Source organism: Clarias gariepinus, chromosome 22 (assembly GCF_024256425.1).
Source record: "Clarias gariepinus isolate MV-2021 ecotype Netherlands chromosome 22, CGAR_prim_01v2, whole genome shotgun sequence".
In the NCBI taxonomy this organism is placed as follows: Eukaryota; Metazoa; Chordata; class Actinopteri; order Siluriformes; family Clariidae; genus Clarias; species Clarias gariepinus.
This window is the reverse complement of record NC_071121.1, coordinates 6,086,031-6,158,119: the sequence shown is the minus strand read 5'-3', so window position 1 is coordinate 6,158,119 and position 72,089 is coordinate 6,086,031. Positions and strand designations below refer to the sequence as shown.

General features: G+C 36.6%; 6 protein-coding genes across 7 annotated transcripts in view; 5 read left to right on the top strand and 1 right to left on the bottom strand.

Annotated features, from left to right (window-relative positions):
* Positions 1 to 689, top strand: part of masp2 (MBL associated serine protease 2) — an 18,082-nt gene extending 17,393 nt beyond the window's left edge. Inside the window, exon 11 of the mRNA XM_053482928.1 lies at positions 1 to 689. This exon is cut by the window's left edge and continues 418 nt beyond it. Within this exon, the coding sequence (XP_053338903.1) occupies positions 1 to 361 (361 nt within the window). The 3' untranslated portion in view covers positions 362 to 689.
* Positions 690 to 3,510: 2,821 nt separating this feature from the next.
* dffa (DNA fragmentation factor, alpha polypeptide) lies at positions 3,511 to 11,423 on the bottom strand. The gene is made up of 6 exons (XM_053482997.1): positions 11,043 to 11,423; positions 7,694 to 7,852; positions 7,451 to 7,605; positions 6,383 to 6,569; positions 5,456 to 5,571; positions 3,511 to 4,349 (listed from the first exon to the last, which is right to left on the bottom strand). Exons 1-6 carry the CDS (start codon positions 11,134 to 11,136, stop codon positions 4,164 to 4,166), a joined length of 897 nt encoding a protein of 298 aa, XP_053338972.1. The 5' UTR covers positions 11,137 to 11,423; the 3' UTR covers positions 3,511 to 4,163.
* Positions 11,424 to 40,592: 29,169 nt separating this feature from the next.
* LOC128510327 (CMRF35-like molecule 8) lies at positions 40,593 to 43,680 on the top strand. Its single transcript, XM_053482532.1, has 7 exons — positions 40,593 to 40,632; positions 40,730 to 41,029; positions 41,139 to 41,474; positions 41,634 to 41,696; positions 41,973 to 42,071; positions 42,184 to 42,215; positions 42,769 to 43,680. The coding sequence occupies exons 1-7, from the start codon at positions 40,593 to 40,595 to the stop codon at positions 43,027 to 43,029; spliced, it is 1,131 nt and encodes a 376-aa protein (XP_053338507.1). The 3' UTR covers positions 43,030 to 43,680.
* A 4,051-nt stretch (positions 43,681 to 47,731) lies between these two features.
* Positions 47,732 to 54,193, top strand: LOC128509905 (uncharacterized). Its single transcript, XM_053481774.1, has 7 exons — positions 47,732 to 47,802; positions 47,895 to 48,191; positions 48,302 to 48,628; positions 48,794 to 48,856; positions 49,129 to 49,233; positions 49,327 to 49,358; positions 53,010 to 54,193. Exons 1-7 carry the CDS (start codon positions 47,748 to 47,750, stop codon positions 53,268 to 53,270), a joined length of 1,140 nt encoding a protein of 379 aa, XP_053337749.1. The 5' UTR covers positions 47,732 to 47,747; the 3' UTR covers positions 53,271 to 54,193.
* Positions 54,194 to 55,003: 810 nt separating this feature from the next.
* LOC128510739 (uncharacterized) lies at positions 55,004 to 59,059 on the top strand. 2 transcript variants are annotated; one of them, XM_053483230.1, is made up of 5 exons: positions 55,004 to 55,189; positions 57,649 to 57,708; positions 57,855 to 58,010; positions 58,091 to 58,122; positions 58,251 to 59,057. In XM_053483230.1, exons 1-5 carry the CDS (start codon positions 55,063 to 55,065, stop codon positions 58,509 to 58,511), a joined length of 636 nt encoding a protein of 211 aa, XP_053339205.1. In that variant the 5' UTR covers positions 55,004 to 55,062; the 3' UTR covers positions 58,512 to 59,057. The 2 variants fall into 2 exon arrangements, with proteins under 2 accessions (XP_053339205.1, XP_053339206.1); XM_053483231.1 differs by lacking the exon at positions 57,649 to 57,708 and having other exon boundaries at positions 58,251 to 59,059.
* Positions 59,060 to 60,387: 1,328 nt separating this feature from the next.
* On the top strand, positions 60,388 to 64,708 carry LOC128510642 (uncharacterized). The gene is made up of 7 exons (XM_053483073.1): positions 60,388 to 60,488; positions 60,595 to 60,897; positions 61,012 to 61,341; positions 61,536 to 61,571; positions 61,883 to 61,987; positions 62,098 to 62,129; positions 63,710 to 64,708. The coding sequence occupies exons 1-7, from the start codon at positions 60,434 to 60,436 to the stop codon at positions 63,971 to 63,973; spliced, it is 1,125 nt and encodes a 374-aa protein (XP_053339048.1). The 5' UTR covers positions 60,388 to 60,433; the 3' UTR covers positions 63,974 to 64,708.
* The last annotated feature ends 7,381 nt before the right edge of the window (positions 64,709 to 72,089 follow it).

The window sequence follows — 72,089 nt, the reverse complement described above, 5'->3', positions numbered from 1 at the left end:
TGGGTGGGGTGTATGGCAAAAGTCCGGTTTACGGGGATCTCATACTCTAAAGTTTGCAGAATTACCTGTGGTTAATTTTGCTGAATGTAAGGCTAAGTATGATGCCTTAGATACACCACAAGGGAAGCTATTAGTAACAGACAATATGGTGTGCGCAGGTTTGGCAGAGGGAGGTGTGGATTCATGTCAAGGGGACAGTGGAGGGCCGTATGTATTCGTGGACAAGCAAAGCCGTAGCTGGTATATTGGTGGCATTGTGTCATGGGGGTACAATTGCGCTGAAGCAGGGTATTATGGGGTGTACACAAAAGTGGGCAATTATCTTAATTGGATAGAAAACATCATGTCAAAAAACAGTTAAATAAACAGTCATGCCTATTGTATACATGTATTCTTTTTAAGCATTGCATCTTTATTAATTCATTCCAATCAGGCATTGTCCTCAGGGGAAACCTATGGCTCTGAAGAATGAAGCCAATGTGGAAATGCCAAAATGTGCCGTTCCGGAAATATCAACTGAGAGCTGGCTCCAAAAGTGAGTCAATGATCATAGACATCCCAAGTTGAATTGCTTAACTTTATAGCATAAATAATGCCTGCTACAAAAATAGTGTTAGCCTCCATAGCCGGATTTCCCATTTATAACAACTATATGAAAGACGTGGGTGATTTGAATGAACACTGTAATGAAGGTGTCAAACGGCTATGCATCAATTTAGCTAACCAGCTAACTTTAATCGTTGTAGGTTAAATTGCCACTAAAGTTAAACCAGCTAGCTTGTGGTTCTTAAAGTAAGTAGGCGTGATCCAACCGACAGCTAGCCGCTGTTTCCTCCATACATTAATGGCTTAACTGGCGTTTCAGCTTCTGCCAACACGGAGATGACCAGATCTCCCACAGCTGAGCCTCAAAACCGCTCTTAAGATAACCTACGGATGATGTCACAGAGTTCGTTTGTCTGGTTCTTCTTATGGCTATTTTAAGACACTTAAATAAAATAATTTCCAGATGTATTGTTTGAAAACCATCCCTGCTCTTGGTGAACTTGTTGCGACTGAGCAGATCTCAGTAAGATATCATGCAGAGATGTTGTTTAAAAGGCAAATGAGCTGCTTGTGGATTCCAGCTTCGACATCATTTCCACTCATTTAACTCTTATGCATAATGCATTTGATGGTAGGTTTGCAAAATGCGCTTTCCCGATGCAACCCATTCAGACCCCTTGACTTGGGTGCAATTGCTTCTCTAATGGCCTCTAGCCTTGTAGAGACACGGTCTTTCTCCACTTATACTGTCTGTCATCGGAATTTCAGCAATGTATGATGCAGTGTTAAACTACAAAGTTATGACATGATGACAAAAGATGGTGTATGATGCTGGGTACACGCTTTGTTGGAAGTGGGCGGGAGATGACACGAAGTTGATTTGTTTGCCTTGGGCAAAATCAGACATCTGTGATGTGCAGATCGATGTTGCTTCAGTGTCGAGCTACAGTATGCTAAAGAACTACAGTATAACAGATAAATAATAAAATTATTATCCTAAGACGGCACACAAGCACTACAATGAATAATAATAATAATTATTATAATAATAATAATAATGCACCAAAAGGTGTACTTAAAAAATAACAGAATTTCTAGACGTGTAAAAAAAAATGAGTGAATACCAACAGACTTATTGAGAGCTAAAGGTAGCATTGGTAGTAAAACACAATGGCAGAGGATTTGTCTACATGCTCCGATTTCCTGACAGCTATTAAAGCTTTCAAGTCCAGGAAGACTTATGCCCCCGGACCTACACCCTGTTCACAGCCCCCCATTCACGGCTGTGATGCTGCATACAGAATACCCATACATTGAATCCTTAATCAATATAACAGTGTGTTGCATTTCGCACGTAGACTCATGATTAATAAGAGGCTAAGCATGTCAAGAGATTGTGTCCGTTTCAGGGTCACTGGGCTGTTTTCATGCGTGTCGTCAGGCGTCCTGGTCAAGCTCTTCTCCGTCACCGCTCTGTGCTCATTACGTCGTAAGGCGGAGCTCCATCCTCGGGAGTGACCTCGATGCTTTTAACAAGACTAGTTAAAAGTCTGTTCCGCTCAAGCGGTGTAGCTGTCCATGAAACAAAACCTTTCCTTCATTACACTCAAAGTGTTCTCTCAGCATTATTAGCATCCAAGATGTTGTGATAAATCCACACACGTGAGCTATTCTCCGGAAGTTCGGACGCTCTAACAAGCCAAGTCTGGCTTAGTATAGATTCTTGTTAAATCTTTTGATTGTATAAATCAAAGTGACGTCCTCAAATGGAGATATGAAAAGAAACATGAGGATTGAGACGTGAAATCAACAGAAAGCGGAGGCAAAGACTTTTGTTTGTCTCAGTTATGATTGGAATAGGATTTCATGTGTTAAGAAAAGGTAGAAGAGGAGACTAAGCTCATTTTGCATTTAAGTGAAGAGTGAGCTGTGAAAGTGAAAATTGTGTGCTGTGTATTTCCAATGCATTTAGGGCTTGGGGGAGAAAAACAAAAACCGGTGAAAATGTCATACTATAACACTTAAACACATATCACGACAATGATGTCAAAATACATCCATACTTTTAAACCTTGTCTAGGTGATCATTCTTCAGAGACAATGTTCAGTAAGGAGTCTTGGGTGAAAACAGTCAGCCTGCTTACAAACATCAGACACCTTGCTAGCTAGGTGTGATTTCCACACAGTGAATGTCAGGTTTTTATCAAAGTTGTTGGATAGCTAAGTGCTAGAGTGAAATGGAGATAAGCTTAATCAATTCAGTTTTGTAATCTGATACCGGCTGTCAATGTCTGTAGTGCCTCTCCTCCAGTCTGGAAAAATCTGAAAAGCAATTTTCTCCTTTTTCACTTGTGGATGAATTTTAAATGCTAAACGTATGGTTGAGATGCATGCAAAACAAAAACATATTTCAGCTCATGAATGTCTGTAATTTGCAGAAGTATCTAATTTAAAAAGAAAACTAAATGTCATTACGTAAAAGGTTCTCACAGGCTGCCAGACAAAGTACAAGACTCCAGCTACAGTATATTAAAAAAAGGAATTCAATAATTTAATTATAATTCTTAAGCCCATATTTAAATATATAAAACAACTCATAGGTTGAGTTCCTTTAGAAAAACATTTAGCATTTTTTAACTTTATGATTAGCAGTAAAGCTTGTCACACTAAACCACTGACAATATACAGTACTGCCCTGAGGCACTGTGTACTGCAATATAGAATGGGTCAGTGCTGTATATATTGCAATATTGCAAACCATGCAAAAAAGTTATTTAGTACAGTAACTAATTAGGTTCAGTAAAATCAATACTTAATTAGGTCACCTTTAATACTTGGTATTTTTGCATCTAAATGTCTCATATTGTTTTTTTGGTGTAATTATAAGAAAACTTGTCCAGCTGTTTTAAAGAAAAAAAAAGTTTGCACTTTGTGCAATGGTATTAAAGAATTCACATCAAACTCTTTAAAAAAGAGAAATGTTTTAATTTTTTAAAAGTCAACCTGTTAACTGTTACAGCTACGTCTAGTGTCTATATTATGGATTATTATATAAAAACTGTAAACAGTACAGCAAATCTAAAAATGTCACAGTTGTAAATATAAAAAAATTCCTGCTTAATTAGAAATCTTAGGCATAAATGGTATTTATCATTTACACCAGCATTGAGCACGCGCGCGCACACACACACACACACACACACACACAGTCAGTCAAAAACGTAGACATACTTCAGGAAAAAGAAAAATTGTATGAGGTATATTATATTAATATATTATCATATTATTATCATCATGAAATTATATATAACATAGTATTACATTTAGTTTTTAAATATTTATAAAATAGTTTTTCTTTTTCTGAAGTGTGTATACATTTTTTTTTGCCTGACTTTGTATCTACTATATAACTAAATATAAGAAATTAGCAGTTTTTGAACTAGCTTGTTAAACACAAGATACTAAGAACATTTTTATACAAATAAAAAAAAAAAATTATACACAATCAATTCAGTGTCAGAACTTTAAGAGTATCAAAATAAATGGAACCCCAAGACCCAAAACACCATAACTCTGAGAGTAAAATGCATCGCTGGCGAGTCTACACACTGCTTGGCCTATTTCCTTCGTTTGCCAACAGCAAGATTGCTGTTCTGTGAGTGAGCTCTTAGTGACTGTATGGCTTGGACCTGCTGCAGACGTTTATTCAGCTCATTCTCGCAGGCCTGGAGTAACGCCGTAATCCTGTTTCTGTCCCAGCCCAGCTCGCCCATCATCGTGTCCACTCTCTGCTTCAGCAACATCTACACACACACAGAGGCACAAAAAAAAAAAAAAAAAATCAAGGCCCTGTGCATCCAAAACAAACTAGAGGAAAGACTGTATCATGTGCTGCTACACAAATCAATCTTCATTTCCATGCTTTAATGCAGAGTTTAGAATCAGATCGATTGTGTGAATTAAAAAAGGAATAACTGAAGAATGGTGTAAACAGGAACAGTCTGCATTCTTGTTACTAAAAGATAAAGTGGGCTAGTGCCCCCATGTGGAATGCAAAAGAATGCAAGAGAAAATCTCAAAAGTACACACTACACTAATGTACTTATCCCAGTGTTTCACTAGTGCTCTGATACCATCATGGTAGAAAGTTTTATCAATACACCAGAGCCATGACTGGACTCCCTGCTTCAAGTCATGGTCAGTGCTAAAATGCCGCCCATTCCAGAAACTCCTTTAATATATATATTTTTTTTTTACCATATTTACATTACCACTCGCACATAACAGGAACTCGGCTGGGAGTTATTGACATCTCCTGTACCGTCCTGAACTCTCTCCTAGCCATGTCCACATGTTTGGCCCATTAAAGGTGTTCCTGGGAGGCCAGCATTTCAGACATGAGGCGGGTATTCTGATCATGGCTCCGGCATGCTAAGAAAACTTTCTATCTTGATGTTATCCAAGCACCAGTGAAACACTGGAATAAGTGCATTATTTTAGCAGGGAATTATATAAAGGAATAGAGGAAGTTTTAACTGTCATGACTGTGTTTTCTGCCCAATGTCACATATCATAACGTCAAATGGCCCCTATAAGTACACGGTTATATTTACAACAACTCTTGTCCATTTTTTGTTAAACTTATTTTATTCTCATCTTTCTATAGCAGACTTTATACAATTAACACAAGGGTGTTTTCTTTAACCCGTAAAAAAATAGACTTTTCTATGTTTTTTCTGAAATGTTTCAATCCTAAATTACTTTATTGTTTCCACAAACATATATTCCAGATATAGAAATGAGTGTCTTAAAAAAATGCCACCTCACGTCCCTCCTGTAATCTGTTCAAGATGTTGTTCTTTTACCTAGAGTGTAAAAAAAAGGTCTATGAAGAGACATCGGTCTGTACCTGCAGCTCCTCATTGGAGAGTCTTGTTTCAGGACTCGTTGTTCCTTTCAGAACCACCAGCACCCTGGGGTTAAAACCTACAGCCGAGGTCATCTCAATGCCATCTGCTTCATCCCCTGCAACAGACAAAGTCTATTAAAAAAAACTGATCATGGATCACTAAACGACCAGGTGTCATCAAGCAGGCATATTCCATCAGGGAATCAAAGTTAAAGGCAGTCAAACAAAATATCAGTGTACTTAGTTTTTTTTTCTTTTGGCCAGGCAGTGTATAAACTAAGGCTGCGCCATTTAATAAATCTTTTTTTTTGTTTTATATATTATATAATATTATATTATCATAAAAGTATATAATAATAATAATAATAATAATAATAATAAAAAAACATAAACATATTGCAAATGGGTTTAAACTGTGATATTAAACTATTAAATTTACTATTCTATTTAAACATATTTATTTAGGTTAGCAACAAATAATGGAACTTTAAGAGGATGTTTGCCAATATTTATTTAGCACCTAAAAAAAGAAAAAAGAAAAAAAAAAAAAAACACATGGTTAAATTATTAACAAATTCTACACAAATTCCTGACTACATGTATATTCCCAATAATAAATTGCAGTCTTCGGTGTTTAAATAATTCCACAGGTCCATAGCTTAATTTCGATATTAATGTGATTAATTGTGCACTGTGAGAATAAACAGCTCGCACACTTCAACCACCACCTGCTGTTTAGTCCCTGAATGGCAGTTCTGTATATTTTATTTGTTACTGAACAGTTTTATCTTCCACAGAGCAATGGCACCACCTTTTGGCTGCAGGATTTCTATGGGACTCTGTCTTCTTTTGTCTTTTCAGACTGTGTATAATAATAATAATAATAATAATAATAATAATATAGGATCTATGCAATCAGTTTCCTACCTTGTTGCAAATCCTGGCTGCGCTCCTTCTCCACAACCTTGAGATAGAGCTGCAGCAGCTCTTTGGACTGCCGCTCCTCTTCTCTGCGGTCCAGCACTCTCTGCACGGTGTCTTGTAAATCCTGAGTTTTTTTCTCTGAGAAGGTGAGCGCTGAGGCCAAGATGGTGCGAGGTACAGAAACCAGACTCTGTAGTGGACACACACACACAAGCACACATTAATACGGATCGCTTTAACAGCCATTAAACTACATGCTGCTGAACTCTCAACTCTCATTGGTCAGAAGGTGTTGATTAATTTTCTACTTAAAATAGAAACTAAAAGTAGTTCTGGCTACATGGTAAATCGCAGGTGCTCATTTTATATAGGTTTCTTTCTATGATAACTCACTCACAGCTACTGTCCCTGGCACTGTCACTACAAGATTTTAATTGTACAAATGTTTTACAAAGATTGTAGGTCCTTGAATGACGATCCTGGTTCGAGGTATCTCGGGGCTCATTGCAGACGTTCCGGTGAACATTTGGTGAGTGGAACGCATGAGCCTTGAAAATGTATGGATGATTTGTCGACAAAACGGAGAAGAGATGCATCCATCTGTGCTGTGGGAACTGTACACACAATCACCGCTTGCATATTACAGTAACTCGGCTGGGAGATATCCCCTCGTAGTGTCCTGACCTCGCTCCAAGCTATTTCCTCACGTCTGGACCATTAAAAGAGTTCCTGGGAGGCCAGCAGTTTAGATATGAAGCAGGCGGTCTGATCATGGCTGCTGCCTACTGAGAAAACTTACTACCTTAATGGTATCCAAGCACTAGTGAAAACTAGTGTAGCAGAGGATTATATGGAGAAATAAAGGAAGCGTTTAAGGTCATAACTGTGTTGTTATTCTGTAAAACCAAAAGTCCTAGTTTGACTTGAACGCCTTGTGTGCATTGCTGTGAGAGGAACAAACCACACCACCCTGTCATGTTCCTGTAGAGGGTTATGTAAGGAATAAAATGTGACTGTACCCATCGTGTTTTATTTGCAACAAGTCTGGAGTGAGGAAAGGTTTAAACACACCTGTAGGTCTGCCTCAGACATAAGAATGATGCTGGCTAGATCCTGTCTCAGCTGCTCGGCTAAACCGCGCCAGGGTTCTATGCCACCATGCGTGCTGTCTACTACATCAAAGCCCACGTCAAAAGACTGTGTTAGCCACGCCGTGCCTCCATCATCTACGGAGTACAACAATCACGATCAGGTTTTGAGAGCAAGACTGGCACAAGAGAAAGATTTTTCACACACACACACAGAAAATCATACATCGCTTGGCAGGCTTCCATGTCTCTTTATCTTGCAACAACATGAATTTAGTGTTTGGTGGCAGACACAAGAAGTAGGCGTCATCTTCCACGATGGTTCCATCATCATCGAGCACCACGGACACCGATCTGGAAGCACTGTAGCCCAAAGTTTCTCTACCTACAGGACGAACACAAAAAGATTTTTACATTTAAAATTGGAACGAATTTTCTGTCTTTACAGAAAATGACATAAAAAAACATTTATAGCAGGCAAGTATCTACTTGCATTAACGGAGACAGTGACTGAGACATGTAGTAACTAGTCATGGAAATTACAGCTGTTTTTTTTTTTTTTTTTTCTCAGAGAGTCAGATCATTTGGCTCGTATTACAAGTCAAAACCGACGCTTTGGGATTCACGATAGACAGAAACTTCCAACTTTTCTTCTACATTTTTTTGACTGAAATTGTGTAGGGATATTCAAATATCACTTGCATTTAATACAGGTTTGAAACGTCAGAGAAACAAGATTATTATAAATACACTGTCTAAACCAGTAAAGTCACAGTCGAAAACATATAGAAAATAGAAAACCATGTTAATCAGACATAATGTACATCAAAAAGAAAGTAATTATATTAAGCATGGATGCCACCAGCAAACAAATTTCTCTCCAAATCTAATTGAATATCAGAAAATTAACTTCTCCTTATGCAGCGGGAAGTTCCAGTTCTGGCACAGAGGGTCAAACTAACTTCCTCCCAATTGTTCATCAAAATCAGTTATCATAATCACAGGTGAGGTGGGATTAAGGCTGATCAGGATGAGTAGAATAAGTTAGGCTGTTAGAACCATCTGCCAGAGTCAAAGAATGTAATAGCATGAGCATATACAGTGATAAGGGGCATAATAGAATATAATCATGTCTAATCTACGTCAAATATGCAATATACTATAACAATATAATATAACTATAACAGTTTTCAGTAACTACGTGGACCATGTGGACAATTTAAACTTTGATGGACTTGTATTAAATATCCTTGTATTTGTACGGAATACAAACAACAATCCTTAATGAATCTTCATTTGCATGCTGCTTGGCTTTAAATCCATGTTGCTCTGGTTGCTCTGTCATACTAGGCTCTCAGTTCGTGTATTTTACACACACTCCTCTCGGACTGCTGTGGATATGTTTGCTCTAACCACCCGTGCATTCCCGTCAAGACAAGTCAAGACAAGTCAAGAGGTTTCAGAACATTTGAGATGAGATAAACAGGTATTAAACTTCCCGCAGGAAGAATAAACATATTAATCTGTCCATTTATCTTTGAACGTTTGTTTTTTTTAGTTTAGTTTTCTTTTTTGATGCAAATCAAAAGTTTCGTCTGAACACTCTGTCTATACACGTAAACTCTCGCATTGATTGGCTCTGTTCAGGGACATATACAACTGCACCCATCTTGAGGAAAAAGGCACTACTGTAGATTACTGCATAATAACACATAATTTAAGACGACAAAATGTCATATTCATGTTGATTAGTGTCGATTAGTAGACTTCGTTAGACATGCCTAAAATATGCTGTAGAAGGTTCAAAGAAAATTTTGAGTGACATAAAGTGATCTGTTGGAATGTCAGAGAGAATCTGGTCTAAAAGACCTAGTTAGTTAGTAGTTTAGTTAGTAACATAGTAACCCAGTGTAAGTATCTATCCAATGATGGAAACTTCAGAGCACTTTTTGTAAGTTGCTCTGGATAACAGCATGTGCCTAAATGTAAATGTAAAAAGAAAAAACAAATCACCCATCAAAAACAAGGAATGAAAAGGCCTTAGCAAATTGAGAGAAGATGAAAAATGGCACCAAAAAAAAAAAAAAAAACTAAAACAAGTGTCAGCTTGATCACATACTCCATTCGCAGGTAATGGTAGCACGCAGACGTCAGGACCTGACTGCGGGTGGTACCACGGGTGAACCGCTAGTAATTAATAAAACGAGGCTCAGAAAAAGAAAAAGAGGAGAAGCAACAGTAGTTTTCAGGTAAATTAATTAGAAATAAAAATAGATTCAGTTACAGTCATGAATGTCAGTTATTCTGTATGGTGATTCACATATCATCATATTTACATTTATAATAGAGATGAACTGGTCGATCGGCCAGTGACCAGTGATCGGCCGATCAGCTTCAGATTTAAACGATTCTGCACCGAGCGCAGAGGCTTCTGAAGGGCGCAACAGAAACCCATTATCAAAAATCGCACATGTTAAAAGCCTCTGATTGGTCTTTTTCTTTGTAAGGGAATTAGTCTTAAACTCACTCATACACACATTTACCCCAATCTCAAAACACCACAAATTTAAATTAGTCGAAAGTTTTACAAACTTTTGTATTTGAAGTTAGTTTGTGTTGTTTAAATGCTGCATTCGGTTTTAAGTGAGAAAATAAATGGGAGTTTAATTAATTATTAAGCCTTTTTTAAAGGTTTAAAATTGTAACAAAATGAGAGAAAAGTATAATATTGAATCAGGATATTAAAATCAGGATAAAATAGTGATACTTATAGACACAGCGTATCTATAAGTATTATAAAAACTACAGCAGGGACAGTTTTTTTTTTTTTTTTTTACAACGTTCCAAAGTTATGGAATAGTTTTCAAATTTATGTTTGGCACTCGGACACAGTCTCAGTGTTTACTTGTAGGCTAAAAACCTATTTATTTAGCCAAGCATTTTGTAAATACTGTAGATCTGCAAACGCAATTGGAATCGAATCGGCAGCTGGGTATCGTAATAATAATCAGGAGGTGACCGGTGATTCCCATCCCTAATATAAACCAATGCTGAAAATGGAAGATCACTTTTTTTATTACTATCAATTATTTTATTTTTTTTACTTTTTGGGGAGTTTGCATTTTTTTTATTTGTCTGGTGGGCTACCATGTAGTTGTTGGTACAATAAATAGTGATTTTGTATTTTTCTTTTCCTTTTTTTTTATCCAGGTAAGCTTTTAAATCATTTGTTAACCGTTAAGAGTATCTTAATAGACATATACAGACAGAAATAAAGACAGGAAGTATATAAAAGCAGGTAGACACCAAAATATTGGAGGAAACGAAAAAACAAACAGAGGATGCAAAATAACTCATCCGAGTCGGTGAAAGAGTCGAAACTGTTCCAGTACAGCTTTTAATAAATTAATTAGGAATGAATACAGTATTTCTGTTTATTGTAAAGTGTCAGGGTAATTATAGCTGTGCATTTCACACTGATATTACATGCTCAGCTTTGTTTATCTGTATAAACATTCAAATAATCCGCATTAATCCGAGCTGGATATAATAATAGTCATTAGTCTCTGACTTACCTTTTACTTTGAGTTGGTTCAGTGACGCCGCCATCAAACCGTAATATTGCTGACGGCTCAGGTTGCACAATTTACACGGCTTTAGTTCTGACATTACTGCACCAGAATGTAACACACACACACACACTCCTCCGTCTGCTCTCCTCTTCACACTTCCGCTTAGCTTCGTTTTCACTATTAAATAAACTAACGATACTAGTTATCTCATAACCGCCATCAGCTCAGGAGTGCAGTAGAATAGGAACTATCGAGCGGTTTGGAAAATATCACGTGACCACTCTTGGATCACCTCGTTTGGTCTGAGAAGGCTCTAAATTAGCTTTGCTTCTTACACAGTCCTACAACAAACATATAAACAAAACATACCAAGCTTCGTATCAAAAGAATAGCATGTCAATTAGCACACCAACCTTGCAGCAGCTTTCGGTAAGCTACAATGTTAATTTTTAATATTTCCGCCCTTTCCAATATGGCGGATGAGCTAGCGTTTGGGACGCTAATGCATTAACGAACTCATCCGCCATATCGAAAAGGACGAAAATATTGGATATTAACACTGCCTTGGACGTTAGATTTGTAGATTAATTTTCAATGTTTTTGCCCTTTCCAATATGTCAGACGTGTTCGCCATCTTGAAAAGGGGGAAATATTGAAAATAAACAATAGTTTAGACGTTTGCGATGTTGATTCCAATATTTCCGCCCTTTCCGATATGGCGGACGAGTTGGTGAACGGATTAGCGTCACATACGTTAGTTCATCCGCCATATTGGAAAGGACCATCAAGTGCAACAGTACAAATAAAATAACTGGTGTGATTATAGATTCAAATCTGTCATTTGAAGCTCATGAAGACAATGTTACCAGAATAGTATTTTTCCCCTTAGAAACAGTGCAATAATCAATTTAATTTAATTCAATTCAATTAAATTCAAAGAACTTTATTAATCCCAGAGGGAAATTGTTTATACAGTTGCTCAATACTACTGCAATATAAGGACTATATTGTCATTAAACAATGCGGAAAAATTAGTTAATGTTTTTATCACCTCTAGGTTGGACTATTATAACACTTTACTGTCAGGTTGTTCAACTAGGTGCGTAAACAGTAAGTTCAAAATGCAGCACTTAGAGTCTTCACTAGAAACAGAAGATATAAGCATATCACCCCATCTTATCCATACTGCATTGGCTCGCAGTGAAATTTTGATTTCGAATATCAATTTAAAAGACTACTTTTGACTTGTAAAGCATTAAATGGTCTCACGCTGCAGTACCTGAATGAACTAGTGTCTTATAATCCGCCACACCTACTATGATCAAAAAATGCAGGCTGCTTGCCAGTTCAGTGTATAATAAAAAAACTACAGCAGGGGCAGAGCTTTTTCTTACAAAGCTCCAAAGTTATGGAATAGTTTTCCAATTAATGTTCAAAACTCGGATACAGTCTCAGTGTTTCTGTCTAGGTTAAAAGCCTATTTATTTAATCAAGCATTTTGTAAATACAGTAGATATGCCTTAGGTAAAGCAACATATCTGGGGTCTCATGGATGTAGAGTATTACGGTGAACTGGTATGTTTAGATGTTGTCTTCCCCACTCTCATTGATGATTTATTTGTTGATGGCGGAGTGACTGGTCGCTTTATATCCAAGGGAGCCCTCATGTCTGTGTTTCCTACTGGCTCTCCCTTTTAGTTATGCTGTCATAGTTAGTTCTGCTGAAGTCCCTGCTTGCACTCTGCACTAAATATACATTAACCTTATACAATATGTGACTGTGACCATACAGTCATACCTGACCAGACTTTGTTATCGCTCTCTCTGCCGAGCTAAACATGCCACACATAAGCTGCTAATGATTTAGACCCTCCTGCCCTATTGTCCTGTCTGACTCGTCCTGGTGCCCCGCTTTTGGTTGGTGATCTCGTCGTATGGAGGCCCGTATGGTCTGCTTGGGATGCGTGGGGTGACTGGGGACGGTTCCATTACACCATGAAGATGGTCCTAGCCTTGGCTGATGCAGACAGCTGTTCTCTACAGACTCATGACTGCAGTCGCTCAATACTCAGCACTGGAATTTCATACATTCTACCTGAGCCTTCAATAACAACTGAACTCCATATTATCCTTAAAGAAATCAACTGAACATACATTGAACTTCCAGCTGCCAAACACACAGTAGGTCTGCACAACAACTTTAGGTATTTGTTATCACCCAAATGAGGATGGTTTTCCTGTTGAGTCTGGTTCCTCTCAAGGTTTCTTCCTACTGCCATCTCAGGGAGTTTTTCCTTGCCACTGTCGTCCTCAGCTTGCTCAACAGGGACTATCTGACCATTTTAATTCATATAAATTTTTTTACATTTTTTACAGATTTGTACAATTTTCTTTTGATTCTATAAAGCTGCTTTGTATCAATAACAATAAGCGCTATATGCATCAAATAAAATTTAATTTACTTAAATTTTCCATAAACAATTGTTTTGAATATGAAAGCGTGGGAAACTAGGAGTGTGGTGTGAGGACATGTAAAGATGAGTGACTGGGTGAGTCTCATGCTCAATGCGTTAGAGTTGGCACTCTGGTGAACTTTATTTACTCCCATTTACTTTGAAATACCTTGCAGACATTGTGTGTGATTGGGAAGATCTTGCAGATTGGTTGCAATGAGCACCGGAAAAGTCTTCAGACCAAAAATCGGGCAACACCACCTTATGCAACTAATGGTTCTTCTTATCCTTTGTTGTATGTCTTTGCAACTTCCCCCTCTTTGTTTCCTCATTCATTTCTATGAAACATGCCAATGAATCATGCTCTTTAATATAGTAGCAGATGTGCATGATCAGTGTTGGGGGACGTTACTTTTTAAAGTAACTAATTACATCCTAATTCTAATTTACATTACTGCGTTACTTTCTGATAAAAGTAGCTAGTTAGAGTACTCTTCCATTGCAGAAAATGAAAATTCCTTTGTGAATCCTCATGCCTGTTGTTTTAGTCAAGACATTTATAATTATTCTACCATCATCACTTAGCAAAGTTTGGCCCATAATCTGTTAACTACTAATACCCCTATCTCACCTACGCAGTTTCACGCGGTGGCCGTAAGTATGGTCCATCATGATTCACCGCCAGTTTTGGCGCTGTGATTAGGTTTCCATCTTTTCGTGCTTCGGTCCTCGCATAGTCAAACTGCACAGGTGAGATACAGGGGTATAACAGCAGGAATAACAGACGGGAGCAGGATATCGTGGGCGGGGCTTGTAGGACAACTTTCACACACACACACTAATCGATTAAGAATGACTGTTGTCTGGCTCACGGATTACATAAATTGTCTGAATAACGTATAACATTTTTTAAAAAATAACTAAGTAACTGGGTACTTAAATGGCGGACCTAACGTGGTAGATTACTCGATACATTAAAAAAGTAACGTGATACTTTGTAACGCGTTACACCCAGCACTGTACATGATACATATGTACTTTATGCTTAGGACTATATTTACATCACAATTATTATAACAACATTAAGCAGATGCCTTATCCAGAGTGACTTATATTTTTATAAGGGCCAGCTTGGGGGTGCTGGGATTTGAACCTAGGACCTTTCAGACCATAGCCTGTTGAAGCACAGCGGACAGAATTAAAGGTTCATTCCTCAAATTTTTATAATTAATATTAGGTGTACAGGCAGCTGAGAAAGAACACACAAATGTGCAAAAAGAGTATATTTCTTAGTCTAGTTCAGTACAAGCATGCTTAAATTACTAAACTGTACAGTATTGGAAAGTGTGTAAAATAAAGACTTTGAATAATTAATTAAAGTGCCTTTGACAACACATATTCGCAAAGAACGGAAGAAGCCAGAGTTTTATAAAACTTTAGCATGTGCACAACGTAAGCCCCAGGGCTTCTTGTTCTTAGGAGGTACTAATATCTGGGAAGTATCATTTAGGTGATTCTCACGAAAAGGAAACATGCCTTGACATGAGGCTTCAGCATTGGCTGCCTCTGCCAATGTTAACTCTAAGGCTTTGGTATGGAATAGACCATAACTACTGGGGTGCAAATGTAACAAGGAACAAACTTAAACATGTTCATGTAATAAAGAGATATGACTCTTAGAGATACTCTTATATTTACTTTTTTGTAGAATATAAAAATCTAAGAATATTTGCGCTAACATACAGTACAGTGGTTATCTACTGGTAATACAGAGGAAGAGCTGGATAAGAATATGATTTGTGAATTTGTTTTAGGTGGCATGATGGCTTAGTGGTTAGCACTGTTGCTTTTCACCTCCAGGCCCTGGGTTCGATTCATGCTGCTGTGTGCATAGAGTTTGCATGTTCTCCCCGTGCTTGGTGGATTTCCATCCGAAGACATGCAGGTTAGGCTAATTAGTGCCATAAAATAGGAATAAATAAAAGAAAAACACACATTTAAGACTGACTCATACATCAGCTTTCTTTTTGGTTCATCAGAATAACCATGTTGTAAGACACTGATTGGGTCTTCATGATTACATACAGCATACCCACTCTATCCTGAACACATTTGCTTTGAGATGACTCATTTAAAATGTAACATAATGCAACTTTTTTTTTTTTCAAAAATAAATGCAAATATTCAAAAAAGCTTATACTAAGGCACCACAGAAATAAGTGGTTAGCACTGTCTCTTCACATTTCAGAGTTGGGGGAATCGATTCTCACCTTCAGGTCTGTGTGCATGGAGTTTGTATGTTCTACCAGTGCTTGGTGGATTCTCCTCCCCCAGAAAATTATAAATATATATATATATTCTGTATGAAGTTTTTACAGTTACAGTGCACGTCTTATGAAAAGGCAAATGTAACAACTATCACAGCCTGTGTATGATGAAACCACTAGTGTCCAACAAAATGCTGGGGAAATTTCATGAGTAAGCAGGAAATTACTTAACATGTTAAGTTATTAAAAGTCCAGTGCAACATTCCTCACCGAGCTAGACTGACCAGGACAACTTTAAAGAGGACAGAAGAAGTAGAAGTAACACTGAAGTTCAGTCCGGGATGAAGATCCTTGTCATTATCATCATCATCACCCTCTACCTGATTTCAGGTTAGATATTCGTCTTCAATAACTGCAAGGTTTGCTATTCTGGACTATTGAAAGCTTAGTGATCTTTCCCCCCTTTTCTTCCCTCTCTCGTTCTTCGCTCTCTCTCTCTCTCTCTCTCTCTCTATATATATATATATATATATATATATATATATATGTTTGATTAACAGGTCCAGTGGGACACGCTGACGTGATTGGATACACAGGTGGACGTCTTGTTATACTCTCTAACCTGCAATGGGATTTAGACGATATTAAATATGTTTGTAAGATAGGAAAAAATCATTGTAATTATATAATCAATTCATGTTCCGTAAGCGATAAAATTTATACACAGAGATTCATGTTGTTTAGAAATTCGCAAGGCTTTTTGAGAGTGTTGCTGACAAACTTGAAGCTACAGGATTCTGGAATGTACAGAATTGGTGTAGGGAATCAGAGCAATCTGGAGGTGAACCTGGAGGTTCGACCAAGTGAGAAACTTTATTTTGCTTAATTCATTTTAAAAGTTATACATGAATATAACAGAAATACTTAATGTAAATACAATTTATTAATTTTATTTACCATCCGTCTGTTTGACAGATCCTTTCTGTGAAGAGCCAAAATTAATGACAGCTAATCAGGGACAAAATATTAGCTTGATCTGTAACTGTCCACCAGAGTATATGGAATTTAACAAGTTTGTTTACAAAGAGGACAGTGACAATGTTGTTAAAGACATTCGCGATATTAAAGCGAATTCTTGGAACAGCAGGTTCTTAATTTCTAATAAAGTAAGCGATGCAGATCTCAGTGTGAACATCAGTGATGTGAGAGAAGCTGATGAGGGCGTTTATTTATGTGGAGTGATGAACAGAGACCAACCAGTACTGTATTACTCCTTCTACTCTGAGATTCAGTTACACATTAAAGGTGAGACTTTTATTTATGGCATTAAAAATCAATCAATCAATCAATCAATCAATCAATAATAATAAATGTATTAATTAAATCATAAACACATGAATGAATGAATGAATGAATTTATTATCTTAAACAGATACATTTTATTAATTAATCGATCAATTGAACAATTAATAAATTGGTTAATTGATAGATTGGTCACATTAAATTAATAGTTTACAAGGCAGTAACAGGCTCATTAGGTTTTAATCACATAATATTATGCATATTATCGTATGTTTTAAACACATGCAATACAAAAAAATGAAAAATAATAATAATAATAATAAAAAACTGAACTTAACTGTGCAACTGCAGGATAACACCATCAGCCCTGAGAGAAATCCTACTGGATGCATTATATTCCAGCAAAAACAATATATATTAAAAATATATTCCACTCTTTTATTTTCTGCTCATGTTAAATGTATGCTGTTAGGGAATCAATTTGTTACAATCATGATCGTGTCCGTCTCTGTGGCTCTGCTGCTGTTTGGAGGATTTGCACTGATGATCTACATCCTGATATACAAGAGAATACAAGGTACTATTAACATCTTACACATATACACAACTACACAGTGCACGCTATGCCTCATCATTTCTTGTAAGGATTTTAATTAACTGTATAATTGTTAATGCAGTGAGTAAATGCTCTACCTATACTTAAATACAACCCGGAGTTCAAACCCTGAGGAAAAAAAAAAAAAAACTTTCAGCTAGTTTAGCAAGATAAACCTGCTTGTGAATCTCCTGTCACATTTATTCTTTGAAACTGCTTAATCACACTGTCCCATGTTAAAAGCACTATGCAAATGTAATTGTATTTAATTAAATTAAGTATCATTCAGTCTTGTGTACCATTACAGGCTCAGCTTGTCCACCACAGAGGCAGGTTATTGACACAAATCAGGTTTGTGTGTGTGAACCTATTACACTAACCTTATGTCCATATGCTTAGTTTTTATAATTTCTAGCTCCATTGTTTTAGTTTTGTTTTTGTGTATTAGTGGACAGTCCTTAGTTTGGATGAATAGATACTAGATAGATAATACACTCACCTAAAGGATTATTTCTCATTAATGCAATTATTTAATCAACCAATCACATGGCAGTTGCTTCAGTGCATTTAGGGGTGTGGTCCTGGTCAAGACAATCTCCTGAACTCCAAACTGAATGTCAGAAAAAAAGGTGATTTAAGCAATTTTGAGTGAGCCATGGTTGTTGGTGCCAGACGGGCCGGTCTGAGTATTTCACAATCTGCTCAGTTACTGGGATTTTCACGCACAACCATTTCTAGGGTTTACAAAGAATGGTGTGAAAAGGGAAAAACATCCAGTATGCGGCAGTCCTGTGGGCGAAAATGCCTTGTTGATGCTAGAGGTCAGAGGAGAATAGGCCAACTGATTCAAGCTGATAGAAGAGCAACTTTGACTAAAATGACTACTTGTTAAAACCGAGGTATGCAGCAAAGCATTTGTGAAGCCACAACACGCACAACTTCGAGGAGTATGGGCTACAACAGCAGAAGACCCCACCGGGTACCACTCATCTCCACTACAAATAGGAAAAAGACGCTACAGTTTGCACGAGCTTACCAAAATTGAAGAGTTGAAGACTGGAAAAATGTTGCCTGGTCTGATGAGTCTCGATTTCTGTTGAGACATTCAAATGGTAGAGTCAGAATTTAGCGTAAACAGAATGAGAACATGGATCCATCATGCCTTGTTACCACTGTGCAGGCTGGTGCTGGTGGTGTAATGGTGTGGGGGATGTTTTCTTGGCACACTTTAGGCCCCTTAGTGCCAATTGGGCATCGTTTAAATCCCACGGGCTACCTGAGCATTGTTTCTGACCATGTCCATCCCTTTTATGACCACCATGTACCCATCCTCTGATGGCTACTTCCAGCAGGATAATGCACCATGTCACAAAGCTTAAATCATTTTAAATTGGTTTCTTGAACATGACAATGAGTTCACTGTACTAAAATGGCCCCCACAGTCACCAGATCTCAACCCAATAGAGCATCTTTGGGATGTGGTGGAACGGGAGCTTCGTGCCCTGGATGTGCATCCCACAAATCTCCATCAACTGCAAGATGCTATTCTATCAATATGGGCCAACATTTCCAAAGAATGCTTTCAGAACCTTGTTGAATCAATGCCACGTAGAATTAAGGCAGTTCTGAAGGCGAAAGGGGGTCAAACACTGTATTAGTATGGTGTTCCTAATAATCCTTTAGGTGAGTGTAGATACAAATAGATAGTAGATACTAGAGAAAATATACACTGTAAAATATAACATGTTGATTCGACTTAGAATCATAAATGCTCTATGTTTTACAAAAAAAAAGAGAAAAAAGTTAGGGTTAGGATGGGGGGGGGTTAAAATTATAAGTAGGGTTTATGGTTAGGGTTGGGGGGGATGTTAGGATTCGGGGATAGGGGTGGGGCTAAGGTTAGGATTCATTGTAAGGATTCGGGGTTAATTATTGGCTGTGATTATGATAAGAGGCTTAGGGTGAGGGTTGAGATTAGGTGTTGGAGATAGGGGTTCAGGTTAGGATAAATAGTTATCCTAATGTTAATACTTAATGTTTTTTAAAATTGATTTTTGACAAGGTTTTTGTTTAAAAAAAAAAAGTTGCATTTTTTTTATTTCTTTAACAATAATAAATATAAAAAAATTATTATAAATAAATAATGTACAGCACATAAAACTGAATGAATTTTATTAGTGTTTTTAAATGTATATTTGGCCAAGCTTCAGGTAACACATAGGCTCTGTTTTATCACAATCGGACCACAGAATAAGATAATTTAAAATTTTAATAAAAAGCACCCTTACTGTATATCATCAAAAAAATCGATTTTGAAAAAATTATTAGTTCATCTCAAAATTTAACAGATAGCACTGTATATTTTTAAATACGTTCTTGTGAGATATTTTTAAAATTATATTTTTAATTTTGCATAGTTGAAATCTACTTAATAAAGCAATCACACACCTTTATTCTGCACACATCACAGTAACAAGTAAAAATTTAAGTTCATTTAAAAATTTAACATATGGCGCTGTACACTTTTAAAAATGAGCTTGTAAGCATGCAATTACATTCCATGCGAACGAAGTTGCGGGCACATTCAGTCTCATATACTGTAAAATTACATAAACACCCAAAAGTAATAAAACCAAATAATTAAACAATAAAAGTAATAAGCCAAAGTTCAAAATAATGTTTCAGGTTTTTTGACACTTTCATCTTACATTCGGTATTTTATGCCAGTCCTTTGGAAAGTGTGTATATCATACACAAGTCAAATTAATTATTAAGTGTTTCAAAAGAGTATACAGAGATAGGTCTCTTAAAACAACAGAGTGAATGATCAGTCCAGTCTGATGGAAGTTTGCCCACTCATTGAGTTACCATAAATCTAAACTGTACGGTATTGAAAAGTGTGTGAAACAAAGACTTTAATTAATTAATTAAAGTGCCTTTGACAACGCCTAGTGTTTATCATCCACAATTAAAATAAATTAAACAGTGTTCAAGAAGAGTATGGACAGACTTGTCTCTCAAAACAAGAGTGAATAACTTATATCCGTCAACCCCATGTAGATATTATTGATGGATACTTTATAATCCCACAATACTAAAAAGTAACAAAATTTATTTCTCTTCTATCCTAGGCTTCTTCTGTTTATGAGACTGTCCTGGCTAATGTACACTCATATGAAAACACGAACTTCAAAATGAGATCAAATCATCCAAATTCGAATTCAGTTACAAGCCAATCAGATTCAACGTACCAAAGCCTGGATCCTCTTACCAACCAATCCGATTCAGGCTATGCTTCTCTGACTAACATCACTGACCAATCACACTCACACTACCAGTGTCTGAATCCTACAACTCTGTCTAACTCAGTTTACCACACCCTTCAGCCCTAAATATCAGTATTTTAAGTGTACTTAAACATCAAACAAGTTTTGAATGTAAATTGAAGGTGTATGAGAACATCATCATCATCATCATCATCATCATCAAAAAATATATGTCAGTTTTAATACTTTATGGATACTGCAGTGAATCAAGTTTAAATAAAGTAGCAGTAATTTATTTAGAATCTAACCGGGCTGGTTCATATATAATATAATGTATAATTTAATTATATATAAATGTTGTATATGTTATGCATTTGTTTTATCCATATGTAAATAGTGTTTTCGTGACAAACTGGCACTTGCGATTAAATTTCTAAAAAATAAAGCAATAAAACCAATTGACACGTACAGAAGACTTGCTAAAAGTACAGTGATAATACTCTTTACTGCAATAAAACATCTCAAAAGTGCGAGATTCTTGAAAATCCATGTATAACTTGTCATCAACTTGCAGAAGATAAACATCTGTCTTTGGGAACTACAGTGCAGTATTATATTTATATACATTGCAGAAACTCAGCTAGGACATTTCTGTACAGCCCTGTCCTGGCTCCAAGCCATTTTGACATCTTTTAGGCAAGTTAGAGGAGTTTATTGGAGGAAAGGATTTCAGATGAGAAGCAAGCAATCAGATCAAACTTTCTACATTGATGGCATGCCAACGCTATTCAGTCACGTAAATAAATGCAATTAGTGTAGTAGAGGAATATATAATATAATATAATAGATTCTTGAATTTGTGTTATGTTATTCTGCACAATAATAAGTCCTGGTTTGACTTGAAAATGTGTTTATATATAGTGTTTGGGTTTTAGTTAAGAAAAACACAGAATCTTCATAAAACCGCTTAGGCATTTAAATGCTCAATACAATATATATATTTTGCTGTATATTTTACAGTTTTTATACTTTATTTGTCTGTTTTTACTGTATTTATTGACATAGCATTTACTACTTAGGATTGATCCTTCTGTCATTGCATCACTATGATTTTGTGAAACTACATTACTAACATTATTTCTGTAACAATAAAGCTTTTTACTCAAGTCTCAACTTTAAAAGTTAACACCTATTATTACAAACTAAAACCATGAAGAAAATACAATAATGCCCCCATAATGCAACCTTACACAGTGGAAATCAGCAACCCAGACTTGTTACTCAGATCTGCAGTTCTTTGGTGTGATGTGGCTCAGCAGCAGCATAAACATGAATACTGAAATGACAGAAGGAGGAGAAGTGAGTTTGAGCATTAAAAAAAAATCATCATTTGAGATAATGGAGCATTAAAAGATAACACAATTTGGGGGAGCTTTGGGACCTCGGTTAAGATGTTATAGAAATAATAAAATATGGGACCTTTAAAGAGATTCATAATAGCAGCATGAAGTTACAGAGAAATCTTTCCTACAGGTTACAAATTCAGTGTGCAAATAGCTTTGTTGTAGCTTTTGAAGTTGTGATTGCTGGTGGAATGTGGTTACAACTACATAACAAGATTCAATTAGCGGGAATGACAGTGATAGTTATCAGCTGACTTCTATGTACTGTAGCATAAATTTAACTCCTAAAGGCATCCAGTCTGATAATTATCCACTCACCTAAAGATGTTTTGCCCATAACCCTGTTTACATGATTGGCTGTCTCATGTAAACAAAATGTGGGTATTCCAATATAATATTAGTTACAATGCAAATTATATTCTGATAATGTTAAAACCAACATTGTCACAATGTGCTACCAGTCTGTCAGAAAATGTTACCAATTAAACGTTACTACAGTGGAACCTTGGATTGCGGGTAACTTGGTCTGCAAGCATTTTGCACATTTTGTAAAAAATATTTGACTTGTTAAACGGGCGAGGTCTTAATATACGAGAGCTAAATTATTGTAGCACTTTGTCTGCTGAGCGTCAATGCTTCTTCTCTTTCTCATGCTGCGGAATTGTGGTATTTGTCCCCAATGCTTAGTCTTAGTGCAAATGCATCACTCGTATAGTCAACATCCATGTGTGCTTGACTGTTTACTATTACATCATGAGCATGTGTGTGCGCGCATAGAGCATTTTTTTTATTTTGTGTCCAAGGTTAGGTACTGTTCTTTAAAAACTGTACTGCAACAACGGACTCCGTGAAGAAAAAGTTTAAAAGTCTGTAGCAATGCATCTGTTTAGAGAAGTGATTCAGGTTGTGTCTGTGTGTGTGTTTGTGTGTTTGCAACAATTATGAGGCATTTCAGAGAAAAGTGAACCTCACAAACATTTTTATCCTGGTTATGGCTCTCCTGATGGGTAGTAGAAATGTTTATCCCCCCAATTTAATATTGTGCCCAGCTGTTACTGGGGATGAGGTTTAATGAACACATTAGGAATAGTTATTCATAATACAGATGAGGTTAGTATTGTCTTCGATAAGGTCTTAGGAAAATGTAAGAACACACACATACAGTTCACACACTCATTCACACACTATGGGCAATTTTGAAAACACCAATTAATCTAATCCATGTCTTTGTACTAAGGGAGGAAACCGGAGTATGCGGAGGTAACCCACCAAGCACGATGAGAACATGCAAACTCTATGCACACAGAGACAGGAAACTACTCATTAAATAAAATTGGTTGAGATCAGCTATTGACTTTTCTCAGTGTGCTGGAAAAGTCCATGATGAAGATCACTTTCTTCATCTCCCTGATTTCAGGTTTGATATTCTTTTCTTGACCATGTTTGAAGTTATGCATAATGAATTGTAAATACAGTGGAACCTCGGATTACAAGCATAATTTGTTCCGGAAGCGGGCTCATATTCCAAAACACTCATAAATCAAAGCACATTTTCCCATAAGAAATAATAGAAATTAAAATTATTCGTTTCACAGCCCCAAAAAATAAATACATAAAAATAATTAACACAAAATATAAAGTAAAAATAAAACAAACTAACCTGCTGTCAAGAACTAACCTAAGATGACCAGAAGACGTAGCTTTAGTGGTTAGCCCTGTGTAGCGTGACTGGTAAACCCAAACGCCAAGTGACACGAATAGGCAGGATAATCACGCTGTTTAGTCTAAGGACTCTCACGATTGGGGAGTAAGGGAAAGACACAATCTAACCTGTGTCCTATAAACACACTCAGTAAGAAAGCAAAGCCAAAAAAGTGAGTACTCACAGTGTGATGACCGTAACCGAGACGACATCGGGCAACTCAATGACTGAGCTTTGTACTGTGGTTTGTTTACTCCTTTTATACTTCCTGGTTCGCGACCGCATTACTTCCGGGTCCTAGTGCCGGTTGCGTCTTGAATGTGCATGACACCTGCACGTTACCTTAAAAAACGTCAAAATAAATCCCAACAGATAAGTGTTTCCATTTATGCGCACAGGCGCTGTGTGTGTGTGTGTGTGTTTTTCTCTCTCCTGCGCTGCTGAGTGTGTGTTATGTGTGTGCGCGAGCATAATTTGATACTGTGCCGGTTGTGTGTGAGTGAAGCACCCCCTCTCTGTTTCACACACACACACACACACATTAAAGGCGAGAGAGAGAGTGAACCGGCACGGTGTCAAATTACGCGCACACACACATAACACACACTCTCTGCAGCACAAGAGAAAGAAAAACACACACACACACACACGGATGTTGATTATACCAGTAAGAGACGAGCACTAAGACACAGCAGGGGAGATCATTACCCGCAGTGCAAGAGAGAGAAAAACCGTTGGCTCAGTTGTGATGACGCGACGCTCGGTGTCAAAACAAGAAGCGCATGCGTTATACATAATACTCTGTGCTCGTAAACTACGACATCGCTTGTTTTTTAAGTCAAAATTTATTAAAAATCTTTGCTCGTTTCGCGGAACACTCGTAAACCGCGTTACTCGTAATCCGAGGTTCCACTGTATAATAAAGAGTTATAGATATTAGTAAGATTTTCAATTTGATTGACAGGTGCAGTAATCTGTATTAATATCACTGGGTATTCTGGGGAAGGATAATTATAATCTCTAATCAATTCATAGTAAACATGTTTGTAAAGTAGAGAAAAAGAGACTGCATGGATATAATACATTGTAACTCCAAATAAGACAAGGTTATACAGTAGTAGATTCATGCTGTATTTAAATACTAAAGGATTTTTTACAATGCTTATCAGAAAGCTCAAGCTGGCAAAATGCAGAAATGTACAAAGGTTTTCTGATTGCTCAGCAGGGACAGACTGACGATTATAATTTATACATATTTTTTCACATTTTTACAGCTTTTTTAAATCTGTAAAGCTGCTTTGCGACATCGAGCATTGAGCACTATATAAATAAACTCATGCAAACCTGACATTTGTTAGTAGTAAGGAAATGTTTAACCTTGTTTAAAGCTTTCCTTATTTTTAGCGTGCTGCTCAAACGTGCTTTTATTTTTGGTAACGTGAAAGCAAGGTAGAGGGAGTAATGGTCTAGAGAGCAGTTGAGTGCAGTAACTCCTGGAGTTTTGTTCCCCTTTTATAGGTGAGCGGTATCTCCAGGACAGTGAATGAAAATAGGAAACCGGCCAGGTAGAGTTATGGTGCCCCGCCCCGTTTCCGCTGTCCTTGGTGCTGAACTGCCATTTGGTGCAGAAAGTTGTGTGACCATTATAAAAGATGTACAGCCCCCCGTCACAATGCATACACAATGCCCAGGCAATGAAGGAGTGGCTTTGTAAGAAGCATTTCAAGGTCCTGTTGTGGCCTAGCCAGTCTCCAGATCTCAACCCCATAGAAAATCTTTGGAGGGAGTTGAAAGTCCGTGTTGTCCAGCGACAGCCCCAAAATATCACTGCTCTAGAGGAGATCTGCATGGAGGAATGGGCTAAAATACCAACAACAGTGTGTTATAAGGTTGTAACAACAACCTTATGAAGACTTACAAAAAACATTTGACCTCTGTCATTGCCAACAAAGGTTATATAACAAAGTATGTAGATGAAATTTTGTTATTGACCAAATACTTATTTTCCACCATAATTTGCAAATAAATTCTGTAAAAATCCTACAATGTGATTTTCTGGATTTTTTATTTTTTTTGTCTCTTATAGGTGAGGTATACCCATGATGAAAATTACAGTCCTCTCTCATCTTTTTAAGTGGGGGAACTTGCACAATTAATGGCTGATTAAAGACTTTTTTACCCCACTGTATATGCAGGATCAGTTGATGTTACATTTAAACGAACACACTAGGAAAAGGCAGCTAGAAGCACCAACGCAAATCACATTGCGTAATGAAGAGGAAGTTTCTTGCAGAGGGTGCTGAAAAACACCCACACACAAGATTCTGTCCAGTAAACAAATTTGAGTTAGGGCAAAAATAACTAAGAGACATCAGCTAGAACCTTTTTCAGTGTCCTGGAAAGAGAAAAAGAAGAATACAATTGTAAAAGTAAAGCTAAAGTTTGTTTTAAAGATCCTCTTCAGCTTTACTCTCTCCCTAATATCAGGTCAGTTATTCAAGTTTATTACTCAATTATGAAGTTATTTGCCATTGACTGTGGTTGCATTAAACAGAGACAGATGGATTAATTGTAAATTAATTGTAAAAAGTAAATTGTAGTCCTGGTATACTATTGCACAAATACCATGTCTGTTTGTGCCAGAGTATTACAGGTCTACAATTAACAGTACAGTTACTCAGAAAAAGAGAATACCTAAGACAAAATACATACTGTATGTATTAAAAGATATAATACAATATACATTAGTAAAGTCAGAGTGATAATCTAACAACTGTACATCAAGACAGCTTGTTAACAAAACATATTAACAAAAAATACACTCATTCTTTGTACATGATGAGCATATGTACAAGTGCATAATTAAAATTATTGTATGTTAATGTCATCAGTGAGATATTAATAAATTGTGTGTTAAATTTTTTTTTTTAAGTACATGATCATCCTACTGCACTCAGAATAAGCTAAAGAAACTGTACATTAAGGTCCATCAATAGGATCTTAACAAGGTTAACAGTATGGATATTAACTACAAAGAGTAAAGTACACGCTTATGTGAATGGAACTGTTGTAAGAAAAAGAGAACTCTCACAGGAGACGCAGATTACAAAGTAAAATTACAGAAACAGCTTCCTGTTTTATCTCATTGAAAGTGCTTCACTGTTAGCCAATAGGGTTGTGTACGTAGAGAATATGATGGTACGGATTTCAGTTATAGATATTATCAAGATTTTCTTTTGATTGACAGGTCCAGTGGCAGTCACTGTCGATGTCGAAACAATAAAAGAAATTGTGTTTTCAAGGGTTTAGACAGAAAAGTGTACGAAAATAAAAAAAGAGGGGGAAAGAATCATGGTCATGCTTTATGAAATGAATAAAAAAACATTTTAAGGAATAATTTTTTTTTTCATGTCTGTCATAAATCAAAATAGAGGTATACTGTACAGTCGTGGCCAAAGGTTTTAAGAATTACATAAATATTGGAAATTGGAAAAATTGCTGCTTAAGTTTTTATAATAGCAATTTGCATTTAGTCCAGAATGTTATGAAGAGTGATCAGATGAATTGCATAGTCCTTCTTTGCCATTAAAATTAACTTAATCCCAAAAAAACCTTTCCACTGCATTTCATTGCTGTCATTAAAGGACCTGCTGAGATCATTTCAGCAACATTCTCACCTGTTAACTGTTAAGGCAGTGGTTCTCAAACATTTTCTGTCATTCCCCACTTAAAGGGGTGGGCGAATTTCCAAGCCCCACTTGTCAACAAAATGATAACCAAAACGGCCAAGTGTACTATTTATTGAAAAATCTATTTCTAAACCAGTAAGATCAAATAACACCAAGTTCAAAACAGATAAAATACACGTGCAATTGTTATAACAGGCTTACTTTGTTACTTATCTAGAGCTTTCTTTCAAAGAAGTTGAGTGGCTTATTAACATGACTGGGGTGTGTTGTCTCTAAGTGTCTTCCTACTTTGTCTCATGCTGTCTGCTGCCAGCGGTTTAAGACACAAAACACACATGGGTCTCTCCTCTGGCCTCACCATCCCGACCATGAATCCAAGCGCAACATATAGGCTTCATCATGTTTTCCTTTCGGCTGGATTTTTGGTTGATTAGGCTGATAGTGCTGAATCACCTGCTTTTTTTGTGGTCCATGTAACAAATGTATCCATTGATGTTATTATGCTCACTACATACAGTACGCTACTGTGTTATGGTCTAAAATGCCCCCCTGCCACGGATTGCCCCCCCACACACAATCTCTTTCAAATAATATATTAGAACATAAATTCATAGGTTTATGGTTTACAAATGACAAATTATAACAAATGAATTTAACTATAAAGTAAGCAATATAAAGAAAATTGTATAGGAGAAAAAATATATAAATTATATATTTTTTCATATGGGCCTACAACATGTATATTTTTATATTGCTTATTTTATAATAAAAATCGTTTCCTGTAATTTTTCACCACAAACAATATTTATTTAGTGTAGTTTGTGATAAATAATTTGTTATTTGTACATTGACAAACCCCTGCAAAATAAATGTGCCATAAAATAATCATTTGTATTAATCGTCTCGACGGCCCTCACGTGCCTAGGGTTAATTATAATAGTAATAATATATTTGATAATAATAAACCTTTGAATGCATGTCCTAATATAATATTTGATAGAGATTATGTAGGGGGGCAATCCGTGGCAGGAGGGCATTTTAGCGCATAACACTTGTTTGTGTCCGCGGTAAAGTTAGTTTGATATTCGCATCTCCGAATTCAATAGCTACGTAAATAAACCCGCAAATAAGATACCCACATACATATATTTCCTCTCTACATTGTCTTTAAGCTACATCCGCCTTAAATTATACATGTTTAAAAGCATAAACAACATTATTCTCTACAGCGCAACAAATGATTTAGGGATCATCGCAAAATGCCGCACAGCAACAAAAAGCGTAGAACGATATTGATCTTCCCTTCTGTTCAGCGCCTGAAGGATCAAAAAGCAACTTTGTTACCACACTGGAAACTAGAAACGCCAGACTAGTACTGCCTGATAAAATATTAATTTATAACAAAAATACAGAAACATCAACAGACACATTGAAATAAATGAAATGACATATATAATACCGAATGTTTCCTTATATATTGTTCCTCTGCAATTAACATGCCGACGTTAAACCGTTATTGTTGCACTATGGTTCCACTTTTTCTCTGATGTTATTTTAATTCACTTGTATTAATGATCCATTTCTTTGTGTGTCATTATTTAGTTTCGAGTGTCCGATAAAGAAAATAAAGATTAAATAAATCAATAAAGAAAAGCATGAATTAGAATAGGTACTTTCCCATTATTTTCCACTAATTCCCTCCCGTTCATCGCGCCCCACCTGTCATGTCTGTATTCCCCACTAGTGGGGCGCGCCCCACAGTTTGAGAACCACTGTGTTAAGGTGAGAATGTTGACGAGCACAAGGCTGGAGATCATTATGTCAGGCTGATTGGGTTAGAATGGCAGACTTGACATGTTAAAAGGAGGGTGATGCTTGAAATCATTGTTCTTCCATTGTTAACCATGGTGACCTGCAAAGAAACGCATGCAGACATCATTACGTTGCATTAAAATGGCTTCACAGGCAAGGATATTGTGGCTACTAAGATTGCACCTAAATCAACAATTTATAGGATCATCAAGAACTTCAAGGAAAGAGGTTCAATTCTTGTTAAGAAGGTTTCAGGGCATCCAAGAAAGTCCAGCAAGCGGCAGGATCGTCTCCTAAAGAGGATTCAGCTGCGGGATCGGAGTGCCACCAGTGCAGAACTTGCTCAGGAATGGCAGCAGGCAGGTGTGAGCACATCTGCACGCACAGTGAGGCGAAGACTTTTGGGAGATGGTCTGGTGTCAAGAAAAAGCCACTTCTCTCCAAAAAAAAAGAAAACATCAGGGACAGATTGATCTTCTGCAGAAAGTATGATGAATGGGCTGCTGAGGACTGGGGCAAAGTCATATTCTCCGATGAAGCCACTTTCCTATTGTTTGGGGCATCTGGAAAAAGGCTTGTCCAGAGAAGAAAAGGCGAGCGCTACCATCAGTCCTGTGTCATGCCAACAGTAAAGCATCCTGAAATTGATTGGAACTGCGAGGTTTCCGGTTGATTTCACTTTGGTACCAGGGAACTGCTGTTTCTAATGTCCTTCTTTTGAACATGAATCACCAGTACATTGGTAGTCAAAACAATCAGAAAATGACCAGCAAATCTGCTGTACACACATACACACAGATTTAGTATTTAGAGAGTAATTCTTTTCTTTAATGTTTTATACAGCAGCTATCTAAATAATGGCATCAGCACCCCAGACAGAAAACATCAGTAAGCCAGTAAATTTCTTTAATTTATATTCATGTCAAAATGATTACAGTCAAAGGAACAGTGTTTTACAATAAAGGGATCAGTGTGTTATTGTCAGTGGATCAGTATGTTGTAGTAAGGGGATCAGCGTGTTATATTCAGTTGATTAGTGTGTTATAGTAAGAAGATCAGTCTGTTACAGTCAGGAAATCAATGTGTTAGGGCTCACTGCCAATTACTAGAAACTGATCCTCATATCAAGGTTTCTTTCACCTTGGTACCAGGATGCTGCAGGTTCTAATGTCCTTCTTTTAAACATGAATCATAACACCAGTTCATTGGTAGTCAAAGCAATCAGAAAGTGACCAGAAACTCTACTGTACACACATACACACAGATTTCCTGTGTAATTGTTTTCTTTCATGTTTTATACAACAGCCAGCTCCATGATGGAATCAGCAACACACAGTGAAGGAGTGTATGATCTAGCATACGATCCAGTTTGTTTGAGTAAGAACTTACACTTTTTTATTCTCTGTTCATTGTTGTACAAATAATTACAAATAGAGGATCACTGTGTTTGAGCTTTTTTAACTTCTACTTGTACAACATGACTTATGACATTTAAGAGTTTAGGAACTGTGCTGCAAACACATACAAGTATATGTTAATTATTTTGTATACAGGTTATTGTTAATGCACATTTGGTTTGTTCCTGTCATGTTTTTATTGCTGTCTCCAGTTTTCCATGTCATCATCCTTATCACCATCTGCATCCTCATCATATTTGCGTTTATCTGTGTGCTTCGAGTGCTGATTGGAGGATGCCTTCTGATAATCTATAAATTAAGACCTAAGAAAACAAAAGGTACAAACCCACATTTTTATTATGTGTAGGATTTTATCACTAAAGTCAGCTAAAAGAAAATAAGTGGATTATTTGTATACTTACAGGTTTAAAACCTTCATCCCAAGACAATGCACAGGTGAGTATTTATGACTGATTGCGTTACAATTTTTTAAATGTGTGTTGCATTTTAAGACAGCAGCTCTCTACATAGAGGATATATAACTCTATACATGTTCTAATACACAACAAATGAAACAGTAATTTATTTCTCTTTTTCTAGCCTCCTACTGTTTATGAGAATGACCAGGGTAATTTACCTCCCTATGAAAATGTGAGCATCGAAATGAGACCAGATCATAAGAATCCAAATTCACTTCCAAGCCAGTCGACTTTAATGTTCCAAATGCCGGATCCCGCCACTAACCAATCTGATTCACATTCACACTACCAACATCTGAATCCTAAAACTCAGGCTAACTCGATTTATCACACTCTTCATTCTTAAAGCTTTCCTTTTTAAAAAAACTTGTTTTGTACTGTGATGCTAGATTGTTATGGTGTAAGTTTGGCTATGTTGTTACTGGATTCCCTATGTCCTATAGTTATTCCCTATAATTTCTTTCCTATAGCAGATCACTTCGTGATATTTTTATCTAAACTTTGCTTTGTCAGATTTTTATGCTAACAATAAAGTAAACTTTAAAATGTTGTGTAATTAAAAAATATATATTTTTTTATTTAAAAAAGTATGTAAATGAAATATTGGTGACATGGTGAAATGGTATTAAATAGTAAAATGACTTATAGCTGGTAAAGATTGTATTATTACACCTGGGTGGAACTATGAGTCCTATAAATCCTGTGTGTGTGGTGTTTTTAAACATTTCTATGTAATTTAAAAAAAGTTTTTTTTTCTTATGTGTAATTTTAAACATTTGTATGTAATTTGTATCTAATTTTGTAATTTTTGTGACAATTAAAATAAAATAAATGTTTTATTGTATGATATCTTTATATACACATGACAATTTAGAGAAGAAAAAGACCATGTTCTCCCGTGTGTTGGGCCACTGGGAGAATTAATAATTATTATTGCTAAGGGGAATGACTGATATGACCATAAGTAAAATGGTGTTGTAATGCTATAGCTAATGTAACATTACAGAAATGAAGGAAGCGTATGGCTTACAGGACACCATATAGCCTGGATTAATGTCAATAATGTAATTAATATGTTAATAAACTCTTATTAGGCAATTTGTTATTTTAGAAATACTAATATATAATGATTATTTATCCCATCTTCCTATCAATATGGGTTATGAAAAAACAAAACAAAGCAAAGATAAGTAAGTTGACAGTAGAGGGAGCTCTAAGATAAAACTTGAGTACAGTATTTCACAGTATTCCATATTCTATTAGGTTTTTATTCTTTCGTTAGCAACTTATGTTGTTATAAATAAACCAACAAATAAATAAAACATCAGTAAGTTTCACTACTAGTAAAATAATTAAAGGAAAATATTTATATGAAGTAAGAAATACATGACATAAACAGTAAATAAAATGAACCATAAGCCATAACCTTGTTCCATTTATGACTTTAATAATAAATACAGGCAGTGGTAATTCTGGGGTCTGTTGGGGCCCTGGGCAAAAAATTCTAGGGAGCCTCTCCAACTAGCATTCATCACTATTATCTTATAAGAAATCTGACACCAAGGAAAATTTAAACGCACTTTTTTAAATTTTAAAGTTTATAATATTGTTTTCAAAATGTTACTTTAAAGAATATTTTCTACTATATAAAAAAAAAAAACTTTCTCAGGTCTCTTGCTATCAATGCAAAGTGGGCACAATGCCACTGCTGCAGTTTAACGTTTGTCAGCCCTCTTGGGTCCTCTACCAGCCTGTGGCTCAAGCTGGTACCTGTGATGCCTGTTTACAAACACAATCTCTGAACACAGCTTCAAAATGTTACCGTTGCCAAATGGTATAATGTAAAACAGTGTCTCTGAGGATAATGTTTGTTTGTTTTGTTCAAAAGCTACTCACTAGCTAGTTATGATAAATATACGAAAATAATAATGATAATAATAATTCGGTAATGTGACACTTTAAATGCATTAAATGTTCACTCTCTACCCAAATGTGTTTGTATGTGCTCATATAACAATTTCCGTAATCAGTGCTCATGTAAAAAGACTTGCATAACTCCTCTCTGAACACAGATATAACGATGTTATGGCTGGTGAAATTTTGCTGCAGGATGTAGGTTTAAATAAATAAATGTATGTAAAACATATTATATTAATGCTGCTATGGTAATATCTGCTGATGGTAAACTGACACTGAGAGGTAGAATACGTTTTTAGGCACATTTTAATGAAAATGCTAGAAATAACCACCAACACAACTCACACAGAGGAAGTTAATAGAGTGTTGCAGAGGGTGTTGAATAAATGTAAATTTAAATTACCAACACACAAGATCCTGTCTAAACAGGACATGTAAGATGACGTGCAGAGCGTTGGGCAACACCAGCTAGAAGACATCCACTAAACATTTCTCAGTGTGCTGGAAAGAGTAAAAGAATAGTAGAAGTACAATAAAGCTTATGTTGATGAAGCTTGAAGAACTTTGAAGAAGACTGTCAACATCAGTGATGAGAGAGAAGCTGATGATGGCTTTTATTTATGTGGAGTGTATGAGACTGTTGTCCCTATAGGATATTACTCCTCCTTCACCTTGAGGTTCAGCTACAGGTTACAGGTCAATCTATTATTCATGCTGTTTTAAAGATGTAAGAATATTTACACTACCAGATCTAACTAACACTTAATACTTAAGTTATCTAAAAGTAGTTTTTGCATTTTTTTTTCATGTTCAATTGAATTAGTAATTGATATTGTCGCAAAGCAGCTTTACACAATCAAAATAATTATTGAATTATTGAGGAGTCTCACCAGTAAGAGCAGAGTGTAAAGGTTTAATTTTCAGAGGAATAGCACAGTTTTGCCTAAAATATTGCAATGCACAAAACATTATGAGTGACATATCAGAGTTCAAAAGAGGACAAATTGTTGGTGCACGTCTCGCTGGCGCATCTGTGACCAAGATAGCAAGTCCTTGTGATGTATCAAGAGCCACAGTATCCAGGGTAATGTCTTTTTAAAAGGGATGCCAGAGTGCCAACCCGGATTGTATCCAAAAAACATAAAACCACAGCTGTCCCACTCATTGCAGAATTAAATGTGCACCTCAACTCTCCTGTTTCCACCAAAACGGTTTGTCGGGAGCTCCACAGCGTCAATGTACAGTACATGGCCATGCTGGTATAACCTTAGGTCCAAACCTTAGGTCACTCGTGCCAATGCCAAACATTGATTTTAATTATGCCAGCGGTGAAAAATCTTAGGCTGTAGACAATGTGAAACATGTATTATTCTCTGATGAGTCCACCTTCACTCTCTTTCCCACATCCAGGAGAGTTACGGTGTGGAGCAGCCCCAAAGAAGCGTACCACCCAGACTGTTGCAGGCCAGAGTGAAGCATGGGGGTGGATCAGTGATGTTTTGGGCTGGATGGATTATGGCATTCCCTAGGCCTAATACGTGTGTTAGATGGGCGGGTCGCTGCCAAAGACTACCGAACCATTCTGAAGGACCATGTTTGGACCCAGTGGTTGAAACATTGTATCCTGAAGGTAGTGCCATGTATCATGATGATAATGCTCCAATACACAAATCAAGACTGGTGATAGAGTGGTTTGATGAACATGAAAGTGAAGTTCTTTCATGGACTGCACATTCCAGATTTAAATATTACTGAGCCACTTTGGGGGGTTTTGGAGGAGCGAGTCAGGAAACGTTTTCCTTCACGTAGTGACCTGGCCACTATTCTGCAAGAAAAATGGCTCAAAATCCCTCTGGCCACTGTGTGGTACTTGTATCTGTCTTTCCCAAAAAAAATTGATTCTGTATCGGCCGCAAAAGGAGGCCCTGCACCATACTTATAAAATATTGTGGTCTAAAACTGGGCGTTTCAGTTTCATTGTTCAACCTGTTGTTCATTTCATTGTTTAACCTGTAAGAAAGCTACAGTAGTTACGTTGTGTTACTGCCTTCTGTACTTTAGTTCTTGCTTGTCTCAGGGGACACATATGAATAAAAACAATAAGTTTTTTCATAAATTTTTGTATGGAGTACATTGTTCCTTAGGGTGATCAGGTGTCTCATCACCAAAGAGTTAAAGACAGGTTTTTAAAAATGTGATGAAAAAAAAAATTACAGTACATTGGCTGTAATTGTTCTAGGCCCTCAATCCTGTCTCCTTCTTTAAATATGATTCAATCAGCAATAAGACTTGTTTTATGGAGTATTCTGCTTTACCCTTTTATGATAATTTTAGTCTGGTTGAAAGTTACTGAGAAAGAACTATAGGCACTGTAGTGCAATCTGTATGCGTTTAAGGGCTCACGCCAACTTGCTGTCATTATACAAAACCTGCTTCAGTTTGTGGAAATAGCATGCTAGTGGGGTTCATGATCAACATGGCTAACATTACCTCATCTTAGAGCAACCTGATCATGTCTGTAAGAGAAAGAATGAGCATGTGCAGTTACAAGAGTTAGGGATATGAAGTACAGAAACATGAATAAACCAGGGCACAGTGGCTTAGTGGTTAGCACTGTCACATTGCATCTCCAGGGTCATCCCACCTTGGGTACTGTATGTGTTCATAGAGTTTAAATGTTCACCCTGTGATTAGTGGGTTTCCTCCAGGTGGTTCGGTTTCCTCCCACAGTCCAAAAATATTGGGACATAAAGATTAGGCTGATTGGTGTTCTCAAATGTGCGTGTGTGTTAGAGATGGGGGGGAAATCGATTCAGTTATAAATCGTAATTTGTATGTGTGGCGATTCACGTATTAACACACTGATTCCAAAATCGTTTTTTTTTGTCGTTTTATATTTTCACATTCATAATAGAGATGACCTGGTCGATCAGTTATTGACCAGAATTTGGCTGGTTTTTAGTCTGATTGGCCGTGACAGGTGACTGTCTGATCAGCCTCAGATATAAACAATTCTATACCGAAGGCAAAAGCTTCCAAACTCCTGTGAGTGAATTAGTCTTAAACCCACCTCATTACACACACTTCTGTACATTAGAAGCCTTGCATGCCAATGTTAGAAGCTGCACATGCCCGTGTGCTCGCAGCCACTCAACCGAGTCCTTACTGTTGAGTTTTCAGGCTTTGAAAGAGGTGGTAAAACATCTCTGTTTCTTTGTAATCCTACAGGTAAACTATTTTACATCGGCATTCCGCGTGGTATGAGTGAATTATTTGCTATGTTTTGCTATGTTTTTTTTTTTTATGGTTACTTTTACATATAGGACAAGTTTGGACAGATTTTTCCCTTAACAAAAATAAAATCATCATATAAAAATTGTATTTTGTACTCTGTTTATCTTTGTGTAATATTAAAATGTATTTGATGACCTAAATTAAAGTGTGACAAATAACAAGTTGGACATTTTTTTGTTGTAGTTACATTTAATGAGCACGTGGGGAATCTTCAGGTAATAAAGTGATTCACTCTCGATGGTGACTGTGTACTCATACAGTATGTATCACATACTGTATACTTAGAATTGTAAAAAGGTTTTTATTTTTACTACTAATTTTTTATAACAGGGTGGACATGTTAAGCTTTACAACATCAAACCACACACACAATATGATAATAATTGGGAAAAGAAATCTAAATAAACATATTTGGAGCATATTTTTAATATTTATTTTACAAAATTGTTTCTAAAACAATGTTCTATATGATTAAGTAATGTCACACGAGGAGAGTGCTGTTGTACTGAATATCAGCACGGCTATGATGTATACAAGTGTTTGTTGTGTTAGACTATGTCACAATTCATTCGTCATTTCCATCACTACATTTCTCCACCTACCATGGAAGTTATGTCTCTTTTGACTATGATAGATACAGATAGCCAGCTTCCCCCAGTAATTGCCTCCACTTGTGAAAAAAACAAACAGGATAGCACAGGGACATGTTGATATAATGACTGAAATGGTGAATGGATTTTTTTTTTTTCAATTCTAGGCTCCTACTATTTATGAGAATGACTGGGATAAATCACCACCATATGAAAACTGGGACATGGAAATGAGATCGAATCATCAGACTCACAAATTCAACGTACCAAACACTGGATCCCCTCACCAACCAATCAGATTCAGGCTATGAGTCTCTGACCAACACCACCATTCAGTCTCATTCACACTACCAATGTCTGACCCTATGACTCCTGCTACTCAGATTCACTCAGTTTACCACACTCTGCATTCTTAAAACTTTCCTTTACTATAATGCTAGATTGCTATGGTATGGTTGTTGCTGGAAAGTAGATTTATGCTAACAATGTAAGCTTAAAATGTCATGGAATAAAATAAGTAAAAATATAATACATATCACCTCTATGTGAATAAATTGTTGGTGACATACAGATCATACACAATGATGGCAAATTGCGCTAACGTACAACTGGATTCAGGACTTCTTGAGCAACAGTCTATATTATAGTCTAATTATGTTAGTAGACGTCACAAGTCATCAATGTTGCTGCGAAAACACGTGTCATGAGATTAATCACCAACATTATTAGGAAAAGCAAGGCAGCCTGAAATCTGCTGAAGGCACTTATGGACTTCTACAGTACACTCTAAGAAATCCGAGGTGCACTAACTATTTGAGGAGCAGACATGTTTATAATAAAACATGTATTTGGTTCTATTAAAAACTTTTGGCCTGCTCGCTTTGGTAAAGGTGAAAACCTCAGTAATACTACAATTTAAAACCAATGTTCAAAACCCTTAACCTAAATATTTAGAAACTTCTCATTGGTCATATAACACTTTCTGGCATCAGTGGTTATGTGGAAAGACTTACACAACACCATTAAAGAAAACTGATTTAATGAAGTAAATCTGCTCTTGAAGAGAGATATCGATGTAAGAGCCAGTGCAGTACTAGAGGATTTACTAAAGGAGGGAAATGTGCTTTTTTTAAGATAGAATGTAATTCTCCTTGTTACTAATATCTATGAATATTACAATATGTACTGTATATGTATATAACACCAATACACAAGATTCTGTCCAGTGAGGAAATTTATATGAATGGCAGATTTTTTTTTTGCTACAACAGCTAAAATACAACCACTAGATAACATTTCTCAGTGCGATGGAAACAGTAAAGTGAAGCTTTAATTCATAATGAAGATCCTCCTCATCTCCACTCTCTTATATCAGGTGAGATATTTATTTTTATTACCCACATGGTTTATCATGGAAATGTACAGTAAGTGTATCAAGTTATTGACCTTGATTGACAGGTCCTGTGGATTGTGTTGATGTGATTGGCTACTGAGGATGAAGCGTCGTTATAGTCACTAATCAGTACTGAAATTCAGTATAAAGCAAATATATTTGTAGGGTGTTCAAGAGGAAAAATGCATTTTCATTTTGCAAATTCACACACAGATGTTTGAGAGTATAAGTCACTGTTGCCATTATTTGAGATTTACAGTATTTAACTGTAAATCAGTTTACAGTGTGTTACTGTAATTTTATAATTGGGTTATTACTGTGATAAAAATAGGTTGACAGTTCACTACAGCCATTATAATTTGTCCTAAATATAAATTTTATTTTAAATGTAGTTTATTAATGTTTACATGTAAATGTTACCATTTTTATCTTGCTACTACTGAGATTCAAACAGACACAATTACAAAATATCCCATTCTTTATTCAAATCATTGCAAATTCATGAAAAAACAATGTAAATGTGAACACATTAAACATTTAAATCACCTTTTTTAAGAAAAACATTTAAAATAATACAAAGCACATGGAAATACATTTATAAAATAATTTAAGTATCTGAACTGCATATTTGAAACTCCCTCCTTCTCAGGCCAAACCCGAGGCGCTGCAGTTCCTGGTTCCTATTTGAAATCATTCCTGAGGGTGTCTATTAAAATCGCAAAATAAATCTAGTCAATTAATGTCAGAAATGAGAAAAAGAAAAAAAGTACTGTAAGTTATGTCTGGATTAATTAAAAATGGTACAATGGCATTGGACCCATGTGACAAGAAATATCAATTGAAAAAAAAAAGTAAATATCTAACTGCATAAAATAAATCTAACGTACAAAAATCTAACGTTAATGTAAAACAAGAACAATGGCTAATCATCAACAGACATTTTTAAAGTATTAACCTATAACTCCAGATGTTAAATTTCTCAACTCGGTTCTTACTAAGCCACGTTAACTAATGTTAACTGCAAAACAAAGACAATTACATTAACCAACTTGGCTTAGTTAAACTTGCTCGTTTAAAATTATTTGGATTTTATTTCGGCAATTGAATAAACTCACAAAATCGTATATAAAATGAAATACTACCGTTAACGTTACCTCAGTTTAGCGTAGTAAAGCTTCCGTTACCCAATGTTACCAAAGTTAATGTCAGCACACACACACACACACACACACACACACACACTTTTTACCTTGCTTGTTGGTTGGTCTTTGGCATATAAAAATGTTAATCTGGTGTGTTGATAAGGATGTCCTCTGGAATTGCGCCACGGTCCTCAGACAAAACCTGAACAAATCTTGTGGATCCAGATCAAATCTATGCTTTGGGCGCTAAAGTCGTTGTGGAAAATACAGTATTATACATCAATTTAAAAAAAAAAATACAGTGAATCGCTGTATTTGGTGTTTGACATCACAGAATATTCCCATGATGCAAGGAGAAATACAGTTTTTAACTGTAAATATAATTTAGGGTATTATGCTGGATGAAATACAGTAAAAAAAATTTGCAAATTACAGACATGTCTAACAGTGTAGTTTTGGACGTTTTGCTGCAGAAAGTAGACCTGGTTTTAAAAAAAAAGGTAAAATCGTATTCATTTTGTTTCATTAGCTTATATAAATTATTTTCAGTGGAAGTGTCATAAACATAATTTGGAAATGCTGCTGATGGTAAATTGATACTGATGGGTAGGTTACGTTTTTAGGCACATTTTAATGAATACGCTTGGAATAACCACCAACACAACTCAAATGTGGTAATATAGAGGAAGTTAACTGTGTGTTGCAAAGGATGTTGAAAAGAAAAAAACCTAAACAGGACATGTCAGATGACGTGCAGAGTGTTGGGCAACACTAGCTAGAAGACATCTACTAGAACATTTCTCAGTGTGCTGGAAAGAGTAAAAGAAGAGCAGAAGTAAAATAAAGTTGATGATGAAGATTCTCTTCACTTTCACTCTCTACCTAATATCAGGTCAGCTATTTATTTTTATTAACCAGATATAAGATTTTGTATGGATTGTAAATGGATCAACTTATAGAAATGAGTAAGATTGTATTTTGATTGACAGGTCCAGTGAGCTGTGTTGATGTGATTGGTTATTCAGGAGGAAGCATCACTATAATCTCTAACCTAGTGGGAAGAGGAAAAAGTAAATATCTTTGTAAGGTGGAAACCAGAGAGTGCAAAGAAATAAACAGTATAAAGACTGGAAAGAATCGCATTCAAGAGGAAAAATTCATCCTTTATGAAAACACACAGGGATTTTTGACAGTGTTTATCAGAAAGCTGAAGCCACAGGATGCTGGAACATACACCATGGGAGTGGGAGTTTCAAATAACACTGATGTAAACCTGAAAGTTCTTAATGGTTATTATTAAACAAGATACTTTCAATTCCTACAACACAAAGTTAAGGCACCATGAAGGCGTTACACGGCTAATGAGCTTTTTCGTTTTCTTCTTTGTATAAATGACAGATTCTTGTTGTGCGGGGCCAAAAATAACGAACGCTTTCCGAGGACAGAACATCACCTTCACCTGTAACTATCCAGCAGAGTATAAGGAACACAACAAGTATATCGAGAAAATTGATAATGACAGAGTTGTTAAAGGGATTCTTAATACTGGAACACAACCTCAAAATGGCAGATTCTTCATTTCTGATGACAGACGTGCTAGAGTTCTCAGTGTGAACATCAGTGGTGTAAGAGAAGATGATGATGGCTTTTATTTATGTGGAGTGTACAGTTATAAGCGTGTTTTTCCTATAGGATATTTCTCCTACTTCTTAGAGGTTCAGCTACAGGTTACAGGTATAACTTTTATTTCTGCTGTTTTAAAGATGTATGAATATTTACACTAACAGATCTCACTAACACTAAATACTTAAAATAATAAAATAGTTAAATGGTTATTTTAAAGATTCTAGGTTTTACTGTGCAATTTTTTATCTTGCATGTTTTACACAACAGCCAGCACCTTCATGATGACATCAGCAGCACCAACAGAGATCTCATCTCATGTAGGGCATTCGAGTAAGAACTCAATCATTCTACATTTATAATGTGTTACAGTCAGGGAGTCAGTGTGTTATAGTGGGAGAATTAGTTTATTGCGTCTCCACAACTTCCTGATTAATCTCAGGTTGGTACCAGGACACTGTAGCTCATGATGTCCATCTTCTACAACATGACCTCATTACACCAGCACAAAGGATTTCACAAAGATCAGGAAGTGACTAACATCTCTACTGTACACACACGAAGTCTATAACATATGTCTAAATATTACCCTAATGTTTCTATCTTAAGATCATCATGTTGTCATCAGTATGTGTGTCTGTGTGGCTCTGTTGCTGATTGGTGGATGCGCACTGATGATCTATAAATGGAGACACAAGAAGATATTAGGTAGAGCTTCTGATCTCTATAGCACAAATTCTATCATACATGAGTGAAATGATTTTATAACTGTCTGTGTGTAAGAAATTGAACCATGTCTTTTTATGTACGTATATTACAGGTTCAACACCCTCATCTAAATGCAATGAGCAGGTCAGTGTTTATATCTAAATGTTTTACGTGTGTGTAACTGTGAGACTTGTTTATTAAGCTGAATATAAACAGATTTATTTAAAAAGCGATTACAAGAGCATTTAAATGTCATGTACTTAGGATTCTGAAAAGTTTGTTTACTACTAATTCTCTATGACAGGTTGAACATTTATTTAGAATTAAAATGTAAATAAACATATTTGGAGCATATTTTTAACATTTATTTTTACAAAATTGTTTCTAAAACAATGTTCTATATGTTTAAGTAATTTCACATGAGGAGAGTGCTGTTGTACTAAATATCAGCACGGCTATGATGTATACAGTCGTTTGTTGTGTTAGACTAAGTCACAATTCATTCGTCATTTCCATCACAAATTTTTTTTACCTGCCATTAAATTATTAAAGTTTTGTCCCTTTTGACTATGATAGATACAGATAGTCAGCTTCCCCCAGTAATTGCCTCCACTTGTGGAAAAACAAACAGGATAGCACAGGGACATGTTGATATAATGACTGAAATGGTGAATGGATTTTCTTTTTTCAATTCTAGGCTCCTACTATTTATGAGAATGACTGGGCTAAATCACCACCATATGAAAACTTGAACATGGAAATGAGATCGAATCATCAGACTCCGAATTCCTCTACAAGCCAGACAAATTCAACGTACCAAACACTGGATCCCCTCACCAACCAATCGGATTCAGGCTACGAGTCTCTGAAAACCACCACCATTCAGTCTCATTCACACTACCAATGTCTGACTCCTGCTACTCAGATGCACTCGGTTTACCACACTCTGCATTCTTAAAACTTTCCTTTACTACAGTATAATGCTAGATTGCTATGGTATGTCTATCTTGTTGCTGGAAAGTAGATTTATGCTAACAATGTACAGTAAAATTAAAATGTCATAGAATAAAAAAAGTAAAAAGTAATACATATTACCTCTATGTGAATCAATTATTGGTGTCATGGCGAAACAGTAAAATAGCAAAATGACCTCATAGCTGATGAAATCAGAAAATATGTTCCTGCCGAATATTCAACATACAAATGTTACACTGGGGCAAATTGAGCTAATGTACGACTAGATTCTGGTTTTCCTAAGCAACAGTCTATATTATAATCTAATTATGTTTCCAGAAATCATAACAACTAAGGCATCAATGTTGCTGTAAAATTATCAGTGTCATGAGTTTCATAACCAACATTATTAGAGAAAGCAAAGCAGCCTGAAATCTGCTAAAGGCACTTATGGACATCTACAGTACACTCTAAGAAGACTGAGGTGCACACCCATCCTCACCTGATTCTACATGTCATAGAACCAGAGATGTTATACAGGGTGGATTTTTGGGTCTGCTATTTTTTTCTTTTATTTGTTATTTATAACCAGCAAACATACAGTACCATGGACACAAAAAAGCTGATTATGTACTGTAGATATCCATTTTCTTTTTGCTTATATTTTCTTTTTGCCTTTTCTTTTAATAAGATTATATATATATATATATATATATATATATATATATATATATATATATATATATATATATTTACACCAATACACAAGATCCTGTCCAGTGAGGAAATTTAAAATTAAAGGCAGCTTTTTGAGTTACAACAGCTAAGATACAACCACTAAAGAACATTTCTCAGTATGATGGAAAGAGTAAGGGAAGAGTAAAGTGAAGCTTTAATCTATGATGAAGATTCTCCTTACAGTATCTTCACTCTCTTTCTCATATCAGGTCAGATATTTATTTTTATTAACCACATGGTTTATCATGGAAATGGAAATGTAGTAAGTTATTGACATTGATTGACAGGTCCTGTGGGCTGTGTTGATGTGATTGGCTACTGAGGATGAAGCCTCATTCTAGTCACTAATCAGAACTGAGATTCAGTATAAGGCAAATATAGTTGGGGCAGTGGTAGCTCAGTGGGCTAAGGCACTGAGTTACGGAAGATCGGCGGCTTGATCCCCAGCTCCACCAGGGTTCCACTGTTGGGCCCTTAACCCTATCTGCTCCAGGGGTGCTGTATCATGGCTGACCCTGCACACTGACCCCAGTTACGCTGGGATATGCAAAGTAAGAATTTCACTGTGCTGTAATGCAGTGGTCCCCAACACCCTGGCAGCAGACCGGTACCGGTCCGTTGAGCAAATGGTATCAGACTGCACAATTAATAATAAAATATTTATGTATTATCTGAGTCTGAACGATATTTTATTTTGAAAAACCTTGTATTTTGAAAAATGACCGGATTATTCTCTCGGTTACGTCTTGCGCACCTTTACTAGGGGTTTCTCTCAGAAAAGCACATTTTAGTGAAGAGGAATGGGTCGCAAAACTGGCTTACCGGTGTTCTGCAGAGGAGCAGAGCTTGTGAGTATTAGCCGGCACACCATCATGCGGAAGTCTTATCTGAAGCGTCATACCCTACAGAGTTTGTACAGTATGTATGTTCTTCCCCTGATAGGTGGATTTCCTCTTGGGGCTTCAGTTTCCTCTTACAAATCAAAGACCTGCAATGAAAGAATGATAGGCTTTTCTAAATTGCCTGTAGTGTTGTACGTCACCTCATTCAGGCCCTGTGACCTTACACACTATGAGCAGTATAGATGATGGATGGATAGATGTTTATATACAGTAATTAAAAGATTCTTGCTGTGCAGGGCCAAAAGTAATAAAGGTTTGTCAAGAACAAAATACCAACATCACCTGTAACTTTACAGAGTATAAGAAAATCTAAAATGCTATCGAAAAAAAAAATTGATAATGACAGTCTTGACAAAGATATGATATATACTGAAACAAAGTCTAAAAATTGCATATGCTTTGTTTCTGTTAACAGAAGTTCTAAAGTTCTCAGTGTGAATATCAGACAACGTTGAAGGAGCTTTACAGTATGTTACAGTCAGGGGATCGGTTTGTTACAGATAGAGGATATGTGTTACTGTCTATGAGATCTATGCATTATATTTAGATGATCATTCTGTTACTGACAAAAGATCAGTGTAATACAATCATACACACATTTACTCTGCAATTTTTCTCTTTCATCAAAGGGCACAGGGTTACAGCAAGCGTTTACATTATGAATAAGACTCACTTACTTATTTTGTGTTCATGTTAAAAAAAAATTCTGACAGAGTGGCTTTGTTACTGGTAGTGGATTTATGTGGATTAAAATGATCTTGTGTTACTGTTAGAGGATCAGTGTGTTGCTGTGAATAGTTGTGTGTGTTTAAGTTAAAAGAATCAGTGTGTGGTCAGAAGATCAGTGTGTTATGATCAAAGGATCAGTGTGTTACAATCAGGAGATCAGTATGTTAAAGTCAGAAGATTAGTGTTTTATTGTCAGCGTATCGGTGTGTTATAATTATACCACACTGAAAAGGGGCAATAGCTTTTTCTCATTCTAGGTTTCTTCCGTTAATGAGCATGATCAGGCTAAATCACCACCATATGAAACCTTGAACAATGAAATGATGTCAAATCATCAGACTGAATAACACCACCGACCAATCACCTTCACACTACCATCGCCTGTATCCTGCAACTCTGACTAACTCATTTTTTCTACACTCTTCTTCTTACAAGTTGCTTTTTATCTATTTATTTTTAAATTTCTTTTTACCATGTTGTTATTGGATATAAATCACTAGAGTGATAACAAGAACTTTACATTATTTTCCTATAATATATTTTATTGTATACTAATCACCAAATGAAGGTAGCACACAAAATAAATTAAAATTGTTAAAATAATAAAAGATATCTTTTGATTGGCCCCATATTTTTGGATATGAAAATAATAATAATTAATAATAATAATAATAATAATAATAATAATAATAATAATAATAATAATAATAATTGTTCTGTATTTTTTTCTGCAAGCCTTATTATGTTTTACCACAAGGCAATAATGTTACATAACTAGAATAATGTAGAGGGGATTTCATGCAGCCTTTATTATTAAAGGATAGAAGTAGCAAACAAAACAAACAAATAAAAACAGTAAAATAGAAAGATGACAGTAGGGGGAGTTCTTAGGTGACACTTGAGTGCAGTATTTCATATTCAGAAAACAACTTTTCTAACTAATCCATCTACTGTAATTAATAACTTACATAGAAAAGCAACCAAATAAACAAACAAACAATTTTATAAAATCTCTGCATGTATAACTCTACTGGTGAATCAGGTAAAGTAGAATATTTTAACAAAGTGAGTAATGGTGAGCAATAAAGACAACCGGTGGGATAAATGAAGAGTAAATTAAATTTAACATAAGCTGTAAAGCCACATGCTGTATATACTGTAGTCCACTTTGCATATTCATCACACAGCTACAGTATATATAGCTCCTTAATGCTTACATGGATGAAATGGAAACAGAATAGCTTCTTTATTCCATGTATAATAAAGCATTTGTTCCATTTATGACTTTGATAATACAGTAAATACAGGCAGTGGTGATTCTGGGGTCTGTTGGGGCCCGGGGCAAAAAACAAACTGTGGGGGGGGGGGGGGGGGGGGGGGGGGGCTTTTCAACCAGCATTCATCACCATTATCTTATAAATAACCTGACAGCGACAAAATTTAACATGGCTTTTTTTTATTATTATTGCAAAATTCATAGTATTATTTTCAAAAGGTTAATTTAAAGAACATTTATATTTATAATTAAACAAACAACCAAACAAAAAACTAAGGGAGGTCAGGTTTCCTACTGTCATTGCAAACTGAATGAAGGCACAGCAGTTTTACACATTATGGTATCGCTGTATGATTGGAGACTTTTACTTTCTATTGAAGGAGACTGAAATAAACAACTCATTCTCAGGGTGGATTCAGCATAGTATAATATCCCAGATGATCAATTTTTGTTTTTATTTAAAAGCTACTGAGCAGTTAGCTATAGTAAATGTACAATAAAATAAAATAATAATGTAAAAAAAAAGGAATGTGACACTTTAAATTAAGTGTTTACTCCCTACTGAACTGTGTTCGCATGTCTCTGTGATTGTATAAGACTTCCTATAATCGGTGCTCATGTGGAAAGACTTGCATAACTCCTCTCTGAATATATAGATATCGATGATACAGACTGTAGTTTTAGACATTTTGCTGCAGAAAGTAGACCTGGTGTAAAAAAAAAAGGTAAAATCGTATTCACTTTGTCATTAGCCTATATAAATTATTGTCAGTGGAAGTGTCATAAACATAATTTAGAAATGCTGCTATAGCAATATCTGCTGATGGTAAAGTGATACTGATGGGTAGGTTACGTTTTTAGGCATATTTTAATAAACACACTAGGAATAGCCACCAACACAACTCAAATGTGGTTATATAGAGGAAGTTAGCTGTGTGTTGCAGATGATGTTAAAAAAAAAAATTCTAAACAGGACATGTCAGATGACGTGCAGAGCGTTGGGCAACACCAGCTAGGAGACATCTACTAGAACATTTCTCAGTGTGCTGGAAAGAGTAAAAGAAGAGCAGAAGTAAAATGAAGCTTCAGTTGATAAAGATTCTCTTTACCTTCACTCTCTACCTAATATCAGGTCAGCTATTTATAATTTTAACCAGATATAAGATTTTGTATGAATTGTAAATCAACTTATAGAAATGAGTAAGATTATATTTTGATTGACAGGTCCAGTGGGCTGTGTTGATGTGATTGGTTATTCAGGAGGAAGCGTCATTATAATCTCTAACCTAGTGGGAAGAGAAAAAAGTAAATATCTTTGTAAGGTGGAAAACAGAGAGTGCAAAGAAATAAACAGTATAAAGACTGGAAAGAATCGCATTCAAGAGGAAAAATTCATCCTTTATGAAAACACACAGGGATTTTTGACAGTGTTTATCAGAAAGCTGAAGCCACAGGATGCTGGAACGTACACCATGGGAGTGGGAACTTTGAAGACTGATGTAAACCTGAAAGTTCTTAATGGTTATTATTAAACAAGATACTTTCAATTCCTACAACACAAAGTTAAGGCACCATAAAGGCGTTACACGGCTAATTAACTTTTTTGTTTTTCTTTTTTGTATAAATGACAGATTCTTGTTGTGTGGGGCCAAAAATAACGAACGCTTTCCGAGGACAGAACATCACCTTCACCTGTAACTATCCAGCGGAGTATAAGGAACACAAGTATATCGAGAAAATTGATAATGACAGAGTTGTTAAAGGGATTCTTAATACTGGAACACCACCTCAAAATGGCAGATTCTACATTTCTAATGACAGACGTGCTAAAGTTCTCAGTGTGAACATCAGTGATGTGAGTGAAGATGATGATGGCTTTTATTTATGTGGAGTGCATAAGCGTGTTTTTCCTATAGGATATTTCTCCTACTTCTTAGAGGTTCAGCTACAGGTTACAGGTATAACTTTTATTTCTGCTGTTTTAAAGATGTATGAATATTTACACTAATTAACTAGATCTAACTAACACTAAATACTTAAAATAATAAAATAGTTAAATGGTTATTTTAAAGATTCTAGGTTTTACTGTGCAATTTTTTTATTTTTCATGTTTTACACAACAGCCAGCACCTTCATGATGACATCAGCAGCACCAACAGGGATCTCATCTCATGTAGGGCATTCAAGTAAGAACTCAATCATTCTACATTCATAATGTGTTACAGTCAGGGAGTCAGTGTGTTATAATGGGAGGTTTATTGCGTCTCCACAACTTCCTTATTAATCTCAGGTTGGTACCAGGATACTGTAGCTTTTGATGGGCAACTTCAAAATGACCTCATTACACCAGCACATAGGATTTTAAAAAGATCAGGAACTGTATGGAACTCTACTGTACACACAAAGTCTATAACATACATGTTATAAATAAATATTACCCTAATGTTTTTATCTCTAGTTTCTTTTTATGTCATCATCATCAGTGCGTGTGTCTGTGTGGCTCTGTTGCTGATTGGTGGATTTGCACTAATAATTCACAAACGGAGAAATAAGAAAATACTAGGTAATGTTTCTGCATTACATCATGCATGAGTGAAAAGATTTTATAACTGTCTGTTTGGAAGAAAGTGAACCATGTCTTTTGTGTATAATACAGGTTCAACACCTTCATCTAAACGTGATGAAACGGTCAGTGTTTATATCCAATTGTTTTGTGTGTGTAACTGTGAGACTTATTTATCAAGTCTTTATTTAAAAAGCAACTATAAGACTATTTTAAATGTCTGCAGTATTACCAGAACTATAGCTCATTCAGTCCTACAATAAATCATGAGTTTGTGTACATGCAAGACACCTTTCTAATGTGAACCTAACTAAGCTATTTGTTAAATTATTGTTTTCAAATCCAGGGTAAGCAAGAAAAATAAAAAATACACATTACAGGAAAAGAAAAACATATAAATATTTAAACACTAAATTCATTACTAAATTTACCTGTAATAGTAAAGGACTAAGGTAACTTGTATTAATCTCATGATATCTCAGTGAATTTAGTATTCAAGTATTTATACGAGGTTTTTTTTCCTGAATTGTGCGTAATTGGGAAGAATGAGTGAGTCCGCGAGAAACTTGGTTGCTGCGATTCTAAAAAATGAAGAGATGGTCAACACGTTAGTGAGTGTGTGTACGGCCCAAAGTGGTGCTGTAAGCCTCACTCAATATCAGATTTCCACATTCGAATATGTTTAAACCCGCAACAAGTTATTACTTTTTCCTCCCTAATGTGTCACAGCTGCGTTTGGTTTTCCCCAGTTAATTTGCGTTGCATTTAAGCCCAGAGTTTCGTCGTGAAGTAGGCTGTTACGGTCAGTTTCTTTGTGGCTTGCTCTAATTAATTTCGCTCTCTGTGAATGTTTTTGGATACGAGCTCGCCTTATGCCTAATTCTGTTGTTTGCACATCAACTGGACTCTTAACTGCTTCGGCTTTGCCTTTTTTTTTGGCTTGAATACGAATCAGTGAATGTAACCGTCTTCACTCTCGCTACCAAACATCACTTTATACAGCACTAGTGTACGTACTCGGACAAGGAAAGGAGGAGGAAATGGACTTTGGGCCGTACATGCACTCACTAACGTGTTGACCATCTCTTCATTTTTTTAAATCGCAGCAACCAAGTTTCTCGCAGACTCGCTTATTCCTCCTAAAGATGGCGCTGTGTTTCGATGACATGTTTTATTCAATATATATCGAGTTTCATTCAATAGATTCAGAATTCATTCAATATATTCAAAATCCATTCAATATATATCGAGTTTCATTCAATATATTTAGAATCCATTCAATATATTCAGACTTTTTATTCAATATATAGAGAGTTTTCATTTAATTCTCTCATGAATATTTTCCTAAACAGCTTGCTATATATATATATATATATATATATATATATATATATATATATATATAGAGAGAGAGAGAGAGAGAGAGAGAGCGAGAGAGAGAGCGAGAGAGAGAGAGTACATGTAATGTCAACTAAAAAGCAATGTGTACTCCATTCAAGTTTAAACAGTGATCTGCATAAAATGGGGGAATACAGGTTCTTTTTTGTTTAAAAGGTCAATAAAATACCTGGATAACACTAGATACTTACCAGTTTCTTACAGATTCTTTTATAATACAATATGATAACTGTTTTAAAAAACCAACAAAGATAACCGGTTTTTCTCCAATGCGTCCCACACTAAAAAGTACGCATGGCCATAAGAATTTGATGTAAATCTGAGGGTAGAATGTATTTCCAAGTTCAATAGAAATAGTACAGTGTTTTTGGGGGACGTAACGTTTTAAAGTAACTAATTACATTACAAAATTACTGTCATTAAAAAGTAATCAGTTACATTACAGCATTACTTTCTGATAAAAGTAACTAGTTTAAGTACTTTTCCATTGCAGAAAATGAAAATTCCTTCGAGATTCCTCATGTATGTTTTAGTCAAGACCTTTATAATTATTTTACCATCAGTTAACTACTAATACCCCTATCTTACCTATGCAGTTTCGCGCGGTGGCTATAAGTACGGTTCATAATGATTCACTGGAAGGTTTGGCGCTGTGATTACGTTTCTCGTCGGTCCTCATGGAAGCCATTGGACCTTGCAGAACTTCGTCGGGCGTTCACTCGTGGCAGGTCATGGTGCCTAACACCGTTTCTCACTGCAAGTCAAACCGCATACGTTAGATAGGGGTATAACAGCAGCAATAACAGAGGGGGTGGGTTATCGGGGTGGGGCTTGTAGGACGACTTTTACACATAATAACGTATTACACTTAACTGCTGTCTGGCTTATGGATTACATAAATTGTCTAAATAACATTACATTTTTGAAAATATAACTAAATAACAGTACTTATATGACAGACCTAACGTGTTAGATTACTTGTTACATCAAAAATGTAATCCAAAGTACTCCAATTCTGTCACGTACTGCTAGATGTTGGACTGTGGGCATAGGAATGGCAAGGCATAGACGCAGAGGGGGATGATGGTAAACAAAGTCTTTAAATAATAAACTAAACAAAAAAAATGAACAAAGAAAGTTGGCTGTACTTGGGAGCATACTATAGACAAAACCAATAATCAACTAATACACAGACAAGGGATTACACAAACTACAGTAATATACAGTACAGACATGGGATACAAACCAGACGAGACAAGACACACTAAACACTCTAGAGGACTAAACACAGGGGATTATACATGCTAGGGGCTAAACACACACAAGACAGGCTTGGCTAGGCCTACTAGCTGTTATGCACATTAGCTGCTAGTAGCTAAACAGGCTAGTAACCAGAGACCCAAGGGGCAAACAGACTAGGTACACAGCAGACTAGATATGAAACAGGCTAAGAACTATAAAGGTTAGTGGCTAAACAGGTTAGTAACTAGACAGACTGATCTAAACAGATGAGGAGACTAGACAGACTCAAAGACTAAACAGACTAAGATCTAAGCAGGTTAGTAGTGCACTGGTTAGTTTTTATACAGACTAAAAACTACACATGCAAAGGAGGTTACTCACACATGAGGGTAAACACAAAAGGCTAATTTTCCTAGAGGCTAATCCTGTTAGGAGACACAGACAAAGACTTAGTTACTTAGTTATTAACCTAGTTACTTAGTTATTAACCTAGTTAACCCAGTGTAAGTATGTATCCAATGTTGTAAACATTAAAGCACTTTTTGTAAGTCGCTCTGGATAAGAGCGTCTGCCAAATGCCTAAATGTAAATGTAAATGTAAAGAGACATACTAAATTAAGTCAAATATAAACTTAATTTAAAGCTCCAGAAACCAAAAGGCCGTCTATAATTAAACAAACTAAAACAGAACATAACCAGACAGACCAAAGGCGCACTTAACAAAACTCACATTAATGCTTAACCCAGTTTCCTAGAACAACCAACTATTTATTATGTGACTAATGAGCTACCTCATTCAGGTGAGCACCTACTTTAAAATAAACACAGTGCCCTCTAGTGGGCAACCCTCACAAATGCGTTACTTTGTAACGCGTTACACCCAACACTGCTCAACAGCTACCACTGTAAAAAGTTGGACCAACAATAAAATATAAATTCATGCCTAGATAGTGCATAAGTATCCTTGTCGTCATTTTGAATGCATTCAAATTTGTTTGGGAAAGCTTGTATGGAAATGTGATTAAACATAAACATAAATGTACAAAAAACATTTACACAACCATACAAAATGTTTCATAAATGAATGCCAAGGAGGTGACCAAAACAAAAGCCTTTTCATTCCTGTCAACTCTTAGGTTTCCCCTGCTGCTCGTGTCTATGAGGAGATTAATCACGACAACCACGTTTCTGCCTCAGACACTGACATTTATATGACTGCATCACCCCCTAACCCTGATAAAGAGATCTTCTTCACAGAACAACTACCTCAAGACCAAAATCTGACTTACAGCACTGTGAGTTTTCAGAAGAATCTAGACGATGATTCAGTGGCTTTCAGTAAGGAGGAATCTTCCACTGAATACGCCACTGTCCAACATCAACCAAGACTGGAATAATTTTATTATGTTTTCAGCAAAATATGAATTATACAATTTCTTACATACAATTATATAAACAGCACATAAATATTAAATACTAAAATGTAATATTTTTTGTAATCAATATTTTTATTTGCAGTTTTGAACATGTGATTGTAGTAAAATAACACGTTAATACCACCTGGTATGATATTAAAGGTATAATTTTCTAATATACACATAAATTTGCTTAATGTTTTGATTTTAATTGAATTTTAAGGTAAATTGCTGGCTCAATTAAATTTTTTTGTTTGTTTATTCAGTGCGTGTCTTCTAAATTTTGAAGAACACAATGTTACCTGTTGTCTCAACAAATACCACTGTAAGAAGTTTGTCCAACAATACTATATTAATTCATTCAACATACATATCTATTTGGATTTTTTTTTTTTTACAGTGTAGATGTAAGCAGGTAAAAACATGTGTGTGTACTGTATGTTTCTCTCTGATGAACTGGTATCCTATCAGGGTGTATTTCCAAATGTTCCTAGGATAGACTTCAGATCTACTGTGACCCTGGCCGGAATGAATTTACAAATGATGCATTGATTAAATTATATAAATGAATGAACATTTGGGAATTTTATTAGCTATGCTTTATATAGCATGCAATTATAATTAAATAATAATCTGCTTTGGGACAATGCCAATTGTTAAAAGCGCTATACAAATAAAAATTAAATGAATGAATGAATTATGTTATTCAATTGTTATTTTCTTTATCCCAGATTCTGCCTTTGTTTCTTATGTTACTGAGCATTGTGTTTGTTGTAACTTTTGCTCTGTAATCTAGTTTGTATATTAAATATCTTGCATTTATGTTGGGTTCTCTTAGCATTCCCTGTCAAGCCTTGTTTTTACTTACAGTATTTTGTATTGTTGTTCTTGCATTGTCTGGTTGCTTGCTGTCTAATAAATACTGTCACTTGCATTTGCATCCTTCCTGGGATTTGTAACAGGCTGGTAATGAGATACAGTGCTGAAAATCTTTTTTTCTCATAACTCTATGCACAATCCTCCATAAATTACAAAGTTAAAACAGGTGTTGGGAGTGTTTGTTAATTAAAAAAAAAAAAAACCTGAAATATCCCATTTACATAAATAATCAGACCCTTTATTTTGACATTTTGCAATTGAGCTTTGGTGAATCACTCCAATCAGTGGGCCTCAAGATGCTTCTGCAACTTGATTAGAGTTCAACTGTGTCTATCCGACTCCACAATTAGGAAAAGCATGCATCTGTCTATAAGAGGTCTCACAGTAGATTGTGCATGTCGCAATGAAAACAAATCCATGAGGTCAAGAGAATAATCTCGAGACCCACAAGACGGAGTTCTGTCAAGACACGAATCTGGATAGAATACAAGAAACTTTTGAATCATTGAAAGAACCCAAGAGCACAATAGCCTCCATCATACTCAAATGGAAGAGATTCGGAACAACCAACAGTCTACACAGATCTGGCGGCCCAACCAAACTGAGTAATCAGGAATGAAGGGCCTTGGTAAGAGAGGTAACCAAAAACCTAAGGGTCACTATAAATTAGATCTTGAGTTCACTTAAATAGAGGCACATGACAGCCATCTGGGAGTTTGCCAAAAAGCACCTGGAGGACAAAATCCTCTGTGTTGATGACACAAAGATTTAACTATTTCTACAAGCTATGCATACCACCAACACAAATCACATCAAATAATAAGGAAGTTTATTGCAGAGCTTGTTGAAAACACCAACCCACAAGATCCTGTCTAATGTGGAAAGTTGAGATCACATGCAGAGCTTTGGGCAAAAAAGAGAACTTCCACTAGAACATTTCTTAGCGTCCTGGAAAGAGCAAAGGAAGAGTAGAACTGCAGAAGTGAAGTTACACTTCATCTTTACGCTCTGCCTAATATCAGGTCAGCTATTTATTTTCACATATGAAACTTTTTTTGCAACTGACTCTGGTTGTATTAAAGTTAATGGAGACAGATAAATAGAGAGTACTTTATTAATCCAGAAAGTAAATTCTAATGCTACAGTAGCCAGTTCACAAACTATGCAAAATAAGATACAAACAAAGAAGGTGTGCAAGAATAATGTGGAAAGTTAAATGTATAATTACTCAGAAAAATAAAAGACCTACACACATACTGTATGTATTAAATGATTTGATACACTGTATATTAGTAAAGTCAGAATTATAATGTAACACCTGTGTCTTTATGAGATAAAAACAGATGCATTATAACAAAGAATGCACTAATGCTTTGTACATGATGAGTATATGTACAGGTGGATAATTTCAATGACTGTTACAATTTCAATACATTAAGTCAATGCGATATTAATAAACTACAATGTTAAAAAAAAATATTAGTGCAGCCAGTCCAACGGAATTTGAAGTGATTTAACAGTATGGATTTTCACTACACAAACTAAACTAGAAAAGAATAACTCTTCTCTGAGGAGTTTAGAGAAATAACATCTTATATTATCTTATAGAACAATTACCATTTGACCAACAGGTTTTGTAGATAATATGATGTTATAGGTTTCAGTTATAGATATTAGTAAGATTTTCTTTTGATTGACAGGTCCAGTAGGCAGTTTTGGCTTAGGTTTAGGGGGAAAATTAAAATATGTGAATATATAAATATGTAAGGTGAAAAACAGAAATAAAAAGAGTTACACTGGAAGAACCGGCAACGTTTTTTAAAAAAGACAGGCATATTATCAGGCATATAATAACACAGTGTTATCAGAAAAATCAAGCCACAGACTGCAATAATACTGTATAGGATGGGAGTGAGAACTGAAAAGAAAACAGATGTGAAACAGTTGTTAATTATAAAATTAAAAAATTTATATTTTAATAAAAGTCACCTGGAACATGAGCACAATGAAAATCATCAGGGTTAAGTTCGTGCAATAATGCATTCCAGTGTTTGGCGGAGACTTATATGAAGCTTCTGCTTTTGAAAGTGACAAATATAATTCTTTTTTTACCCTAAGCAGAAGTGAAACTTGAACTGAACAGTAACTATATGAAGCTAGAGGAACAGTATATGGCTTCTAATGGGTAAAAAATAGATACATTTGTACCAAATACACAGTAACTTTAAAATATATCAACTCAATATAGCTTAGTTGGACTGCACCTAAACTACTGTATAACTAACCTTACAAAACGACTGCGAAACATGTAACATTTTTAAGAACAGATTTAGATTAATTATCTAAGATAATATAATATTAATTACATCATTTTTAAAGCATCAAAACAAAGTACATTCATTTAAAAATGCAGTTGTCAAAACTATCATTTGATCTTTTTCATGGTTTTCATCTAGGGAGCATTATAAGAGTAGAATAAAAATCTACATAAACATTAATAATTTGATTTAATGCACCTCTCCCTCTCTCTTTCTCACACACACACGCACATTATCAAACCACTATTATGGCAAATTGAGAATGAAATTTCACAAACTGGGTAAAGAACAGGACTTTTCTAATTATTAAAGCTGTCAGTTCGAAAACTTCTGTATCAAACTGAATCCTTTGGTTTTATCGTGTCTCTGCTGAGAGGATTTGTGCTTATGTATCATAACTTCGGTTCTCTCTCTCTCTCTTTTAAAAAAAAAAATATGTCAAAAGCTGTGCTTAACCTGTTCTCTCGGCGATTGCGAAAATGAAAAAAGCGTGAGCTTCTGAGTACAATATTGAATTCTGATTGGCTAATCGCCATTATTTATAGTTTGTAGATGATCATATGTAGAGACCTTTAATATTTCATTTCATGACTAAATTTTCACTATACACAGCATTATTATGGTAAGGGGGAAATGATGGTTTTACCAAAGGGATGGTTTTTGTCATGTTTTTTCAACAGGAGGGACGCTATCCTCGTGCATCCTCCCTCAAACCGAGCCCTGGTCGCTGTGCAGAGCAGAAAAATCTATAATGAACAAGACTAATTGAAATGTACTTATACACAACTTTAATTTAAGACAAAAAAAAACAAAACAGAACTATCCCCTTAATCCTATGACACAATATTAGGACACTATAAATGTATTAAACCCTGAGGTTTTTTTTCTTTTTTGTATAATATAGTAGTTGTGTAGAATCTGTCAATTAGAACAATTAATAACTGAATTATTAAAAACATTGTAGATACTAAAACAAAATCTCAGCAGAACAGATTCTCTGATTTTGATGACAGAAGTGGCAAAGTTCTCATTGCACACATCAGAGATGTGAGAATGTTAAGTGTATAACATGGTGCGCTTAGTCCAGTTTTTTCATCAACCTTAAAGAGATTCAGCTGGATTTAAAAGGATTTTTTTTCCCTTTAATGTTTCATGAACAACAGCTCCCTGCATTATGGCATCAGCAACAACGAGTGAAAGCCTCAAGCATTCAATGCATTTTAGTAAGACCTTAATCTTTACATATAAATTGTACTCTTTATTCTTTATTCATGGTCAGGAAAGGCCATGGAATTAGGTGGCAATTTTGACTGGTCATGTACATACTGATTTCCTGATTAATACTCTTCCTTTATTTTTTTTTTAACAGCCACCACCACAATGATATCAACAACATTTACTGAAACCCCTGAAACAGACAGTAACACAGTCATTATCATCATCATTGTGGGTATCTGTGCTGCTTGTCTGCTGATTGGAGGATGTCTTCTAATAATCTATAAACTAAAACATAAGAGAAAACTAGGTACTGACACACATTTTATTATGAGTAGGAATGAATTCAGAGGTAAAAAGAAGTGAGTAGATTATTTTTTATAATCACAGGTTCACAACCTTTATCCCAAGACAATGCACACGTGAGTATTCCTGACTGATTTTGTATTTGTGTGTCACACATTGATCACTCCATGATGAATGGAGTGATCAATATTCTACCATCCTACTACACCACAAAAGTAACAGTAATTTATTTCTCCTATTCTAGACGCCTTCTGTTTATGAGAATGACCAGTTTAAATGTTCGTCCTATGAAAACATGGGCATCAAAATAAGATCAAACTATCAGAACCAGAATCCATCTACAAGTCAGTCAAAGTCAACGTACCAAACGCTGGATCCCGAAACCAACCAAGCTGATTCAGGCTATGGGTCTCTGACTAACACCACCAACCAATTACGTTCATACTACCAACGTCTGAATCCTGCAGCTCAGACTAACTCGATTTACCATACTCTTCATTCTTGAAGGTTGCATTTTTCTTTATTCTTTTATTTTTACTATGTTGTCATCAAAAGCTAATTACTTCAGGATGATAACAGTAACTTTCCACAATTGATTATTTTCATTCAATATATAGATATACTTTGTTGTGTTTAATTCTGTACTAATTACATTGCACATTCTTTTTCCTGTTTCTTTGGGGATGATCATGTAAACCTAAACATGTTACATGACATAAAATGTAAAAAGAATTGCAATACATGTTACCTATATGGGAATGAAATGTTGATGACATAGTGAGATGGTACAAAGCAGTGATTTTCATGACCTCCCAGTATGCGTCCCTTTTTTTGGTTCTATTGAGCTTATGTTTTAGAATGTTAAAAGAATCATGTGCACTTGCACTTTGCCCATATAATAACACCTTAGTGAAATGTATGTCACCAACTGTATGTAATATACAAATACAAGTAAAGCACATCATATGTTTAACAAGTGTAACTTTACTACTATTACTGTGATTATAGTAATTACGTAGTTGTAGAGGGAAAACTTTCCTCTTTTCATGTGTGCCTAATTTAAGTGATAATATCAAGGTATCATAGAGATTTTATTGCTATACATAATAATAATTATTATTATTATTTTATCATATATACAGTATGACTGGGATTTTAATCTTAGAAAATATAAGACTGAAGGAAATGAACAGAAATGAAGGAAGATGCAGTAAATAGGGAAACTAAAAAAATAATAAACTTTGAGCTTCCACTATACTGGTGAAACAGGTAAAGGAGAACATTTATATGACGTGAGGAATGATAAGCAATAAACCCAACTGGGGATCTATTGATTTATCAGTATATAAAATTATCCATAAACTGTAAACCTATACAGTATGCTGTGGATAGTCCACTTGACATCATCAATGCACTATCTATGGATCCCCAATGTTTAAATGTTTTTAATGCACACAATCAATGTATAATAATGTGTTTTTTTTTCATAATGACAATAATAAATATAGGCATTAATTAATCCAGAGTCAGTTGGGGCCCTAGGCAAAAGATTTGCAGTGCCAGCATTTATCACCATTATCTTATAAATAATAGGATATATAATTTAAAAAATCTGAAACCCCAAAAAATACTAATAATAATAAATAAATAAAACATGTTTTTTTATTTTTATTATTCCAAAGTATTATTTTCAAAATATTTACAATTACTGTACAAACAATTTGCACATTGCCACTGCTGTAGTTTAAAGATTGTCAGCCCAAAATGTTATGGTTGCCAAATGGTATAATGTGAAACAGTATGAACTAGGATCATGTTCTGTTTGCTTTAATTTGAAAGCTACTGACCAGCTAGCTATTTTAAAGAAAACAAACAAACAAACAAACAAAAAAAATCAGTAACGTGACCTTTCAATACAAAAAGATGTTCACTTTCTTCCCTAATGTGTTCAAATGTCTCTGTGGTCATATACAGTAACACTTCCTGTTATCGGTGCTCACATGGAAAGACTTGCATAACTCCTCTTTAAACACATATGTTGATATCAATGTTAGTGGACGTTTTGCTGCAAGAAGCAGTTCTGGTTAAAAAAAAAAGATAAAATCTTATTCTCTTTGGTTCATTATCTTTCACTGTTTCAATTATTTTTACTCTAAGTGTCTTAAGCATATTAAACTGATGAGTAAGTTAGGAATGTTTGAATCAACACACTATGAATAACCACCAAAACAGCCCACATGCTGTAATATAGAGGAAATTGTTGCAGAGTGTGTTGAAAAAGTGAAAATTCAAACCACCAACACACAAGATTCTGTCTAAACAGGACATGTCTAATGACGTGCAGAGCGTTGGGCAACACCAGCTAGGAGACATCCACTAGAACATTTCTCAGTGTGCTGGAAAGAGTAAAAGAAGAGCAGAAGTAAAATGAAGCTTCAGTTGATGAAGATTCTCCTCACATTCACTTTCTACCTAATATCAGGTCAGCTATTTATTTTTATTAACGAAATTTGAGGTTTACAAGTTTTTGGATTGTAAATGCATTAACCTCGACATAGAAATGAATGAGATTGTATTTTGATTGACAGGTCCAGTGGGCTGTGTTGATGTGATTGGTTATTCAGGAGGAAGCGTCATTATAATCTCTAATTTAAAGGTGAATTCAGAAAATAGTACCTATATTTGTAAGATGGAAAACCTAGAGTGCAAAGAAAAAAAAAGGATAAACACTGGAAAGAACCACAGTCAAGAGGAAAAATTCAGACTTTATAAAAACACACAGGGATCTTTGACAGTGTTTATCAGAAAGCTGAAGCCACAGGATGCTGGAACGTACACCATGGGAGTGGGAACTTCACAGAAGACTAATGTGAACCTGAAAGTTCTTAATGGTTATTATTAAATTTTAACATTTGATTCCTACAACACTTGTTGTCATCAGCATTAATCAAAACAACATTACCAGCTACTGAGCTTTTTTGTTTTCTTGTTTTTATAACCAACAGATTCTTGTTGTGTGGGGCCAAAAATAATGAATGGTTTTCATGGACAGAACACAACCTTCATCTGTAACTATCCAGTGGAGTACGAGAAAGACTACAAGTATATAAGGAAAATTGATAATGACAGTGTTGTTAAAGTCATTCTTAATACTGCAACAAAACCTCAAAATGGCAGATTCTTCTTTTCTGATGACAGACATGTTAAAGTTCTCAGTGTGAACATCAGTGATGTGAGTGAAGATGATGATGGCTTTTATTTATGTGGAGTGCATAAGCGTGTTTTCCCTATAGGATATTACTCCTACTTCTCAGAGGTTCAGCTACAGATTACAGGTTAAAATTTTATTCATACTGTTTTAAAGATGTCTGAATGTGTACACTAACAGATCTCACTAACACTAAATAGTTAAAAAAAAAGTTACAATAGAAAAAAGTTATTTTAAAAATTCTAGGACATACTGTGCAATTTTTATTTTCTTTCATGTTTTACACAACCACCACCACCACCTCCATGATGACATGAGCAGTACCAACAGAGATCTCATCTGATGCAGTGTATTCGAGTAAGAACTCACTCAAAGAACTTTACCATACATGTTAAATGTGTTCCAGTGAGGATTTGAGTGTGTTATAGTGGGAGGATTAGTTTATTACATCTCCACAACTACCTGATTAGTCTCAGGTCGGTACCAGTGGCTAGTACAGTGGTACTGTAGCTTATGATGTACATTTTTTATAACATGGCCTCATTACACCAGCACAGAGGATTTTAAAATGATCAGGAGGTGACTAACAGCTCTACTGTACACACATAAAGTCTATAATGTACACTACATGGTACAAATAAATATTACCCCAATGTTTCTATCTCTAGTTTCTTCCCGTGTCATCATCATCAGTGTGTGTGTCTGTGTGGCTCTGTTGCTGATTGGTGGATTTGCACTGATGATCTACAAACAGAGACGCAAAAGGATATTAGGTAATTACCAGCTGATTCTGATCCCAACAAATTATATCATGCATGAGTGAAAAGATTTTATAATTGTCTGTCTGTAAGAAAGTAAACCATGTCTTTTGTGTATATTTCAGTTTTAACAACTTTATCTAAAGGCAATGAACAGGTCAGTGTTTATATCTTAATGTTTTATGTGTGTGTAACAGCAAGACTTATTTATTATGCTGAATATGAACAGAATTAACTAAAAAGCACTGATAAAAGCATTTAAATGTCTTTAGTATCATCATTATAGGTTATTCAGTCCTACAATAAATCATGAGTTTTTGTGCATGTAAGAAAACTCTCCAATGCAAACCCAAACTATTGATTTCAAACAACATTTTTATTATTGTTAATGAAAATAATGTTGTTTGTGGAGACCGTCTTTAAAGAAGCGATCTTTTTGTCTCTTGTGGAAAAGTCCCACCTCAGTAATTACTTCATTGTCAACGCCTGCCACAAAGTGGTTTCTTCATGTGAGGGAAAAGAAAGTAGTCAATGAGTGCGAGGTTGTGGAAGTAGGGGATATGAGGCAGAATTTTGTTCCTCGCAGGTTTTACTGTTTCATGAGCTTAAAGGTCTGGTGTCTTGACATGAAGAAGGCGCACTTTAATTTTTTCAACTGGGTCTGCCATTTTCATGCGGCATTATGCTAAACTATACCACAGTTTTTTTTAACCAAGAAGGAATGTTCAAGAACATACTCATTCCCGGAGACATCATTTGGGGAATATTTTTATATGATAATTAGAATTTTATGACCACATCTTTTATACTGTATACAGATAATGTGCAGAGCATTTTATGAGCAATTTTATATTCATGACAAAAGCCAAACCCATAAATTAAGTCATATAAGATTTAAATTAGAACAAAAGTCATGGTACCGTATAAGTCAAAGAAATGTTAGTGTGTGTCTGTGGCAGCTGATACAATGCAATGGTTAAGATGCATTGCTGGAAGGTTTATTATTACCTGTGATATTTCCATTGCTGATCAGGCGACTCACCACCAAAGGGTTAAATAAAGAACCCCCCGAACCCTCCCACTTTTGTTCTTAGCAAATCAATATTGTTTTTAAATATTTGGGCTCATGTGGTTGGACCATTCTCAATGAGTCAAATTAACAGTCAGCAGATTGTTAGTTAATGTATTGAATAGTGATTCCTTAATTTGCTGTTTTCAGCTCAGTGAGATTTTTTTCCTCTCTTTGTATGGAATTTTCTGGGCATCATTAAAAGCAAATCAGTTGTGCTTTTAATATTCTTGATTCTCTACATGTGATTGGCATTTTAAAAATTTTGTACACAGGGTGAGATTTTATTTTTTAGTTTCTTTTACAAAAACATTTACACAAGTTTCATAAATGAAGACCATTTTTAGCAGGAGGTGATCATGACCGTTACAGTCTAATCTCAGGCCATGTGGATGGTAACCAATCAGTGATATAGTGTATATGTTTTTGAAGCAAATAACTTTGCATCTTTCTGGATTGGTTTGCAGCTTGTCTTGTCAGTTCATATCCAAATCCACATTCACACATTCACTACTCATGAAACAGAAATCATATAAATACACAGTGAAAACAGCTTATTCCTCACACTGCTGCCTGATGCAGACTTGTGCTAAACTATGCAAGTGTTTGCATCATAAGTGTATTTGTTTTGTAATACATAGTACCTTTTCATTCCTGTCAACTCTTAGGTTCCCCCTGCTGCTCTTGTCTATGAGGAGATTAATCACAACAACTACATTTCTGTCTCAAACACTGAACTTTATATGAGTGTTGCATCACCGACTAACCCCGATAAAGAGATCTTCTTCACAGTACAACCACCTCAAGAACAGAATCTCACTTACGCCACTGTGACTTTCCAGAAGAATCCAAATGATGATTCAGTGCCATTCAGTAAGGACGACTCTTCCACTGAATACGCCACTGTCCGACACCAACCAAGGCTGGAATAATTTTATTATGTTTTCAACAAAATATATTTTCAACAAAATATTAATTATACAATTTCTTAATTGAAATTATATAAACAGATCAGCAAATAAAATGTCAGTTTTTTGTTGTTGTAAAATAACCAATTCACACCAACTGGTATGACATTAAATGCAATCTTTTCTAATACATAAATTAATAACTAGACATTTATGTACAAATCCTAATAAGACTTTAAGGTATGCAAAACTTAATTTTTATTTAATAAAATTTTCTATTCAATTTTATTCATAAAGTCATAAAGCATGCTGGCTTAGTGGTGAACACTATCACTTCGCTCCCTATGATCTCTGTGCATGGAGTTTGTTTTCCCTGTAACTGATGGGCTTTAAGTACATATCCTCTCGTTTCTTTTCACAGTCCGATGACAAACAATGTAGTTTGACTGTTCGAAATTTTGTGTGTGCTTGTGCCCTGTGGTGGGTTAGCACTCCATCCAGGGTGTACCTTGCTTTGTGCTCTAGAATTCCAGGAATCCCATGAAAAGAGGTATAGACGAAGGTTGGATGATTATTTGGTGAGCATTAAGCATTGTGTTTATTGTAACTTTCATTCTAAAATTTGGTTTATACTGTATAGTAAGTATCTTGCATATACAGTATTTGATTTCTTCTTGCCTTCCTTGTCTCTTCTAGCTTTATATTATCTTGTCTTTCATTGTTCTAGTTATTTGTTATATATTTTTGGCTTGCTTGCTATCTAATAAAGACAGCACATGCAATCGCATCCTGTCTGGGATTCAGGTTGAACAGGTTGGTGACAAGATAAATACTGACTTCCATTTCTTGATTTATTAGTGAACAGAACAAGAGATAGTAGCTGTATCTCAATTAGGAAGCCTATTTACTAGGCAGTGCACTGTTTTCTGTTTGCTATCATAGTCTACTACATAGTAAAATATCTGATTCATAAACGGATAAATAAAAAACTAAATCAATCAATTAGTTAATAAAAAAGGACCATTTTTTCCACTAGTTTAGTATACATATATAGTATGTGGTAAAAACAAGTGACTTATTTATTGATTGACAAATAAATATTATAGAGAAATTGTCACTGGTTATGTACCTGACCCACCTGCAATGAATCTATGAGCGGTTATCTTTGTGTACACACACACACACACGTTATGTACACAATCAGTGAAATTGCATTGTATCCAACCTAGTGTAAGGCTGTCACCCCGCAATGTCATTGTAATATTTAGCTAGTGTGTATATAAATCTTTTTATGTTTAGCTTACATAAACATATGTTTCTTTTCCTTGTATGTATCTTCTTCTTCTTCTTTGTCTTTCGGCTGTTCCCTTTCAGGGGTCACCACAGCGAATTATTTGCCTCCATCTAACCCTATCCTCTGCATCCTCTTCTCTCACACCAACTAACTTCATGTCCTCTCTCACTGCATCCATAAATCTCCTCTTTGGTCTTCCTCTAGACCTCCTGCCTGGCAGTTCCAACCTCAGCATCCTTCTACCGATATATTCACAATCTCTCCTCTGAACATGTCCAAACCACCTCAATCTGGCCTCTCTGACTTTATCTCCAAAACATCTAACATGGGTTGTCCCTCTGATAAACTCATTCTTGATCCTATCCATCCTTGTCACTCCCAAGGAGAACCTCAATATCTTCAGCTCTGCTACCTCCAACTCTGCCTCCTGTCTTTTCTTCAGCGCCACTGTCTCTAAGCCGTAGAGCATCGCTGGTCTCACCACTGTCCTGTACACCTTTCCTTTCATTCTTGCTGATACTCTTTCATCACACAACACCCCTGACACTTTTCTCCACCCATTCCAACCTGCCTGTACCCGCCTCTTCACCTCCTTTGAACACTCTCCGTTGCTCTGTACCGTTGACCCTAAGTACTTAAAATTGCCTGACTGTGCTTCAGTCAGGCAATTTATAATGAACTTAATTACTTCCCTCGGTTCAGGTGAATGCCTACGTCACCTGACCGAGGTGCAACCTGGGACATGTAGTTCCCACTCAAACAAACAAAACTACAAACATAACATAACACAAAACAGTCTTTGGGTGCTTTGGCGCCCTCTAGGGGTTAACCCTTACACCTACTCCATTTCTTTTCCTATCCACACCATGGTAAAACAATTTGAACCCTGATCCTAAGCTTCTCGCATTGCTATCTTTCCACCTGGTCTCCTGGACACACAGTATATCCACCTTCCCTCTCTGCATCATTTCAACTAACTCTCTTCCCTTCCCTGTCATGGTCCCAACATTCAAAGTCCCTACTATCACTCCTAAACTCTTGCCTTTCCTCTTCTCTCTCTGCTTTCGAACACACCTTCCTCCTTTCCTTCTTCGACCAACAGTAGCCCAATTTCCACCAGCACCCTGTAGGTCAACAACACCAGTGGCGGTCGTTGTTAACCCGGGCCATGACCGATCCGGTATGGGAATTATATTCGTGATTCGCATCATTGATTTGGCAAATGTTTTACGTCGGATGCCCTTCCTGACACAACCCTCTGCATTTATCCAGACTTGGGACTGGCACAAGAAGACACTGGCTTGCGGCCCCCCGTGGTTGCATTTTTTCCTTGTATGTATGCTGGCAAATTATACAATACAGCCAAAAAAATGTATAAATGTCAGGGATAACTCCTAGAGGGCACCATGCGCCCAGAGACTCTTTTGTTGTGTTTCTTGTATCTTTGTGTTTCTGGACTTCATTTCCCAGGATGCACCTCGGTCGGGTGATGGGAGCACTCACCTTAATCGAGGTAGCTCATTAAGTTCATTATAAATAGTAGTTTGTTCAGTGGCTCTGACTCTTACATCTGTCCTGTTTAATTTAGTATGGTGTTGCGTTTGACTAAATATTCTTGTCATGCTATTTTCCTTATCTCCTGTTTTGTCCAGCTCCTGTTCTGTTCCTGCTCTGCTCTGGTTAAGTTGTTGTTTAATCTGTGTTTTCTACGTCATGCCAGTTACATTAGCTCCATCTCCATCCATAAGGGTTCATGTTTGGTAAAAGTACTGTTGTGTTTAACCCATGTTTACGAGTCATGTCGGTTACCTTAATTTCTGTGTTTTCTGGTCAGTCGTAGTACTGCTGTCTTGCTTTCATTATAGTTCTATGCGGCTAGTGTTTCAGACGTAAAGCAAGCAGTCCTATGTGTGGCAATAACTACTAGCCGAGTACCTATAATGTGCAAGTGGTGTTGGTGAATGATTGTGTAAACAGTTCCCACTGTGTCGCTTCTGCATGTTGGCAACAAATGATCTGTCAATATTTAAGGATCAGGCGTTCCACTTGCTGAATGTTGATGGCAATGATCTCAGTTGGCTCTGAGACGCCTCGGCTGGGATCGTCATTCATGGACACACAGCCTTCCTTAATATCAACCAATTTTACTCCTTCATTCACATGAAATTTTATCACAAGTCCAGGTTTGACTTGAATGGCGTTTGTAATATTATGTAAATTAACTGAATTGTGTCTGGTTTGATCTCACTTTGGTGCCAGGATGCTGCCGGTTCTACAAAAGAGTTGCCACAAAATACATGCATACGCACTATTATTATTATTATTATTATTTTATTATTTTGGTCACTTATTAAGTATTTGGTCAGTTCTGTATCATCTTTGTTTTTCTTTCTGTTTTAGGTCCCTCTGTCACCATCATTGTGTGTGTCAGTGCATCTCTGCTGCTGATTGGAGGGCTCGGGCTGATGATTCTCAAACTGAGAAACAAGACAACACAAGGTAATTACACACACACAGAAAAAAAAAAAACACTTGTGCTATGGCTCCGATGAAACCTGGCTCTAGACCATGCTTTACAGTATGTTACTTGTTTGTTTGTTTTTATTTATTTGTACGTTTGTCGTCAACAACATATACAAACCATGTTCACAAAGATGCAGCTGATAGTGTAATGCCTTTCTGTACAAATACAGATTATACATCTTTATTCAAAACTGAAGACAATAAGCCGGTAAGTAAATGTGTTTGTGCATACAGATCTGGCCTTTAAATATGCAAGTTTTCGGAAAAGGGATCCCACGACTTGCCGCGGTTGCGCGCGGCAAGCTGTGAAAATGCCCTTCAATACCTGTAGGGGGCAGTCGTGTTTCAGTCTAAAGTATTGTGTGTCTACTGAAGCCGAAAAATTTTATGTCTCTTAGGCGCCCATTGACAGCAAGCGACAGAGCTCATAAACGTGTCAAGCTCAAACTGTTATGTATTTATTCATCATTTTCATTCAGAATTATTATTATTAGTAGTAGTAGTTCTCCGAATTTATTATTATTATTATTGTAACGCACCCGCGCGTGTGCAAAAGGACTACAAAGATGTATGACGTTAGCCCATAACAGTATTTATGCGCTTTAACACTAGAAGCGCCGAGCAGCGGTCATTTGACCGCAAGGGGGTAAAAAAAATACTTCACACTCGATCAATTTTCAGGACCCTCCTTTCATGACTTTTCCTAGTTCTGTGAGCTTAATCACCCTGTATGCTTAAATTTTTAAAATCGCACCAGTAAAAGCCAGTATAAAGCTATTTTGCTCTTATTTACGTGAAATCGCTGACAGCTGCGCGGCGGCATGACGTTTCCTGTCTTTTCCAACCTGCGATTCTCATTTCTCTCAGCAGATGGCGCAAGGAATCGCGCATACTATCTGTGCGTCATTCAGTGCGTATATGTAACTCTCTCAGGTTTCATTCCATATATGCAGTTTAATATATATATATATGCTTCCGTAAAATATCGACAATTCGCCATTCGTTCTGGCGTTGATAATCAGCGATATTTTATAAGGACATTTAGGGAATTTCGCTTTACTTAATTTTATAAGGTTTTGAGAAAATTAATTAGTTTGTTCGTTCTGTTAGAAGCTTCCGTGAAATTATCTCTAAAACAATATTGTTTTACATATTACATATGTAATGGCCCCTCCTGAGGATATAAAGCCTCGTTATTGAATTTAAATAAATCAGATCTACCACAGCAGATGAGTCATTCCATGAGAATGAATAAAATTGGACTTGGATATTTTCAATTTTTTTTACCAAAATGTATTATTTGTATGTATATCCCACATCATTAAGGATATATTTAACTATCAGAAAAATGCATTTTCCCATCTCAGGCATTAGTTTTCTTTTATTATTAATCATATTTTTAAGATGTGGTGACTGTAATTCTTTAACCCTGTTATGGACACTTGTAAGGGTTAACCCCTAGAGGGCGCCAAAGCGCCCAAAGACTCTGTTTGTTTGTTGTGTTTTGTAGTTAGTTTGTGTGAAGAGGACTTCATTTTCCATAGGGCGCCTGGGTCAGGTGATGGAAGCATGCACCTGATCCAGGTCAGTCATTAGTTAAGTTATAAATAGCCTGACTAAAGCTTAGTCAGGCGTGTAACATTTGTTATGGTTGTTTTGTGTTGGTTGTTTGTCCGTAAGACGTTCTATTAAAGATTTCTAAGTGCTCTTGGAAAAGAGCTTTTGTTTTGTTTGAATATATAAATAAAAGAGTTTATCTGGAAGGTCTCGTCTCAGCCTCTGCAACTATGCCACAACACCGACACAGACAGCCTGCTCATGACAGAATGTTACACCATAAAAGTGGCATAGCAGAGGTGTCTCCCCTAAATGTTTTTTGGGGGGGAGCAATAACGATGGAGCCGGAGCGAGCGGACTGGCTGGGCGATATCGTGGAGCACAGAAAGGACCGAGAGCAAAGTGAGCAAAGGGCGCTGCAGAGCTGGGAAGGCTGCAGGCTTGCCATCCGGCGAACACCGTTTAAGAGCGACGCAGCTCGAGGTGACAGACTTCCCCGCACCGACCAGGAGGTACGAACCAAGAAGGTCAGGTACGGCGGTGGCGAGAGGGAGGAAGAACCTCAAACGGTGCGGCAATGGAGAGAGAGAGGAACAAGAAATCTCTGCATGTTTTGGGCGGAGCAGAATCAGGAGCGGATACTGAACCTGCGGGAGCAGGTAGAACAGCTCCAAAACCTGCTCGTCCAAATTCACGAGAGCCGCGGAACGGGCTCTGATTTTTACGGGAGCCACGCAGAGGGCTCCGATCTTCTTCCTCCTCCTTCGTCCGACAGTGAGGACGTCGCGCATCCTCCGCTGGACAGCGAGGACTTCGCGCTTCTTCCTCCTCCGCCGCCGCTCCTCGACAGTGAGGACGTCGCGCAGCCTCCGCTGGACAGCGAGGACTTCGCGCTTCTTCCTCCTCCGCCGCCGCTCCTCGACAGTGAGGACGTCGCGCAGCCTCCGCTGGACAGCGAGGACTTCGCGCTTCTTCTTCCTCCGCCGCCGCTCCTCGACAATGAGGACGTCGCGCATCCTCTGCTGGACAGCGAGGACTTCGCGCTTCTTCCTCCTCCGCCGCCGCTCCTCGACAGTGAGGACGTCGTGCAGCCTCCGCTGGACAGCGAGGACTTTGCGCTTCTTCCTCCTCCGCCGCCGCTCCTCGACAGTGAGGACGTCGCGCATCCTCCGCTGGACAGCGAGGACTGCGCGCTTCTTCCTCCTCCGCCGCCGCTCCTCGACAGTGAGGACGTCGCGCATCCTCCGCTGGACAGCGAGGACTTCGCGCTTCTTCTTCCTCCGCCGCCAGGCTTTGAGGACGTCATGCCCAAGCCTCAGTCTAGTGCAGCGGACGTCGCTCTAGCTCCTCAGCCGGCAAGCGCGCCGAGCGTCGCTCCAGCTCCTCAGCCGGCAAGCACGCCGAGCGTCGCTCCAGCTCCTCAGCCGGCAAGCGCGCCGAGCGTCGCTCCAGCTCCTCAGCCGCCGGACGCAGCGAGCGTCGCTCCAGCTCCTCAGCCGCCGGACGCAGCGAGCGTCGCTCCAGCTCCTCAGCCGCCGGACGCAGCGAGCGTCGCTCCAGCTCCTCAGCCGTCGGACGCAGCGAGCGTCGCTCCAGCTCCTCAGCCGCCGGACGCAGCGAGCGTCGCTCCAGCTCCTCAGCCGCCGGACGCAGCGAGCGTCGCTCCAGCTCCTCAGCCGCCGGACGCAGCGAGCGGCGCTCCAGCTCCTCAGCCGCCGGACGCAGCGAGCGGCGCTCCAGCTCCTCAGCCGCCGAGTCCCATGTACGTCGCTTCAGCTCCACTGCCTCCAAGTGCCTCCAAGATCGGCATGCCCGCTTCGCAGCCCGGCTCTGGGAAACCTGTCCTGCTGGCCATGCAGCCCGGCCCAGGGGACAAGGGCTACAGCCTCCGGGTCAGAAGGTCAGACTTTGAACATTGGGGAGGGAGTCCCGGGCCTCCGTTAGCGCTCCGGAGGAGCGTTTTTAAGGGGGGGGTACTGTAAGGGTTAACCCCTAGAGGGCGCCAAAGCGTCCAAAGACTCTGTTTGTTTGTTGTGTTTTGTAGTTAGTTTGTGTGAAGAGGACTTCATTTCCCATAGGGCGCCTGAGTCAGGTGATGGAAGCATGCACCTGATCCAGGTCAGTCATTAGTTAAGTTATAAATAGCCTGACTAAAGCTTAGTCAGGCGTGTAACATTTGTTATGGTTGTTTTGTGTTGGTTGTTTGTCCGTAAGACGTTCTATTAAAGATTTCTAAGTGCTCTTGGAAAAGAGCTTTTGTTTTGTTTGAATATATAAATAAAAGAGTTTATCTGGAAGGTCTCGTCTCAGCCTCTGCAACTATGCCACAACACCGACACAGACAGCCTGGTCGTGACACACTTTGGAGGCCCTCTGAATATTATCATAAAATGTATTTCTAAATAAATTAATATGGTTACATTAATCAGATGTCCCCCATGCTAATTCAAAAATTTTAAATAGAAAAATGACATAAAATTTACTCTCTTAAATCCTGAAATGTAACTAATAAGTGAAAGCAATCTTGTCATTTTTCATCAAAAATTTAGTTTAACTAAGAATTGTAATCAAAATCAATGATCATATGATAGCGCTCAATATTTTAGACACAAATCAGCAAACATTCAATTATTTTTTCAACATTTTAAGAAAATAATATATGAAAATGTAGGTGTGACGGGGTTGAGACTAGTATAACAGGGTTGAAGATGGTAACGGGGTTGAAGAGACAAGTACAGCTTTACATTTAAACAGTTGTTTACTCTC

Coding starts and splice junctions, on each gene's coding strand:
- dffa (XM_053482997.1), bottom strand. CDS start 11,136: ATGTCAGAACTAAAGCCGTGTAAATTGTGCAACCTGAGCCGTCAGCAA. Junction 7,853..11,042: donor GAACCAACTCAAAGTAAAAG/GTAAGTCAGAGA, acceptor TTCGTCCTGTAG/GTAGAGAAACTTTGGGCTAC. Junction 7,606..7,693: donor ATGGAAGCCTGCCAAGCGAT/GTATGATTTTCT, acceptor TGTACTCCGTAG/ATGATGGAGGCACGGCGTGG.
- LOC128510327 (XM_053482532.1), top strand. CDS start 40,593: ATGAAGATTCTCTTCACTTTCACTCTCTACCTAATATCAG. Junction 42,072..42,183: donor GAGACACAAGAAGATATTAG/GTAGAGCTTCTG, acceptor CGTATATTACAG/GTTCAACACCCTCATCTAAA. Junction 42,216..42,768: donor CATCTAAATGCAATGAGCAG/GTCAGTGTTTAT, acceptor TTTCAATTCTAG/GCTCCTACTATTTATGAGAA.
- LOC128509905 (XM_053481774.1), top strand. CDS start 47,748: ATGAAGCTTCAGTTGATAAAGATTCTCTTTACCTTCACTCTCTACCTA. Junction 47,803..47,894: donor CACTCTCTACCTAATATCAG/GTCAGCTATTTA, acceptor TTTGATTGACAG/GTCCAGTGGGCTGTGTTGAT. Junction 49,359..53,009: donor CATCTAAACGTGATGAAACG/GTCAGTGTTTAT, acceptor GTCAACTCTTAG/GTTTCCCCTGCTGCTCGTGT.
- LOC128510739 (XM_053483230.1), top strand. CDS start 55,063: ATGCAGAGCTTTGGGCAAAAAAGAGAACTTCCACTAGAACATTTCTTA. Junction 55,190..57,648: donor TACGCTCTGCCTAATATCAG/GTCAGCTATTTA, acceptor CATGAACAACAG/CTCCCTGCATTATGGCATCA. Junction 58,011..58,090: donor AAAACATAAGAGAAAACTAG/GTACTGACACAC, acceptor TTATAATCACAG/GTTCACAACCTTTATCCCAA.
- LOC128510642 (XM_053483073.1), top strand. CDS start 60,434: ATGAAGCTTCAGTTGATGAAGATTCTCCTCACATTCACTTTCTACCTA. Junction 60,898..61,011: donor GAACCTGAAAGTTCTTAATG/GTTATTATTAAA, acceptor TATAACCAACAG/ATTCTTGTTGTGTGGGGCCA. Junction 61,572..61,882: donor ATCTGATGCAGTGTATTCGA/GTAAGAACTCAC, acceptor TTCTATCTCTAG/TTTCTTCCCGTGTCATCATC.